The sequence below is a fragment of the Vigna unguiculata genome, chromosome 3, assembly GCF_004118075.2.
Source record: "Vigna unguiculata cultivar IT97K-499-35 chromosome 3, ASM411807v1, whole genome shotgun sequence".
Lineage (NCBI taxonomy): Eukaryota > Viridiplantae > Streptophyta > Magnoliopsida > Fabales > Fabaceae > Vigna > Vigna unguiculata.
In genome coordinates, this window is record NC_040281.1 from 40,422,531 (window position 1) to 40,491,604 (window position 69,074).

The 69,074-nt window shown below is 35.1% G+C and overlaps 10 protein-coding genes and 1 pseudogene across 13 annotated transcripts; 3 read left to right on the forward strand and 8 right to left on the reverse strand.

Moving 5' to 3' along the window:
• Positions 1-3,225: 3,225 nt before the first annotated feature.
• Positions 3,226-4,268, reverse strand: LOC114175448 (probable aspartic protease At2g35615). Its single transcript, XM_028060206.1, has 2 exons — positions 4,145-4,268; positions 3,226-3,782 (listed from the first exon to the last, which is right to left on the reverse strand). The coding sequence occupies exons 1-2, from the start codon at positions 4,266-4,268 to the stop codon at positions 3,226-3,228; spliced, it is 681 nt and encodes a 226-aa protein (XP_027916007.1).
• A 10,828-nt stretch (positions 4,269-15,096) lies between these two features.
• On the reverse strand, positions 15,097-17,200 carry LOC114179289 (probable serine/threonine-protein kinase PIX13). Of its 2 annotated transcripts, none has more exons than XM_028065567.1 (6): positions 17,072-17,200; positions 16,670-16,956; positions 16,328-16,463; positions 16,093-16,235; positions 15,647-15,770; positions 15,097-15,540 (listed from the first exon to the last, which is right to left on the reverse strand). In XM_028065567.1, exons 1-6 carry the CDS (start codon positions 17,073-17,075, stop codon positions 15,230-15,232), a joined length of 1,005 nt encoding a protein of 334 aa, XP_027921368.1. In that variant the 5' UTR covers positions 17,076-17,200; the 3' UTR covers positions 15,097-15,229. The 2 variants fall into 2 exon arrangements, with proteins under 2 accessions (XP_027921368.1, XP_027921367.1); XM_028065566.1 differs by having other exon boundaries at positions 17,057-17,199.
• Positions 17,201-21,525: 4,325 nt separating this feature from the next.
• LOC114175008 (aspartic proteinase CDR1-like) lies at positions 21,526-22,875 on the reverse strand. The gene has a single exon (XM_028059762.1). The coding sequence runs from the start codon at positions 22,863-22,865 to the stop codon at positions 21,549-21,551; it is 1,317 nt and encodes a 438-aa protein (XP_027915563.1). The 5' UTR covers positions 22,866-22,875; the 3' UTR covers positions 21,526-21,548.
• Positions 22,876-26,474: 3,599 nt separating this feature from the next.
• LOC114175449 lies at positions 26,475-27,104 on the reverse strand. The gene has a single exon (XM_028060207.1). It carries the CDS (start codon positions 27,102-27,104, stop codon positions 26,475-26,477), a length of 630 nt encoding a protein of 209 aa, XP_027916008.1.
• A 5-nt stretch (positions 27,105-27,109) lies between these two features.
• Positions 27,110-27,866, reverse strand: LOC114177124 (annotated as a pseudogene).
• An 8,941-nt stretch (positions 27,867-36,807) lies between these two features.
• On the reverse strand, positions 36,808-37,329 carry LOC114175450 (probable E3 ubiquitin-protein ligase ATL45). The gene has a single exon (XM_028060208.1). It carries the CDS (start codon positions 37,327-37,329, stop codon positions 36,808-36,810), a length of 522 nt encoding a protein of 173 aa, XP_027916009.1.
• A 3,739-nt stretch (positions 37,330-41,068) lies between these two features.
• Positions 41,069-47,361, reverse strand: LOC114174930. The gene is made up of 7 exons (XM_028059661.1): positions 46,776-47,361; positions 45,425-45,579; positions 43,941-44,189; positions 42,384-42,518; positions 42,130-42,312; positions 41,813-41,974; positions 41,069-41,617 (listed from the first exon to the last, which is right to left on the reverse strand). Exons 1-7 carry the CDS (start codon positions 47,152-47,154, stop codon positions 41,198-41,200), a joined length of 1,683 nt encoding a protein of 560 aa, XP_027915462.1. The 5' UTR covers positions 47,155-47,361; the 3' UTR covers positions 41,069-41,197.
• Positions 47,362-48,449: 1,088 nt separating this feature from the next.
• On the reverse strand, positions 48,450-52,012 carry LOC114178015 (pentatricopeptide repeat-containing protein At1g71490-like). Its single transcript, XM_028063676.1, has 2 exons — positions 51,745-52,012; positions 48,450-51,038 (listed from the first exon to the last, which is right to left on the reverse strand). Exon 2 carries the CDS (start codon positions 50,786-50,788, stop codon positions 48,602-48,604), a length of 2,187 nt encoding a protein of 728 aa, XP_027919477.1. The 5' UTR covers positions 50,789-51,038; positions 51,745-52,012; the 3' UTR covers positions 48,450-48,601.
• Positions 52,013-53,979: 1,967 nt separating this feature from the next.
• LOC114175451 lies at positions 53,980-54,920 on the forward strand. The gene is made up of 2 exons (XM_028060209.1): positions 53,980-54,763; positions 54,880-54,920. The coding sequence occupies exons 1-2, from the start codon at positions 53,980-53,982 to the stop codon at positions 54,918-54,920; spliced, it is 825 nt and encodes a 274-aa protein (XP_027916010.1).
• A 25-nt stretch (positions 54,921-54,945) lies between these two features.
• LOC114179883 lies at positions 54,946-56,484 on the forward strand. Of its 3 annotated transcripts, none has more exons than XM_028066372.1 (3): positions 54,946-55,103; positions 55,166-55,450; positions 55,613-56,484. In XM_028066372.1, exons 1-3 carry the CDS (start codon positions 54,994-54,996, stop codon positions 55,776-55,778), a joined length of 561 nt encoding a protein of 186 aa, XP_027922173.1. In that variant the 5' UTR covers positions 54,946-54,993; the 3' UTR covers positions 55,779-56,484. The 3 variants fall into 3 exon arrangements, with proteins under 3 accessions (XP_027922173.1, XP_027922174.1, XP_027922175.1); XM_028066373.1 differs by having other exon boundaries at positions 55,166-55,423; XM_028066374.1 differs by having other exon boundaries at positions 55,166-55,408.
• Positions 56,485-57,238: 754 nt separating this feature from the next.
• Positions 57,239-60,208, forward strand: LOC114175452. Its single transcript, XM_028060210.1, has 2 exons — positions 57,239-57,309; positions 59,260-60,208. Exons 1-2 carry the CDS (start codon positions 57,239-57,241, stop codon positions 60,206-60,208), a joined length of 1,020 nt encoding a protein of 339 aa, XP_027916011.1.
• The last annotated feature ends 8,866 nt before the right edge of the window (positions 60,209-69,074 follow it).

The following is a 69,074-nucleotide window of genomic DNA, read 5'->3' on the forward strand; positions in this document are numbered from 1 at the left end:
AAAAATAATAATAATAATAATAATTTCATCATATTCTTAATAAAAGTCTAATTGTATTATATACAAATATCATTCTATTTTGTAAATATTGTAAACGACACCTAATAAGAGAAAATAAGAGAACATTATACTTTCAAATATTTATGAAAGTCCTTCCACTCGAGTGGTGGTTAAGGGAAGAAACTTGGAAGTTCATATTTTACAAATATTTACATGTCCAATAAAAAGGACTAACTCTATAAATCATTATAAATAACCCAATCCTCATGAGATATTTAGATATTTGATAAGAAGAGTTGAACCCACATAGTCTCTCTCACTCTTCTTCCTAAATCAATCTTATTTTTTTAAATTGTTAAGAGAAGAATCAAATCCATAATTTTTCCCTCTTTTTCCTTCAATCTAGAGTTGTCAAAATGGATTGGAATTTGCGAGTCAACCCGACCCACCACAGTTATGCGCTGAGTTAGGTTGAAAATTGCTTACAAATTTCAGTACATGTTAATTTTTTACTCGATCCACCTAGAACCTAGCTCCCTGAGTTGAACATGTGATGAAACGGGTTGACTTACCAACCCACAAATAAAGGATCATACAAGTTATTTTTCTTATGTTGGGTTTTGCATTGGAGTCAGGTTATGTTGTTTTTTTAGTCAACACATTGATAATTTGTATTTTTTTTATTTATTTTGGTTTGTATTTGGAGTTTAACATCTTTTTGGGTTGTATTGAAGTTTATTTAGATTTTAATCAGGATTATAATTTAGTTTTTTTGAGACTAAAGAAAAAAATTGTAATTTTTTAATTAAGTAAGACACTGAGTCAACCCGTTTAATCCAGTAACTCGCGGTGGATAAGATCGGGTACAAATTTATTTAGCTCGCTAATAAATAAGATGGGTTGAATTGATTCACTAAATAATCAACCCGTGATGGATCAAACTGAACCGAACTAGATTAAATTATCCGTTTTGACGGCTCTGTTTCATCTAATCACCGAGCTACCTTATCATCATTCCTAGAAGAAATATAGTCACCGAGCTACTTTATCATTCCTAGAAAAAATATAGTCACAATCTAATCACCGAATTACCTTATTATTTCTAGAAGAAATATAGTCACCGAGCTACCTTATCGTTCCTATAATAAATATGTTATTCATTCATTTGAACTGTTTTTTTTTTTATGTGGTGCTGCAGAAACGATCCAGCGACTACTCCCCGAATTGGATATATAACATCCCATAAGGCAGCAAAAAAGGAAGTCATTAATTACTAAAACCTTCAAATGATATTGATACCTTTCTGAACCAAATATTCTCTTTTTCTCAATGTTTTTCCTTTTAAAATTGGTTAAATTAAAAGCTCCTCTCAAAGCAGTGATTGCATTAAAGTTGTTTTATTCAATCTAGAAGCAATTATCACCTCTTCATGCAAAACAAAATTGTTGTTGACTCACAAAGTTAATGAAATGGAAGCCAGAAAAGAAACCAAGAAACAGGAAAGCTAGAAAAACTAGAAACATGCAGTAATTAAGTTGTTCATTGATTAAGTTGAGGCTCATACAACAATACAACTCTTCTTTTTACTTTCTTAATTTTCTTTTGTGACTTTCATCTTCATTCGTTAATTCAGATATTTCGACCATGATATATTCATACCAGACCCTATTTTCCACTCATTCACTATTTAAAACCTTATTATTAACTTAAATAGCCATTGCCGACAAAAAAGAAAAAAACTTAAATAAACATTAACTGTAAAGCAAATGCAACTGAATTACAGATTCTGAAATAACCTCCATGCATGTCAACCAATTTTTGCAGATTAAGCAATTCTAGGTTAATTGAAGTTTCATCTTATGATTTTTAAATAACAGACTAATAATGACACGAATATAAGGAGAAGAGTATTTAATGGTTCACCCTTTTGCCATTTCAAACCAAGCAATCACACCACCGCCTGAGAGAAATGAATAGGGCCGCACTAAAAGAGAAATAATTTTAAATTTTTTATGACGAACAAAATTAAAAATATCTTTAACAGTTTATTAAACTGCTAAAAAATAATAGACGTAAAAAAGTACCTTTTTTTTTAATGAGCACTCCTCTAATTAATTCCTTCCTCATATATAATGCTTTTCATCCACAGAACTTACTCTACTTTTCTAAAAAAAAGTTCTTCAATTCTACACTTCACTATTTCCCCCTCACTCCCTCCTTTTTACTCTAAATATTAGAAACTTATGATATAACCTAAGCAACAATTCCTCCAACTTTTATTTTCTCTTATGTATTGTTCAAAGATTTTTTATTCTTGTGGCATTTTGTTAATTGTTTTTCCTTCTTATTTATCCCTTCCATGGCTCACAAATTTAGATGGCTTAACAATCTTTGCACATTTTTCATCAACACTTAATGGTTTTATCGAAATCTATAATAGTATTAGGTGAATAGGAAATGAGCTATAAGGTTGAAAAGAAATGGAGAGAATAGAAAAGCTCGATAAAGATAATATTGCGAAGTTCAACGGAATAAATTTGGCTAATATTTGTTTCTTGGTATTGATAGAATTTATTTAATGAAGAGTAATGATCTAACCATTTTACTCGAATGTCATAAATAAGAAATTTTGTGTATTTATTTATTATTAGTAGTACTAATAATTAATACAGTAATAATTTTTATCATGCGCATTGTTATAATTAGTATAACAATAATAATTGCGTGTTAGTATATATATAATCAGTATACTAATAGTTTTAGACATACCTATGTTAGTATAATTTTAACTATACATCAGCTAATAATTAAAAAAACTATATATAATTAGTATAATATGTTAATGCATTAAAATAAATTTTTAAATAATAGAGACAAAGAACAATAGGTCACTTGTTGACTAATTTATATACAAATTTATAAATTAAAAATTATTGATTTTTATATTAGTCATTATTATAAATAAAAAATTTATAATTAGTGATTGACACTACTTTCAACTAAAAATTTTAAGAAAATGAATTTATAAGTGTTCAATTTTCTTATTTTTTTTAATATAAGACTTAAACTTATACTTGAATTCCCAACAAATTAAATTGTAAATTGATTAGTAACATTAATTACGAGAAATAATGATAATATACTTTATCTTTTATAATATATTTTAGGTTGAGTAATTTGCAGGTAATCCAATTTGTACATTTTCATGACAAAGGATGACTGAACTCACAAGGAACAATCAGCAGGCTTAAAGGACACAGTACCAGCCTGGAGATCATATCCAACCCAGAAATTGAGTTGAGCTATGTTTCCAAAGAAACCCTCTTCACCGGGAAGCATCGACAAACACACCACATGATCAGCCACCCAATAGAATGTATTAATTGCCTTTAACTTCACATCCCCTCCCTTAAAATGTGCTGTGATAAAGGGAAATACGATTTTATCTGGTTCACCAATCTCATAACAATGTTTCAAAACACCATGGGGGTCAGCCACCTTTGGATGCCTTATTGTCTTGTCCAAAGCAGATACCAAACCATTATAAAGTGCTGGTGGCAGAAAAGTGAACGTGGTTCCAGAATCAATACGCACATTTCCCTCAGTTACATCCTCTTGCTTTTCAAATTCAATCCTCTTTTGATCCCCTACACTTAAAGCCTCCAATGTGATTCTGTATACGAAAGAATTTGTTGCCAAAGGAGTTCGAACCACTTCAGCACCAGAAACCACCGCATCTTCACCCAAAACAATCTTGCTGGTGTTGTTCCCGACATTGGGAGCTAGACAATAAGATAATTTTCTGATACCAAGTTGAGAAAGTAGTGAAAGCTTGCCAAGACCAAGACCAATGATGCCTCACCCAACCGGCGGGAATGTGCCAGCACTGTCGTGTGCACACCCAAATACAATTTTCGAAGAAGTAATAGGATTTTCGTTTCCGTCGCCTATGGTTATGGTTTCAGTGGCAAGGTTTCCCGCAGTGTGAGAATGATCAAAATAATCGTAATAATACTGACATGTGCCCTAGGGCTACATCGTGGAGATTCTACATTTTTTGAGCTGCAAAATGAGGAATTGCATGGTAATGTGTGGTATGATTTGGACTTGCGAGGATCAAAGATAGGAGTGTTTTGCTTGTAACATCGTATGCATGGCTGGCACTGTGTCCATATGAGGTCACTGCCTGTGTCAGCATAGCCGACAACCTCAAACGGTGGAGTTCCGATGGAATATTTCATGTAGTAGGTTGCGCCGTTGGTTTGCATAGAGGCTTTTGTTTGGCCATGGCTACGGTTAGCGTGTTTGAAAAAGTTGACGCCGTCTACTGAGTGGTGCAAAGCATTGCGCAAGCGATCTGGTGGGTGAGTGAAAGTCCCACGTTGATATAATAGACAAAGTTAAACACTATATAAAAATAAAGACCCATAGCAATATTGTCTTAAGGTTTTGGAGTTAAAGTGATGTCTAAGGTTTTATATATATAAGACTAATATTTAAAGTGGTGTCTAATGTCATATAACCATATAGAACCACAATCTCGATGACCATGACCATAACCCATATCATATATGAAAAATATATATAACTTATCTATCAGGGTCGTAGACGGGTGACAAAGGGGAATCACGGTGAATGAGTTGAAGAGTTGTGGCTTCAGAGAAGATGAAGAAATTAATGATTCCTAAGAGACTTAGGGCAAAGCAAAGGGAATATTGTGATTTAGGGCTCATGGCCATCTTATTATCTTCGCAATGAATTCAGATGAAATGGGATAACTTGAAAGCTCAATTTATAAAGACAATGTCATTAATGACTATTGTAATTTCCTTAATGCTGTTACAAAGTTATTAATTATAAATTCATCGACAATTCACAAAATTATTTTTTTTATTAAAATTAAAAGTTAAAGTTGATGTGAATCCATATTAATGATGGTGAATATACATCTACTCTATAAACTACAATTAGAGAATAATAAATTTGGAAATCTCTGATAAATTTCTATAATCTATTGAGTACTCAGTAAATCTTTTTTATTTTCGTCAATTAAGTTCCTGTTATTAACTTTTTTATGTTTACTGGTAATGTGGAGGTTAGATAGGTGACGTGGTTATTATCTTATCAAGTAACCTTACTGATTTGTCGTTACATGTCATATTTCTATAATTTCATAATTTTAATATTTTAATTTAAAATTATATAATTATAAAATAATGATTTTGTGAAATAAAAAATAATAATATATTTTTAACTTTTATTCAAATAATAAAATTATAATTTTAAATTAAAATAATAAAAGTATAATTGTCTAAGGATCACTATTTAAAAAATTGTTATTTCTTCATAAATATTATTTAAAGAAATTAAACATGATAATTAAAATTATAAATTTCAAAATAAATAAATGTAAATTATAAAAATATTAAACATTTAAGTACACAATTATGAAATATAAAATTATAAAATTACACAAAAAATTAAAATTAAAACATTTACAATTTGATAATTTTTTCAGTATCTTCATAATTTCATAAAAATGTAAAATTATAAAAATATAACATGTGGCGACTACTAATGAAGATAACTTGAAAAAATAATAACACATCCTCCACTTAATTGAAAAAAAGAATAAATTTATTGAATACTCACTAGATCACAAAAGTTTATCAAGAACTCAATTGAAAGTTCCAAAATTTGTTAATGACTTAAAACATAATTAAGCCAATTTTAAATCATACTAAATACATAAGTTAATATAAGAGACTATCCTTTTAAAGGACAGAGGGAATTTTTTATATATATTTTAAAAATATATTTATATATTATTTTATTATTTAAATTAATTTAGTTTAAAAAACCATTTTTTTCAAATTTGAAGATCAGGTTTTCATCCTCTTTTGTTATTTTTTTGTTTTTCTTTATTTGGTTTCTCTTTTCTCTACCTTTATCACTTTCTTACCTCTTCTTTATATTTCAATTTTTACCGTCAATCTCTTATTATTTTTTAAATCAAATTTCACTAAGGCGATATTGACGAGCTAATGAACATTTTGAACAAAATAATTTCTTCTTTTGACTAAGTTGATTTTTTACCCATTTTTTCCGAAGTAAGATGTTTTCCTTTTGTATGTAACTTTTATGTTATAGGCATATCTCTATCATATCTCTATCTGTTAAAGATCATACAATCATAATAAGGGATGACAACGGGATGAGACAGGGCGGGTTTCGCTATCCATACTCATTCCCGTAGAAAAAATTCATCCTCATACCCATATCTAAATCCAACGGATATAAAACTTTTGTCTCATCCCCATCCCATCCCACCAGGTAACAGTTATAATCTTGTACCATCCATCACCAGTGCAGGAAGGGCTTTTGGCCCCGGTTGTTTTTGATATTCTGCCCCGGTTCTAGAACCGAGGCATATTAGGGTGAGGCCAAAAGGGATGGCTTTTGGCCTCGGGTGTGAACCGAAGCCATAGAACTACTCTTCTACCTCGTTTCTACTGTGAACCGAAGCCATTGTGTCAACGGTGGCTCAGCCGCGCAATGGAGGTGTTCTCGTCCGCAACAGCGATTGTCAATGGTGGTTTGTGAATCTGCAGGGGTCGCGACAATGTTTACAGATTTGGTTTTTTGATTTGCAGGTTTTAGAATCACAGATCTGGTAGAGGTGGTCGCAGGTTTCGCAATCGCTTTCACGCACGTCGCTTTTGCTTCACCCACTCCTCCACCACCATGCGCGCCATCACCGCCGTGCGCCCAAAGCTGGTTTGCTCGCTCCACTGCAGCGGCTCCACTGCACCACCTGCTCGCTCCACTGCAGCGGCTCAATGCCCACCGCCGCCCTCGCCTCATTGTGCGCCTCCAAGAAATCTCTCGTCGAGGTTCAGTTGCGGGAAGAGAGGGAGGAAGGAGTTGCGGGAAGAGAAGGAGGAAGGAGTTGCGGGAAGAGAGGGAGGAAGGAGTTGCAGATTCGCGGCGCGGGGAAGTAGAAGGGTTGGCGAAATTGAAACCCTAAATAAACTCTATGGCTTCGGTTCCTCTAACAACCGAAGCCATATACCCCTTTTTGGCACCGGGTCTTGTTGGACCGAGGCCAAACACCTAATGACTACTTCAGTTTTTTTAAAATGCAGACCCTTTTTGGCTTCGGGTCTTGTTGGACCGAGGCCTATAACACTCTTTGGCACCGGTTTTACGCGAACCGAGGCCTATAGCTGTCTTTGGCTTCGGGTGTTAGCTGAACCGAGGCATAAAACTTGGCTGAAATTGCAAAAATGCCACCGCGCCATTATATGCTTCGGTTCCTGGCCAACCGAGGCATATAAGGCGAGGTAAAAAGGAAATTCTGCACTAGTGCATCTTCTTACTACTTTAATATTAATTTTAATTAATTTTATAAAATAATAAAAAATTACGATAAATGATGCATAATATTATCAAATATTCAATATTAGGAGAATGATGAGGTATGAAGGGTTTATCTAAAATGAGGTTCATATCAAATGTATCTAGAAAATTATCCCTTCTGATTCAATTGTTGAATATTTTAAGTCATTCAACATGCATACTCTTACTAAAGGTAATATTTATTTTTTTAATATATTACTTTTAATTACATTATATTTCACTTTCATATATATATATATATATATATATATATATATTATTGTCATATTTTTTTGGATTTGTGCTAGTTTTGAGTAGAGAAAATGATTAAAGGATTTTTTTAATTAGAAAAAATAATATTATATATCAAAAATATAATTTGTCCTCCTAAAATTTTTGTCCAAATTCTGTCACTATTAATATATTAACTACTCATTTTTTCCTGGAGAATGATCATCACATGATAATTTATCTTTATAGTGTAATTTTATATAGGACAATCATATTTTGACTACCAAATTTTGACAACTTTCTCTTACAACATGAGGTGTATCTCTTAAGTAGTTTTGGAATATTGAGAAAGAGAAAATGGAAAAATGGAAACCAATCAGAAAATGACACCTAAGGTTGTAAGAGAAAGTTGTCAAAATTTAGTAGTCAAAAAATCATTTTCCTTTTATATATGGGATATCAAACATACTAACATCGTGATTATGCACTTCACTTTCATTGTCGCCCTGAAGTGTAAAATCATCATAAAAAAACTATACTCATTAAATGTCACATCCATAGAGATATAAAATTTCTTTGATTGTGGATGGTAAGCACGATAACCTTTTTGAGTTGATCCATACCCAACAAAAACACATTTTAAAGCTCGTTCTTTAAGTTTTGTGTGTTGATGTGGGTGTAAGTGAACATATATAACACATCCAAAAATATGAGGTGGTAAAAAGACCATAGAAGGAAGGATACAATGATCAGACAACATATCTAAAGGCCTTCAAAAGTTAAGCACATTAGAATATGTTTAATTAATCAAATAAACAGCCGATCTCATAGCCTCACCCCATAAATGAGATGAGACATTACCATCTATCAAAAGTGATACTGTCACCTATAATATATGTCTATTTTTTCTCTCATCCACCCCCATTTTGTTGTGGTGAATAAGGACATATAGTTTGATGTAAGATGCCTTTGGAGTTTATGAACTCGATTAACTGATCAGTCTTAAAAATATTCCCCTCCATTGTCTGATCGAACGACCTTAATATGTATGTTAAATTGAGTAACTATCATATGATGAAAGGAACGAAACACATTATACACATCACTTTTATGTTTAAGCAAATACACTCAAGTTACCCGAGTACAATCATCAACAACACTGATAAACCATGTTTTTCCATTATGTGTAGATTGTGGGGTAGGGCCCAAACATCTGTGTGGATTAATGAAAAAGGAATCTGTCTTTTTTTTTTTTTTTGCTTAAAGGAAACACATCATAATGAATTTTTGCCATTACACAAGTTTCACAAATAAAATCAAAGATATTGCATTTATGAAATAGTGATGGAAATAATTTTTTTAGATAACCAAAAGAGAGATGCCCCAATCTTCTATGCCATAACCAAATTTCCTTTTTGTTTTTATCTTGTATGTATTCATTTGCAAGACAAGCCAATGAATATTCCTTTATGGGTTTGTTGTGAGACATTTTCAAGATAATATCGTCCTTCTCTCTCTACCACTGCCAATCTTCTCCTTAGAATGAATATGAAATAAAGAATGGGTTGGGTAAAATAAGGCAACACAAGGAATTGATAAGGAGGGTGAGAGGGATATAGTACCTACACTTTCAATAGGAGATGAGACCCCGTTAGCATTAACAATAGCAGTTTTAGAACAATTAGGGTAAAAATTAATAAATTTATGTGGATCACAAGTCATATGATCAGTAGCACTTGAATAAATTATCCAATCACCACCCCTGGTAACAACTGAAAGATTAAGAGCAGAGTTAGATATACCTGACTTGGTCACAAATCCGACAACAGTCGAACTATGACTCTTGGGAGTAGGTAGCAATGGAAGTCCCAAAATCATGTTTCTATGATTGATTTTTATCGAAAGAAGCCATCCGAAATATTAAAATAAAAAAGCATCGTAAAGGTAATAATCCTAAATTATTTAATATCCTAAATTAGCAAGGGATGTCGGTGTTTGGCTCTGATACCATATAAAAATGATTTAAAGAATAATTCTGATGTATTATTTCAAAGAATAGTGTACTATATATATATATATATATATATATATATATATATATATATATATATATATATATATAAGAGTGTTATAATTTCTCATGTATTAAATGAATGACAGTTGCACACATTTGCTCATAAAGGTAATAATCCTAAATTATAATTAATACAATATTTGATTACATAATATTTGCTAATAGAATATTTGAGATATCTTAACAGATAAAGGTGCTAACATATTCAAAATATTGAGGTTTATTAATTTTTTTAAACATTTGAATTTATATACATATATTTTTTTATTTGTTTAATTTGTATTTTAAAAGGTTCTATAGTTTTGTGAGAGTGTTAAATATTCCATATAAGTTAGTAAGTTATAGGACAATTCCAGTTTATTACAATTCAATCTTGAAATAAATGTTCTTTTAATTTTATTATATCTCAATTCATTTTCTTTGAGTCCATCACTAGTGCAGAATTTCCTTTTTACCTCGCCTTATATGCCTCGGTTAGCCAGGAACCGAAGCATATAATGGCGCGGTGGCGTTTTTGCAATTTCAGCCAAGTTTTATGCCTCGGTTCAGCTAACACCCAAAGCCAAAGAGAGCTATAGGCCTCGGTTCGCCCAAAACTGGTGCCAAAGAGAACTATATGCCTCGGTCCAACAAGACCCGGTGCCAAAAAGGGGTATATGGCTTCGGTTGTTAAAGGAACCGAAGCCATAGGGTTTATTTAGGGTTTCAATTTCGCGAATCCCCTTCTTATTCCCCGCGCCTCTGTAACTCTTTCATCTCGACACTCATCTTCGTCTTCGCTGCCTCCGACTCCACCGTAAAAACCCTCACCATCAACGCGCCCACCGCTCTCCTCACCGTCGCCGTTGCCAACGCCTTCGCCCTCGTCGTCGCCGTCTCTGTCAGCACAAACGTTTTCGGTGGCTACGTCAACCCCGCAGTCACCTTCGCCGCCTTTGTGAGCGGCAACCTTACCTGGCTCCGTTGCATCATCTTAAAAGAAAAGCTAGATTCCTTTGTCCGCCTCTAGAACCGAGTCATTGAATCTCAACGGAAGCTTCTGAAGGCGTCCACGTGAGGTCCGCAGAAGCGGAGGACGACATGCCTCCTTCACCATTTTCCCACTGAATGATCAAAAATGGAAAACTTCTACATCAACTACTGAAAGGGGTTCAGAATTTAAAGATGATAACTGCCATCTATAATCAACTTGCAATTTCAGAAAAAGACATTGACATTCATGCAAAGATTGAACATAGTTATTGGTGTTGTTTGTGCACTGGAATATCTCCCTCACTGGAATACCTTGAAACCCTAATTGCATTCGAATCGAAACGAAACGCCGTCGCCAAGAATTGTGCAATATGGCCTCGGTTCATGCCATAACCGAGGTAAAAAAGAGATTTTATGGCCTTGAGTGATAACTGAGGCCAAAAGGAGAGTGCCTTTTGGCCTCACCCCAATATGCCTCGATTCTAAAATCGAGGCAGAATCACGAAAATAACCGAGGCCAAAAGCCTTCACTGCACTAGTGCATTCTATCATCAATTGACAACTATTTGAGATATATGTATTCATTCCAAATTAGTTTTCAGTTGATCCTATGCGTTATAAAATGAATTAGGTATGCACACCTGAATATGTCAGCAACGAGACTTTATCCTAATTTTGATTTTCTAAAATTTTCAAAATGATTTTTTACAACATATATTTTTATAAATGATTTTAGTAAATGTATTTTAGAAGATAAAATATAATTAATTTTTTATAAACTTAAATTTAGATATTTCAAAATTATTATATTTAACTACATTAATCATGATAGTTATAAGATGTTTACAAACTATTGCAATAAATAAATTGAGCATATATTAAATAGTATTCAATTATATTTTTTAATTACCTTTTGAAAGATCTATTTCAAAATATGTTCCAAATACTAGTAATTTTGAAAATAATAAAACAATAAACTATTTAATATTTTTCCTGGATAGATGTTAAAATGGTCATATTTTTTAATTTATCAATTGAAATTTAATATATACTAATAATACATTTAATATATATATATATATATATATATATATATATATATATATATATATATATATATATATATATATATATATATATATAAATTATGTTAAAAAAAGTATATTAAATATATTATTTAATTATATCATCCAAAATAACTTCACGTTTATTAATAATTATTAAATGTAGCAAATGCATATTTCTTTATACATTTACGTAGATATTATATCTTACTTTTCGGTTCTCTTACATTAAAAATATAATTATTAACAATAATAATTCAGAGTAATATTGTTAAATATATAATTGAATTTAAAACAATGCACACTCATTATTTGAAATAATATTAAGTATATAAAATATCATTTATCATACAATTTATCCATTTACATACGTTAATTAATATGAAATCGAAAAATATTAAGAAAGCCTTCTTCATAAAATATTTTTTATATAATTACAAGAATAGAATTGTATTTTATATTTAGTATAATTATGAATTCAAGTGTGTAAAATAGTTTAAAGGGAATAATTGTATATAGTGTAGGCTTAGGCTTCAGTTTAATTAATCACGTGTTTAAAATGTAGCTGGGTTAATTCAGAACTAGAGGAAAAAAATAGTTTTTTATTTATAAAATATGGAATTTAAAATAGTAATTTGGGCAAAGAGAATAAAAAAACAGTTGGGCCTTCTCCCTACACCTCCAAGAGTTCTTCTGTATTCCCAAAATTGATGCTTATATCCTGGGTGAAAGTGGGTAAGGACGCAGTAAATTTCATTTACTGCGTCAACGTCCCTGCACCCCCCAAATTTTTACCAAACGGAATACAAAAGCTGTTGCACGATAAAAGTCAAGATGTATAGGAAACAGAATACAAATTCCGTTTCAAAACGTTATGAAACGGATTCTGTAATCCGTTTCATTAAAAAAATTACAATGAGAAAAGTCAACACCCTAATATACTCTAACTAGTGCCCACGACCCCACCACAATCATAAATTTTGTATGACCTTTATTTATTGTCTAAAGGTCTTGATGCATGGCTCACCAAAGAAGAAAAAAAGGAATGCGTAAAAATAACAAACTTTAAGTATATATATGGTCTGCACCATGAGCATAAAAGCGAAAGAAAAAAAAAATTAACTAAGGATGTAAAGTAAACAATATGTATTCACGTGAATGAGAAAGTGATAAGCAAGAAAAGGAAGGTAACGTCAATTTCCGTTTCAGAAACTATAACTTGAAATCTTTTGTAAAATGGATTCTGGCATGCGTTTCAATCATTTACCAAATGGATTACCTAAGCCGTTTCACTAAAAAAAGTCAAATTGTATGGGAAACGGATTACGAATTCCGTTTCGTAAAGTTCTGAAACGGATTCTGTAATCCGTTTCAAAAAAAAATTTGCAAAATTACACCCCATAGATCTGTTTATTTTTACATGGTACGAGATAGCAAAATTTTTCAAACCTAGGATAAAATACCTCATTAAAAAATCAAATCAACTTTTTTGTACATCTAAAATATTGATCACTTTATTTCACTCTGAATACATATAGAGGAGTAGATTTTGAAAAGACCGCTAGTAAATCTCATCTCATCCAATTCAATGCAATCCATATTCATTTAGTGGGGTTAATGCATCAGAAGAGAATGCCCAGGCATGCAATTTTACCATTTCTCTATCCTGCATCGTATACAGTCTCTCTGGCAATATATTGTTGCATAAAGCTGGAAGCATATTCACATAATTGTACAGAAATGCAAAATCATCAATCAATCAAGTTTGATCTCTTTACTTCCTCTTCACTTATATATTGGTAGTACAATATAGTCACCCCCTGGCATATGTTAACATATGCTTCACTTTACAGCATAGCAGGGGAAACAGAAGACAAAAAATAGGAAAGATTTGGAAGGCTGGCACCGATTTGATTCACAGAAAATTATTGATTGAGAAAAAAAAAATGAAGTATTAAGTTATTGCCTTACATCAATGCAACATATTCACCGATCTTGCCATGTCAGTTTCTTCAGAACAAAACTGAACATATACATACAGAAATTAACAATTGTTGACTTTAATTCAAACTTCTACAAATCCGCTGCTTTTAGCCAGAAACACATACAAAAATTGTTTCCGAATACAATACTGGTCATGTCAGATGTAAGAAAAGCAATCTGTTTGAGCTAACAATTTCTACAAGTTCCAAGCTTCAATTCAATCACAAAGCTTTGGCTCACCGGTCTTCCTAACCCAATCAAGCTCTTCGTCGACGGCGTCGATGCCGCCAAGGTCATAAAGAGTCATAAAGAGCAAGCAAAAAAATCATAATGTATGGGGAAACAGATTACGAATGCCGTTTCGTAAAGTTCAGAAACGGATTCTGTAATCCGTTTCAGAAAAAATATTACAATTTTTTTTGAAACGGATTACAGAATCCGTTTTTGAACTTTACGAAACGGAATTCGTAATCCATTTCCCATACAATTTGACTTTTTTTCGTGAAACGACTTAGGTAATTCGTTTGGTAAATGATTGAAACGCATGCCAGAATCCGTTTTACAAAAGATTTCAAGTTATAGTTTCTGAAACGGAAATTGACGTTACCTTCCTTTTCTTGCTTATCACTTTCTCATTCACGTGAATACATATTGTTTACTTTACATCCTTAATTAATTATTTTTTTTTTCTTTCGCTTTTATGCTCACGGTGCAGACCATATATATACTTAAAGTTTGTTATTTTTACGCATTCCTTCTTTTCTTCTTTGGTGAGCCATGCATCAAGACCTTTAGACAATAAATAAAGGTCATACAAAATTTATGATTGTGGTGCGGTCGTGGGCACTAGTTAGAGTATATTAGGGTGTTGACTTTTCTCATTGCAATTTTTTTAATGAAACGGGTTACAGAATCCGTTTCATAACGTTTTGAAATGGAATTTGTATTCCATTTCCTATACATCTTGACTTTTATCGTGCAACAGCTTTTGTATTCCGTTTGGTAAAAGTTTGGGGGTGCAGGGACGTTGACGCAATAAATGAAATTTACTGTGTCCCTACCCACTTTCACCCAGGATATAGGCGTCAATTTTGGGGGTACAAAAGAACTCTTGGAAGTGCAGGGAGAAGGCCCCAAACAGTTTGGGCTGGTGTGCTCTCATAGTTAAAGCAGGCGAGAATACGGGATAGGATTTGTAAACCAGGTGTAAAAAGAAATAATAGATAACAAGGAAGCTGGTATTTGGACAACCCCTCACTATTATTATTTTTTTTCTTCTATAAATATAAAAGTTAATTTTTATTAATATTATTTTATCTTTATACTAGTCGTCAAATTATCGTCAAACGGGGTCATATGGAGTCAAACAACATATTTTTCCTTTGAGAATAACAATAAAAATTCACAATTTTATAGTGTATGATAAATAACAATACTCATATGATTAGTATTCATGATGTGCATAAGCTGATCAACTTTCCATTGAGAGAAAAAGTGTTGAAAACGTTCATATAAAATTTTCATGGATGGTTTCAATGACTTCTAATCCCTCAAGTACTTGTCTCATTGATGGACGTTGTTTAGGGTCATCGTCTATGCATTTTAGAATAAGTTGTGCTGCTTCTAATGCTTCGTTTTCTGAATATTGACCCTCCATTCCACCATCTATTATGCTTTTCAACTTTTCTGTGGAAGAGAGATAAGGCTTGGCCCATAGTACCAGGCTCTCCCCTGTTGGCCAAATTGCAGTCATGCCTGTGAATATTTGAAGAAGCACTACACCAAATCCATACACATCACTCTTCCCATCCACGAGGCCTGTTCAAATAGTTATACAATCCAAACATCTGTTAGTTTCTGCTTATTCCTTATTTTTAGTCTACCTTCCCAACTTCATCTTCCACAAATCCATTGATATAGTTACCTGTTAAGAAATATTCTGGATCGAGATAACCAGGGGTGCCGACGACCGTGGTAGTTACATGTAATTGTTTCTCAGGAGGCCACACTTTAGCCAAGCCAAAATCTGATATCTTTGCATTGTAATTCTGTACGATACAAAGTAATCGCTTATCAAAGTTATATGAGGAATTTAGCACTCAAATTTCATAACATCATGTAATATTCTTCAACTAGTTAACGGGTCTATAGTATTGACACCACTAAGAAAGAGACAATCAGAATCAAGATATTGCATTTTTCAGGTTATATGTTAACAGATGGAGTTAAACTTTCTCAAAAACGAGTTTGGCTAGTAAAAGATATCATGGGTCCAAATTCATAACTGCCAATTCATCCCAACTTGATACTGTATTTGCTTTGGCTTCTAATACGACATACGACAGAATCAACTAACAAAAAATAACTGACCCCATCTAGAAGTATATTTGAGGTCTTGAAATCTCTGAATATGACATTATTTTCGTTAGCGTGCAAGAAAACTAATCCCCGAGCTGCACCGATAGCTATTTTAAGCCGGGTGTTCCAAGAAAGTGGTTCCGTCCTATGATCTCCTGCTCAGAAACAACACAAATAATATGAATTAAACTCAAAGTCATGAGAAGTTTTCTTTCTTGAACCTGTTTTAATTGTCTTCAATTCATACTTTTGTATAGATGACGGTCTAAGCTTCCCTTTGGCATGAACTCATACACGAGAAGAAACTGATTCTCGTCCCAACAGTAACCCAATAACCTCACCAAGTTCGGGTGAGAAAGCCTTCCTAAAATGTTTACCTCAGACTGCATTTTCCAACCAACACAAAATCATCTTTCAATAGCTACTCCAGTTGTGCAAAAAGTAAGAATTATGACATGGAAAGTACTCTAATCGTGTTGCTGGTTACACTATAAAATTAAATGCAAAATAACAAGTAAAATCACAACATGCAAGTGTTTTAAAGTCAAAGTTTAAAATATGCAAGTGAAAGAGATGAAAATAAAGCGACCTGCCACTCATGAAACCCTTGAAGACTTCCCGGGTTTAACATTTTGATGGCAACTGCCACTCCAGAGCCTGGTTTGGCGGGGGTGAGGGTGTTTTCATCCAACCATCCCTTGTAAATTCTGCCAAACCCACCTTCACCGACCAAACTGTCGGACCTGAAATTACTTGTAGCAGATTTGAGCTCCTCAAAACTGAATACGTTCAATTCAGGCCATTTCGGAATTTGGCCACCGGAAAAAGGAAGAGGACGAGATAACTCCGCCTTGCTGCCGTGATCGTATGATGAACCTGAAAACAGAGATATGAATTTACAAAGGGCACCGGAAATATGATAACTTGCCTGAATTGTGAGGGCGTTTAAGTTGAGAGTAGTGAAGTGACGGATCACCGGAGAAACAGAGACCCATGTTATGGCAATCAGAAACCTCTGTTCTTCGTTCTCACTTGGTCAACCAAATTGCCCCATGCCGGCACTTAAATTTGAAGCAGTTCATCCCTATCTTTTTTTATATCAGATAATAATTTCGCATTCATGTTACTATTGAATTAGCTTACTCAACATGTACATCAAGATTTGTCCAGGTAAGTAATATTCTTTAAGAACTTTTATCAATCATATGTATGTCAACAACGATCAAGTCCAAGAGTTACGACAAACTCAGTTCAAAATAACCTCATATACATTGACATCTTAATTAAACTCTCACTTCACACATATGTGTCAATTTGGTCCGTCCCAGGGTTTGGTCCTGGCCGGTTAGGACTAAAAAAGTCTACATTCAAAAAAAGTCTCCAACAAAGAAGTCTATTGGACCAATAGCCCTACAAAACCTTGTGAGTCAGGGTCAACCCATGAGCTTTCATCTTCTACATGAAAAATATATTATTTTTTAAAATATATTACTATATGTGGGACAGGTCCAACGAACCGAATAAGCACGACGATCCGAATAGGTCGAACGGGCTCGATGATCCAAACAGTCTCAACAACCCGAACGGGCCCGACGACTCGGATGGACCCGACAACCAGGACAAACCCGACAACACGGACGGGCCCGACGACATGGACGGGCCCGACGACCCGAATGAGCCCGACGACTCGGACGAGCCCGACGAGCCCATTAAAATCAGTAACGGAGCACTGTACAATACACGTAACACACCCCAATGCAACGTAATACAAACAGTGTCACATGTACAGTGCTCCGTTAGTGATTTAAATTGCGTCACAAAAAATGATCAAATAAAACACGAATTGCGAAAATGAGGATCATTTTAAACATTCTGTAAAAATGAGGACCATTTTAAACATTCTGTCAAAATGAGAACTATCCGCAACAAACATTACGAAAATGAGGACGAAAAATGTATTTAAGCCATAAAATTATAATATTGGTATTATTTTTGTCCATAAACAAAATAATTTAAGCTAGGACTCACAAAGAGTATAAGGATACATGCTTGAACAAAATAATTTGAACCAGGACATACTAATGATCAGAAGGATACCTGCTTAAACAAAATAATTTGAGTTAAAATTTACCAAAGAACAGCTGGATACCTGTTTAAACAAAACAATTTGAACGGAACTCACCAAATATTACAAAACTAACTTCTTTTTATTGAAATGGTAAAGGATTCGCGATAGTTTTGAGGCAAAGATGATTATTCGATGCGGAAAGAGTTACCATTTGAGGTTGTCGTCACAAACAACAAAGGTATATAGAGAGTCTTAAAGACAAACATTAACAGGTAAGAGCAAGACACAATCAGCAACTTTGCAATAATGGAGAATGAAAATGAGATGTTCCTGGAGGAGAAGACATAAAAGCAAAAACAAGCGTTGAAATAGAGAGAATAAACCGAAAGAGGCAGGTGAATATAATCTTAGATTTAAGTTTGGACTTAATTAAAATGAAAAATCGTCATATAAAAGATATCAAACTATAATTTTTAAACAGGAGCGTATAGAGAAAGTAATAATTATATATTTTTTAATTTATTTATGATTATATTTATATTAAAATCATGTGTAAAGAGAAATAAATTAATAAATTTGATCATATATATTTTATAATTATTTTATTTTATTTTAAAATATAATTTTTACAAGACAATTTTTAATCTTGTAACAATGAAATGCTTACGGTATTTTATAAAAAAATTATTTTTTATATTCAAAATTTTAGTTGCATAATTTAGTCAATATATTATTTTTAAATAACTAAGAGAAAAGAAAATCATTTTACTATAAAGAATCAGTCAATATATTCTTCTTAAATACTAAGAGAAAAGAATATCATTTACTATAAAGAATGAGTATCATTTTTTATAAACATAAAAATCTATTTAAATACAAAAAAGTAAATATTTATTTTTAAAATAAATTAAGTATCCTTTAACGTATTTTCATGAAACATATTTTTGTAGATGAGGTTTTTCTCTCTTTAAACGGTTAAAACCAGAAAGTGTATAAAACATGTTATTTTTAATGTTGGGCACATACGGGTACTAATTAATAAAAGTTATGTTAATCAATGTTCATATTTATTACTTGATATATAACGTTCAGTTTATGATAAATATTTATACTTTCTTTCTTAAATTTTCATAATTTAAATATAATACTTGATTGGATATATGTTCATTTTTATTAATTCAATTAAATATTAAAATATTAACATATTAATTTAAGTACTATAAAAATAATTTAATTAATTAAAAATGATTCAAATAAAAACATTGAATCAAAATTTAAAAATTGTAAAAAATTTAAAAATAATAGAGAAATGAAATTCATATTTTATGTTCATTTTTATTAATTCAATTAAATATTAAAGTCTTAACTTATTAATTTAAGTACTATAAAAATAATTTAATTGATTAAAAAATGATCCAAATAAAAAAATTGAATCAAAATTGAAAAATTGTAAGAAAATTTAAAAATAATAGAGAAATGAAATTCATATTTAATTTATTAAATAAAATGTCATGTTATATATAATAAAATTAGCAAGTTTTTCATTTAATATGAATTATAACTCAGAGTGTATTCGGTAATACTAATAAATTATTTATTAACTTATTTGACTACAAAAATACTTTGATCAATCCAATACATGTTTGATTAAGTAATAAGTAACTTATTTTATAAACTTATAGTTTGTAGACTAAGCTACTTTAGTTAGCTTTTCAGCTAGAAATTACTTTAACTAATTTATCAATCCAACTATTTTGAGCGCCTTATACAAGATTAATAAATTAGTTATTATTTGAATAACTTATATATATATATATATATATATATATATATATATATATATATATATATATAGTTTGACCAATACGAAATTATGAAGTAAAATACTTGAAAAACTTATTTAAATGTTTTAATTTATAAACTACTTTAACTGGCTTATAAATTATAAATTACTTTGAGTGCATTTGTTAAAATTAATAAATTAGTTATTAGCTTATTATACAAATTTATAAGTTAATTTGACCAATATATAATATTTAGTACATATTTTGGAATAGATTTTTTACTTTAGAAGTTTGTAACTTATAAATTATAAACTACTTTGTTTACAATTTATTTAAAGATTAAACATATTTTTTATTTTTTAAACATCGATGCGAAATTGAAATTGATTTTTATTACAATAATATTTGATAGAAAAATATTTAAAAATAAATATTATATCGTTCTCTGAGTTAAAATTTTTAACTTGGCAAATGGTGTTCTATTTATAAATTTAGGAACCAAAATATATGATAGGTTGGACAATGATGAATTCCAATTTCATGTAGGACTACAAACCCATTTAGTTTTTTCCTATTAGTATCTTTTTATTTTAATACATTATCTTATTGCTCTTTATTTTTATTTCTAATTTTATAGAGACAAGAAATTATTATACTACTTTTAATATTAATATTTATATGAGTTACTTTTAAATTCTATATAATCCAAATTAAAATTATTTAATATTATAAATTAAAGTTATTAATGTTCATTACATGATGAAAGTTATACAGGATTAAAATTGTAAGAAAATAAATAAATCTAACAATAGTTCAAATTGATAAATAATATTTTTTAAATAAATAAAAATTAATTTTCCTTAATACTTATTTCACAATTCATCTAAACAAAATTACTTGTTCAGATAAAAAAAAGTCTATATAACTTCTAAAAAGTAAATAAAAGTACTTAAAGTTTAATAAGAATTTAAAGATTTTAAAGATAAACTATTATAGTTACATAATAATCTTTTCGTCTATATAAACACAAATTTCATTTATTAATAAAATTTATGTAATTATATCCTTCTATATCATTTGACATTTTCCAACAAGTTAGATTATCAACCAAAATCTTATAAACTAGAAGCTTATCATCTAATACCTAACTTATAAACAAAATTTGTCAAAGAAATCCTTTATATAATCACATATAACTCATCTAATTTCTTTAATTATTTTCTTTTATATTTTAGGTTTAATTGTCCATTTGATTCCTATTTTTTTTTTCTAAATATCAATTTGGTCCTCCAATTTTTTTCTTTAATTTTTCTTTAATTCTATTTTTTAAAAAATATATACAATTTAATCATGTTTATTAAATTTCTCGAAATACATCATAACATATTAGAATTATGTTAGCCGAAAGTTATTCAAAAAAAAAAAAAGAAACGTAATGTAACGATAGTATAAACTTTAACGAATAGTAAAATAAATTAAATACAAATTAATTTCAATATATGCTCATTAAAAACCCTTTAAACAACCCATCACATAAAACCAACAGTCAGTTCTGTAATAATACTATTCATTATATATGATTTATTTCCCGTTGAAGAAACATAAATAAGTGTTTCTTATAACTTGCTACAATCAGTGGGCTTAAAGGACAAATTGAGAGAGTGAAGGTCATATCCTACTAAGAAATTGGTCTGAGCCAAGTTTCCTAACACAACTTGGTCCCCTGGAACCATTGTTAAACATACAACATCTTTCCTCACCCAAGAGAATGTATTCACTGCCTGCAAATTCACATCCCCTCCCTCAAAGTGTAATGTGATAATGGGGAGTTTCATAATTTTCTCACTGCCTTCATAACAAAGGTCAAAAACACCCTTAGGGTCACGCACCCTTTTAGCCCTAATTACTTTGCGCAAAGCACGTACCAAACCACTATAAACACCAGATGGTAAAAGAGTAAACGTTGTCCCAGTATCAATGATCATATTTCCTCTGGTAACATCACCCTTTCTTGCAAATTCAATCCTCTCTTTTCCTACACTCAAGGCCTTCAATGTGACCAAAAACCCACCAGGAACTGCATTAATAAGAGGAGTTGTAACGACTCCACGACCAGAAACCAAAGAGCCGTTTCCAAAATTAATCTTGCTGGTGGAGTTCTCGTTCGTCATGGTATTGGGAATCAGACAATAGGAGAATTTCTTCCCACCAGATGAATAGGGACCCAATTGAGAAATCAGTGAAAGGTTGCCACCACTAAGACCAATTATGCCTGACCCTGACGCATCAAATATGCCACCGGTATCGTGTGCACAACCAAATGCAACATTCGGAAGAGAAATTGGGTTGCTGATGCCTAAGGTTACTGTCTCAAAAGCAAGGGCTCCCGCAGTGTGAGAACCATCTGCATAAGCATAACTGTATCCACATGTTCTGTTATTGGGACATAGTGTATTTTCTAAACCTAGTACTTTGCTACAAAGTCTAGGTAGACATGGCATTGTCCGGTATGATTTGGAGCGACTAGGGTTAAAGAGAGGGATAGTTTGATTGTAGCACTCTATGCATGGCAAACATTGTGTCCATATGAGGTCACTGCCTGTGTCAGCAATGCCAATTACTTCAACAGGTGGTGTTCCGATTAGAATCTTCATGAGATACTCTCCTCCACCAGGTCTCATTGGGGCCTGTAGGTTGCTGCCATGGCTAAGGTTATCACCAGCAGCTTTGAGATGGTTGATGCGTTTGAATGAGCGTTGGAAAGCACTGTGCAAGCGATCAAAGTGGGTGATCGAAGGGTCGTATAAGGGAGATAAAGGAGAATCACGGTGAATGAGAAAATTAGTAGTGGCTTGAGATAAGATTAAGAAATCAAGGGTTCCTAAGAGAGTTAGGGCAAAGTAAAGGGGTTTTGATTTGGGGCTGATACCCATCTTCGGCGAAGTAAAGTACTGTGGTGGATCAAATTGTGCTTCTCTTGCTGCTGAATTTATAAAGACAATTAAGGAGATTGGAATCCCAAAAGGGCCATAGTAGTGTTGAATTTGGTGACTCTGACTTTGTAAAATTAAAGCATATTTTGGCTGAGAAAATAATATAAAGAATATCTCTGCCATATATGTATTTCCAAATACGAAGATAAAAATACTATAAATGGTTAAGTGTTAAGGTATTTCCAAATTCATTTATCCTATTGAACTTTAGCAACGTATCATTCCATACATGATAAAAAGAAAATAGAAAAAAAATTAAAAATTTTATTCTTCAAAGTGTGAAATACTAACGAAATGTTTCTTTTTATTTTTGAATAATGCGAAAAAAATCATGCTTTATCTACTTTTAAATTTATAAAAATATAATTTTAAGAACCAACTTAATATTAAATTAGATATTACTTTCTTTTAAAAATTATGGTTATAATTTGAGTTTTTTTTTATAGATTTTTTTTTGGTTTGATTATACTATCACTACAAAGAAAAACTTCTTATAGTGACCAATAAATATTAATAATTATAGTGATCAATTTAAATACCAATTAACAAAAAATAAAAATTATTGGTTATTAAAATAATCACTATTATGAATAAAAAATTATAATTGGTTACTAAATTAGTCTTTTTTAAATTAGCTACCAAAATAAATTAGTTACTAAAATTTAGATATCTAGATTTTGGTTACAAAAATGAATTAGTTTCTATATTAATCTCTAAATTAGCTACATATATAGGTTTTGAATATATATATATATATATATATATATATATATATATATATATATATATATATATATATATATATATATATATATATATATATATATGTAATTATATCCTTATTTTTCATTTCATAAGGTCTAAATTTTGTAATATTAAATTTTGAGGTATTTAAACTAATTTTCATTGCAGTTGTCACTGGCAACTACTTGTTGTATCAGTGCTAGAGCATACTGCTATTTGAAGAGTATAATTGATATGTAAGTCTTTTTCAATAAATTCCTTCATTTATACTTTAATCTTGAATATATAATGTCATGTTTTCTAAAATTGATAATTTTAACTTTAGTGTTTTTAATGGACAAAGTATATTGAGTGGTAGATCGACTGCCAATACTAAAGGGTCACTTGGATTTCCCTCCGGGTACTTATATGTTATATGTCATTCATTGACTTTAGTATTGTCATGTGTATTTATAACTAAGTGTAGTGTAATAAACAAACTGAGAGCTTTGAGTAGGGCTATTATGTGATGCAGTGGATGACAATAATTGTTCAAGACATTTATCAAAGTGGTTGGGATGCGATAATATACTAACTTATTTCATGTACTAATTTTAACTTGAACTTATTTACATATATATTGCTATTAACTTTTTCTACACTTTTGCAGAAATTTAATGACCCAAATCCAATGGATTCAGGAACAATAGCTTATGTTCAAAAAGTGTGGGCGAAGTACTTTTTATCTAGAGTTAGTGAGAGTTAGGTTTAGTGAGACTTAGAAGTTTAGACTTATTTTATCATATAAGTTATTTGTAACTTTGTTGGAACTGTTTGGATTGGAACTTTGTTGTCACTGTTTGTTTAGATTCGAATTCTGTTGGATGTTTTTTGAATTATAGGTTCAGGTTAAGAGATAAAACAAAGTTACCCGTAAAAAGAAAGCTACAATTGACAACATCATTATGACCCAAACCGTCGTTAAATTGACAACATCCACAACAATCAGGGTAAAATCGTCATCGTTCGTGGATAGGAGTTCTATTTCAATTTCAAACACATAGTGAGTTCAAATACGACTTTTCAAACGTCATGGTATTGTGTAATATTGACGACAGGTTTAGTAATCGTTGTCATTATAGATTACTTTTAACGACGGTCTGATCAACAACGGTGAGAGAATCGTTTTCATAGATTTTCATTAGACGTCGTTAATACCATTTTGTAAACTTTTTCGTTTTTTTTTTCTTTTTGTTCATGAAAAGTAATTTAGGAATTGTTAGGTAGTAAGAATAAATAATAGAAATATGATAAAGGTGAATACTAATTCTCTATAACATTAAGTTGTGATGAATATTATGTTATGGCAACTGTGGTGATGATGCACTCTGCTTCGCATACATAAGATGATGATGTGTGGTTATAGTACCTGCTGTAGGACTCAAAATCACGTCCAATATATTCATTCCAAATCAAATTAAGTGGGTTTCTTTTCCATATTCCTTTTGTGTGCTTTCTATCGAAAGTAATCAAAACAAATTAGTTTACTTTCATTTCTTACATGAACATACAAAAATTGTTTCTTTTAGTAAGCAAAAGGTAATTACAAGAAATTAGTTTAACCTGAAAATGGACAAACTTTTACTATATAATAATTAAATAATTCTTATAAAAGTTTAAGCCTAAATGATTGAATAAATAAAAATTAAATGGATAAGATGAAGAGATAAATGCTTAATAATGTAAGGACCTAGAAAATATCTAAAGGATAAAAGTGGTTTTTAAAATAGAGTTTGATTATTTATGTTTATTAAAAAAAATCAAGTTTATAAGTAGAGTCATTTAATTAAAATTTGTCGTATAAAGATCATAATCTCTATAAAACTAATCATTTTTTTAACTTCGTTTTAAGATTCTAACAAATTTACCCATTATTAGACATTCATAGTACTCTTGGCATCAAAGTAATAATCCTATTCACTTAGTTTCACAAACAAGGTAAATTCATCATTTGTCATTCTTTTAGGTCTTTTAAAAAATCTGGTATATGTGGAGTGTTTGAGGATTTCAAGAGGTGTTTAAGGATTTAAGTTGAATTTATGTTTGGTTATAATTATTAAAGTGTGATCAAATTGTTTAAGTGAGTTGTGTGTTTGCAAGACAACTCAAATATGATATATTGTATTATAAGTCTAGGTGTACAAAAACTTGAGATCAAAAAAGTAATTTAAAATTAATTTATATTTAAGTTGATTCATGTCAAAATAGTTGTAATTAAAAATAAAAAACTAAGTCAACAAAAAATATCTTTTAATCTTTTAGCCGTTCTATAAATATTATATATATATATATATTATATATATATTCTATAAAAAAATTATCTTTCGTTCTTTTTTTTTTCTTACGAGACTCTAAAATCTAATCATATATGAAAACGAGAAACCACCTAGAATTGACAAGGTTATGTTCACCTAGAAGTTATAGCCTATTTCTTTCAATCTTTTATTTTGTTTTTCCAATTCAGGGCCCTTCGACACTATTATCAATATTAATATAAATCAAATCGAACTACGTTTTTACTAATCAGACCATGATGACGGCAAATTATTCAAAGAAAAGAGAGCTCAGAAAGCTATGACCAGAGAAAAAGAAAAAGAAAATCTATTATGACAACAAAATCTATTTTACAAAACTGTATCAGTATATACACAGCGACTGTATTTATAACACAACATGTGAGAAAGTTAAATCACAGTAAAAGAGAGTAAAAATTCCTATTCAATCTAACTTACTCAATTGACCCAATGTAACGTTACTGTAAAATTTTCAAATTTCATCTCCACACCAATCATTCTTGACCTTTGGTCCAGTGGGGCTTTCCTCTCCCAGCACCTCACATGGCAAACTCCTCAAAATCTTCTCCAAAGCACAATTTTTATTCTTAGGAACGAACTTCTGAATCTTCTTCAGCTCAGCATTTTTGTTATAATCAATTTTAGGACCCCAGTCTCCGAAATAATTCAGCCATGGAGGCTCTATAACCGCAGAACCCAAATATTTAGCAGAAACTAATTCAAATGTCCCCATATCCATAAAAATGTTACCTTTAACAGTATCATCCCTTATGCCTATGTTATCTTCCCCTTGCAGATTAAGGCCAGCATGTGGGTATGTTGAATGGCCATGTAAGGAAGAGTAGAATAGTGGTTTGTTGCCACCACTCTGGAACTCAATCTGAGAGGAATCAACCCATGTACCTTTGCTGTGTTGTGAGAAATAGACCTGCCATAGTTCACCACTAAAGTTGCTTAACCTTAGTGTCACATGCTCCCAGTCCCCAACATGTTCACCGATTTTCCCCAATAGAAAAGAAATAAACTTAACTTTTGCTCTTGAAGAGCCATTGAATGGGTAGAAGACCCACATTGCAATGTCAGTGAAGGTTCCTCCCAGCATTGGTTTCACATGTACATAACTTTTGGCACTTTGCAAGTTTCCTGTCTTGACCCTCTCTTTGTTGGCTGCTCCAGCAGGCAGGTCTAGCCAATAGGCACCATCGTTGTTATGATCCTGAGGCAGGTTTGTGCCGTTTGGTGCTATTGGAACAGGATTTGACTCTTGCCCTTTCTTATATAGTAGAGCACCATTGGAGAAAAACCAATCCACTGAAGATGGCATGTATTCGTCGCTGGGATGCAAGAACATAGTTGGAGAGTAAACTTTGAGTAATGCTTTGATTTGTTGTAGATTAGGCATGTATTTTGAGATAGATTTGGTGTTTTTCAAACAAGAAATAGATGGAGATTTGGTACTCCCATTCTGAACAACAAAGGTGCCTACTCTAACACCAGGAGCTTCAATTCCCATGTTTCTTGGTCTAACATCATAAACTCTGACGCTGCGTGATTCCCAAATCAATGAATTTGTCTCACAATGGTCAGTGAGGTCTAATCTGACACACCTGATTTTGTCAAGGGAAGGCTTTCCTGGTGTGGTGGTCACAACATGGCCTACAGCTTCATACCCATCAGGTGGTGTTGGAAGCCAAACATAGACAGGACCATCTTGGGACATCCTCGTACGTGCACTGTTCCATGCAAGTGTGAAATCAAGTGGTTTCTTTAAAGTGGGGTTTCTTGTGTTTGCGCACGCATCTTTTGCCACAAGAACCCATCCAGAAAGTGGCTTGTTGTTGGGTTGGCTGTAACAGCCCAACATAAAGAAACCTTGAGGTATTCTTGATGGTTCAAATATGGTGAAACCTTGATCGTTCGGTCCTCCGCCATAAGTGCTCCAAACTTTGTTGAATGTTGATATTTGAGACACTTGTAGCCCACCAAGATCAATTATTTCACTGGCAAAATCACTACCTACATGCAACAATTGCAATAACCATCATGCATTTAGTAGAAAGTTTCACGAGAAATCTTTGTATCAGACAATCACAGAAAATTCACTTGGGACATATCAGAAGGAGAAAATGTGTTATATCATTAATTAATGACTGATGAGTGAATCATATGGATACCTGGAGGCCAAGAAGAATTTGCTATTGGTACAGGAAGCTTGAATATCGTGTCTATGGGAAGAGATTGTTTCTTCTTCAAGAAAATCGTTGCACAACATGTGGTAATACAATTACCCATTGTCGAGTTAGGAGTGTCGATGTACGTTGAATATGGCTATTATAGTATGATAATGGTGGTTCTTTGCAGAGGGTTTACACAAACAAAAACACATATATGTAAATGATGTCGGAGACATAAAGATCAATCCAATTTAATATATTAAGTTACCATAATAAAATAAAAGTTAAAACAAATAAAAGCGTTAAAAAGGGAAACTCGATAAACCTAAATTTTAATAGCTCTCTCTATATATATATTATTACAAAATCAAGCTATTTAAGAATAAAGTTATTATGAATAGTATCTGGAGAAATTGTTAGAAATTGTGTTACCTTGAAAAAAAATCTATAATCATGAAATTTTCATAATTTTAAGGTAAATGTTAATATATTAAGTTACCATAATAAAATAAAAGTTAAAACAAATAAAAATGTTAAAAAAGGAAACTCGGTAAATCTAAATTTTAATTCCTATATATATATATATATATATATATATTAGTATCCATAATTTTAATTGTATACGAAATGTGATGTAAATCTTCCATGCTAACCGTTATGTAGTATCCCCGGGGTTTAATATGATTTGCAAAATTTTATTAATTTTTTTTTTTTATAAAATGTAGGTGTTTTATTATGTAATCATTAACTAAAATACATATTATTATAAAATGCAACCCTAACAAACAATATTATTGATAATCATGCAATTGAAAATATTCGTACATGAAAGAGGTTCGTGATCTAAGTATAATTCAAATATAATTATGAAGTAAGGATTAAAAGAATTTGTATTATTATTTTGATCAAAAACAGACTTTTAAGTTTGATCCGCTGCGGAATGCCCCTTTTTTTTGACCCCCAAAGTTACCCGCCTACGTGACACTTAATATTTTAATAATTTTTAAGGAAATGGGACCAGAAACGCGTGAGAGAAGTTGGAGTGAATTGTGAGGTTGTGATACACGCGCAAGAGAGGAAAAAGGAAAAGTTAGAAAAACAGAACTTTCACTTGCAGTTTAAACTAAAGGCGAGAGTGCGGCTTGAGTGCGGCGAGAGTGCGGCTTGAGTGCGGCGAGAGTGCGGATTGCTGCCATAGCTTCGTGCGTCGAATTGGAAGCCCTACTTTGAAGTGTTCTTGTTTTGCAAATCAAAGGGTGCTCTGGTTTGTTTTACTATCCGATTACAAACCCCTATTTTTATGATGTTCTTCCCCAAACGAAACCACTATTTTTGTGATGTTTTTCCGGAAATGAAACCTCATTATCGTATTTTCTTGTTCGATGATTGAAATTGCATTTTGATGAGTTGTTCCCCAAATTGTTCGTCAACTTAACAAAATCTATTTTTTTGCAGGTTGTAAGTTTAATGAATATCACATTTTTTGGTGGATATGACACTCCACATTCAACTCCGATGACATTGACAAACACATTCTCAGCTTTGTGGTTGTTGTTTGTGAATGACATTTGATGTTTTTTGCAATGAGCAACAAAACCAGAATTGTGTAATTCGTGTAGGATTTGCCTATATTGGATTCAATATGTTTGTTGTTCATCAACATTTTTTTAAAAACCAACTTTTCGAGTTCGATAATTAAGTGTCCTTTTGTTAGTCCATAAGTGCCTTTTTACGTTTTATGTTTTGTACACGCAGTACTGCAACTGCTTTTAAACTGTATAATTACGTGAAATATGGTTTGGACATAATCCAAAGGCCGTCCAAATAATTCCATCACCATCAATCATCAGCAAAAAACTTCAATAAGTATTTGAAATTGAAGATTGGATTAAAAATAAAGTTTTCTGGTTCGAAATTTAAGTGTCCTCTTGTGACTCCATAAGTACCTTTTTATGTTGTAATTTTTGTACAGGAAGTACTGCAACTGTTTTTCTAGTCTATCATTACATAATGATAAATTTGTACACAATCCAAAGGCCATACAAGTATTTCCATCACCATCAATCATCATAAAACTTCATTAAGTATTTCAAATTGAACATTGAATTAAAAATAAAGTTTTCTGGTTGGAGATTTAAGTGTCCTTGTCTGACTCCATAAGTGCCTTTTTACGTTTCCGTTTTTGTACACCAAGCACTGCAACTGGTTTAAAACTGTATAATATCGTGAAATATGGTTTGGACACAATCCAAAGGCCATATAAATAATTCCATCACCATCAATCATCAACAAACAACTTCAATAAGTATTTGAAATTTAACATTGAATTAAAAATAAAGTTTTCTGGTTGGAGATTTAAGTGTCCTTTTCTGATTTCATAAGTGCCTTTTTACGTTGTAGTTTCTGTACAGGAAGTACTGCAACTGTTTTTCTAGTCTATCATTACATAATTTGTGTTTTGGACACAATCCAAAGGCCATATAAATATCTCCATCACTATAAAACTTCTTTAAGTATTTGAAATTTAACATTGAATTAAAAATAAAGTTTTCTGGTTGGAGATTTAAGTGTCCTTTTCTGACTTCATAAGTGCCTTTTTACGTTGTAGTTTCTGTACAGGAAGTACTGCAACTGTTTTTCTAGTCTATCATTACATAATTTGTGTTTTGGACACAATCCAAAGGCCATATAAATATCTCCATCACCATCAACCATCACCATAAAACTTCTTTAAGTATTTCAAATTGAAGATTGAATTAAAAATAAAGTTTTCTGGTTGGAGATTTAGGTGTCCTTTTCTGACTCCATAAGTACCTTTTTACGTTGTAGTTTTTGTACAGGAACTACTGCAACTGTTTTTCTAGTCTATCATTACATAATTTGTGTTTTGGACACAATCCAAAGGCCATATAAATATCTCCATCACCATCAACCATCACCATAAAACTTCTTTAAGTATTTGAAATTTAACATTGAATTAAAAATAAAGTTTTCTGGTTGGAGATTTAAGTGTCCTTTTCTGATTTCATAAGTGCCTTTTTACGTTGTAGTTTCTGTACAGGAAGTACTGCAACTGTTTTTCTAGTCTATCATTACATAATTTGTGATTTGGACACAATCCAAAGGCCATATAAATAATTCCATCACCATCAATCATCAACAAACAACTTCAATAAGTATTTGAAATTTAACATTGAATTAAAAATAAAGTTTTCTGGTTGGAGATTTAGGTGTCCTTTCTTGACTCCATAAGTGCCTTTTTACGTTGTAGTTTTTGTACAGGAAGTACTGCAACTGTTTTTCTAGTCTATCATTACATAATTTGTGTTTTGGACACAATCCAAAGGCCATACAAATATCTCCATCACCATCAACCATCACCTTAAAACTTCTTTAAGTATTTGAAATTTAACATTGAATTAAAAATAAAGTTTTCTGGTTTGAGATTTAAGTGTCCTTTTCTGATTTCATAAGTGCCTTTTTACGTTGTAGTTTCTGTACAGGAAGTACTGCAACTGTTTTTCTAGTCTATCATTACATAATTTGTGTTTTGGACACAATCCAAAGGCCATATAAATATCTCCATCACCATCAACCATCACCATAAAACTTCTTTAAGTATTTGAAATTTAACATTGAATTAAAAATAAAGTTTTGTGGTTGGAGATTTAAGTGTCCTTTTCTGACTTCATAAGTGCCTTTTTACGTTGTAGTTTCTGTACAGGAAGTACTGCAACTGTTTTTCTAGTCTATCATTACATAATTTGTGTTTTGGACACAATCCAAAGGCCATATAAATAATTCCATCACCATCAATCATCAACAAACAACTTCAATAAGTATTTGAAATTTAACATTGAATTAAAAATAAAGTTTTCTGGTTGGAGATTTAGGTGTCCTTTCTTGACTCCATAAGTGCCTTTTTACGTTGTAGTTTTTGTACAGGAAGTACTGCAACTGTTTTTCTAGTCTATCATTACTTAATTTGTGTTTTGGACACAATCCAAAGGCCATACAAATATCTCCATCACCATCAACCATCACCATAAAACTTCTTTAAGTATTTGAAATTTAACATTGAATTAAAAATAAAGTTTTCTGGTTGGAGATTTAAGTGTCCTTTTCTGACTTCATAAGTGCCTTTTTACGTTGTAGTTTCTGTACAGGAAGTACTGCAACTGTTTTTCTAGTCTATCATTACATAATTTGTGTTTTGGACACAATCCAAAGGCCATATAAATATCTCCATCACCATTAACCATCACCATAAAACTTCTTTAAGTATTTCAAATTGAAGATTGAATTAAAAATAAAGTTTTCTGGTTGGAGATTTAGGTGTCCTTTTCTGACTCCATAAGTACCTTTTTACGTTGTAGTTTTTGTACAGGAACTACTGCAACTGTTTTTCTAGTCTATCATTACATAATTTGTGTTTTGGACACAATCCAAAGGCCATATAAATATCTCCATCACCATCAACCATCACCATAAAACTTCTTTAAGTATTTGAAATTTAACATTGAATTAAAAATAAAGTTTTCTGGTTGGAGATTTAAGTGTCCTTTTCTGATTTCATAAGTGCCTTTTTACGTTGTAGTTTCTGTACAGGAAGTACTGCAACTGTTTTTCTAGTCTATCATTACATAATTTGTGATTTGGACACAATCCAAAGGCCATATAAATAATTCCATCACCATCAATCATCAACAAACAACTTCAATAAGTATTTGAAATTTAACATTGAATTAAAAATAAAGTTTTCTGGTTGGAGATTTAGGTGTCCTTTCTTGACTCCATAAGTGCCTTTTTACGTTGTAGTTTTTGTACAGGAAGTACTGCAACTGTTTTTCTAGTCTATCATTACATAATTTGTATTTTGGACACAATCCAAAGGCCATACAAATATCTCCATCACCATCAACCATCACCATAAAACTTCTTTAAGTATTTGAAATTTAACATTGAATTAAAAATAAAGTTTTCTGGTTGGAGATTTAAGTGTCCTTTTCTGATTTCATAAGTGCCTTTTTACGTTGTAGTTTCTGTACAGGAAGTACTGCAACTGTTTTTCTAGTCTATCATTACATAATTTGTGTTTTGGACACAATCCAAAGGCCATATAAATATCTCCATCACCATAAAACTTCTTTAAGTATTTGAAATTTAACATTGAATTAAAAATAAAGTTTTCTGGTTGGAGATTTAAGTGTCCTTTTCTGACTTCATAAGTGCCTTTTTACGTTGTAGTTTCTGTACAGGAAGTACTGCAACTGTTTTTCTAGTCTATCATTACATAATTTGTGTTTTGGACACAATCCAAAGGCCATATAAATATCTCCATCACCATCAACCATCACCATAAAACTTCTTTAAGTATTTCAAATTGAAGATTGAATTAAAAATAAAGTTTTCTGGTTGGAGATTTAGGTGTCCTTTTCTGACTCCATAAGTACCTTTTTACGTTGTAGTTTTTGTACAGGAACTACTGCAACTGTTTTTCTAGTCTATCATTACATAATTTGTGTTTTGGACACAATCCAAAGGCCATATAAATATCTCCATCACCATCAACCATCACCATAAAACTTCTTTAAGTATTTGAAATTTAACATTGAATTAAAAATAAAGTTTTCTGTTTGGAGATTTAAGTGTCCTTTTCTGATTTCATAAGTGCCTTTTTACGTTGTAGTTTTTGTACAGGAAGTACTGCAACTGTTTTTCTAGTCTATCATTACATAATTTGTGTTTTGGACACAATCCAAAGGCCATATAAATATCTCCATCACTATAAAACTTCTTTAAGTATTTGAAATTTAACATTGAATTAAAAATAAAGTTTTCTGGTTGGAGATTTAAGTGTCCTTTTCTGACTTCATAAGTGCCTTTTTACGTTGTAGTTTCTGTACAGGAAGTACTGCAACTGTTTTTCTAGTCTATCATTACATAATTTGTGTTTTGGACACAATCCAAAGGCCATATAAATATCTTCATCACCGTTAACCATCACCATAAAACTTCTTTAAGTATTTCAAATTGAAGATTGAATTAAAAATAAAGTTTTCTGGTTGGAGATTTAGGTGTCCTTTTCTGACTCCATAAGTACCTTTTTACGTTGTAGTTTTTGTACAGGAACTACTGCAACTGTTTTTCTAGTCTATCATTACATAATTTGTGTTTTGGACACAATCCAAAGGCCATATAAATATCTCCATCACCATCAACCATCACCATAAAACTTCTTTAAGTATTTGAAATTTAACATTGAATTAAAAATAAAGTTTTCTTGTTAGAGATTTAAGTGTCCTTTCTTGACTCCATAAGTGCCTTTTTACGTTGTAGTTTCTGTACAGGAAGTACTGCAACTGTTTTTCTAGTCTATCATTACATAATTTGTGTTTTGGACACAATCCAAAGGCCATATAAATATCTCCATCACCATCAACCATCACCATAAAACTTCTTTAAGTATTTCAAATTGAAGATTGAATTAAAAATAAAGTTTTCTGGTTGGAGATTTAAGTGTCCTTTTCTGACTCCATAAGTGCCTTTTTACGTTGTAGTTTTTGTACAGGAACTATTGCAACTGTTTTTCTAGTCTATCATTACATAATTTGTGTTTTTGTACAAGCTGTACTGGAAGTTTACTAATACAATCGAAAATAGCACAATTGCCTTCCCAAATTAAAGTATATTGATGTTTATATTACCATGTCATCATGAATGTATCTGTCAATGTACAAACTACATATTAACTCCAACAAATGATTAAACAATATATACAATTGTGGCAACATAATTGACTTTGTCTACCTCAATCTAACTATCCCTATGTAAAATTGTCTCAAAAGTCTTGTGATGGAATTATAATTTCTACATTCACAGTAGCTATTTCTTCAACAGCAGATCGTAGTGCTGAATAACTTCATCGCGAAGGACATTATCTTCATTTAAAACCCAATCACAAACGAATTTCTGCCTAATTAATTGCAGCTCCTCCTAAAAACAACATCAACACAATGTTACCAACTGTAATCTTCAAAGAAAAACAATAAATAATAAAACATATTATAACGGTCAACTTACAATAGTGTAGTCAGGCAGGGCTTTGCCATTAAATTGACTAACACCATCCCACATCTCTATGAATTTCAATACTAGGACCCCACAGTCATGACTGCGAAATGAAATACAACACAATATTCAGACATCATTAAGCAGTGCTAAATTACACTCATTGAACACACAAAATGTTAGAAGTTACCCATTAGGTTGAATTGGAGTGTCCACACACTGGACTTCAAAAGATGGCTTCTTGTCCGATTCACAATTTAATAACATACCCAAAACACTTACTCGTTCCTGTTCTAAAACTTTATCTTTCCTACTCTTTCCAGCCATGATTCATCAACAACCTATAAAAATTTAATAATAATACAATAAGGAATCACAACAAAACAAATTCAACAAAAAATACACTTCACAAATCAAGGAATCATAAATTACTTCACAAATACAACAACCTGTTATGACGGGAATCAAAAATAAACTTCACATGTCCAATTGGAGAAATTACTTCATATGGCTAATTACTTCATATGACGGGAATCAACAATCCAACAAAGGCATCATCAACAAATTGTCATATTACAAAAGAATATAACACCAAATCAACTAATTTAAATTTTGAACTTCGGAACAAATACTTGGACAACCTCACAGACGAAATGAACAGAGTGCATTATAGGGTATTTCCACTTCAGAACACCTTCATGTGTGCGAGGGACATATGGATCATCCCAACCCTGACAAAACCATCAATATTAACAATGGACGAGTAGATAAACCAAAAGAACCCTATACGCACATTTTGGGGTTTCACTGCAGTTATCAATTCTAATGGCAAAATGGCACAACATGCTAAGTAAAAAAAACCACATTAAATCTTCGAAAAGGGGTTTTCCACGATAACCTACCGGAGAAATCTTCGTTCCGTCAATGATCTTAATCAACCAACAAATACGCCAACAAGAGAGCGCCCAACCAATGAATCGAACGGTACCCACCACTTTTCGCGGAAGCCGCCGCCTCCAACAACCCAAACCACTCTCCACACCTCCGCTATCCGCTTCCACTGTGACCCACAACACCAACCTTTATGGAACGATAGCTTTTTTGGGAAGACAAAGCCTTGCGATTGAAATGCCTTTCTGCGTCTCTGCTCGAAGAAGAAAGTTGAGGAGAAGAAGAAAGTTGACGGGAAGAAGAAAGTTGAGGGGAAGAAACGAGGGAAAATAGAATGCCCAATGTGTTTTTTTAAAAAGTTTGTCCAATCAAAGCGCGTGCACTTCACGCTAACTTTCCCAAACCGCTGGCTCCATTTCCCGTCTGCTTTAAAAATATTAAAATATTAACTGCCACGAAGGAGGGTAATTTTGGGGGTCAAAAAAACGGGGCATTGTATCATTATCCATCCAGAAAATTTATGTTGGTGAGTTAAAGATTCAACGGGGCTCGTTTGCGGCGCGTAACAAAATTCACAATTATTTTTTTAAGTCAACTCAAGGTTCAGGCTCAAACCCTTCTAGCATTTACACTGTGCTGTACTAAGAAAAGGAAAGAGGAATGAATGTTTCAGAGTAGCGCTGAACCATTTTGAAAGCGAACAATTTGCGTGATATCTATATCTATGATGTGATGCGCACTGAACTCCGGCGCAGGGTGCTCCACCGCCGGCGAGGGCGTGGCATGAGCGCGGCAAACGGGGCAACTGGAGCGGGAAGAGAGCCACGGATCAATGCAGGCGACGTGGAAAGAGTGCAAGCACTCCGGCAGCGTCCTCAACTCTTCACCGTCTTCGAACTCTCCCAAGCACACGGCGCACGTGTGATCTTCGTCGTCGTCGCCCTCCGCCGCCACCTCATCAACGCTTTTCTTCTTCTTTCGGTACGTGTGAATCGGAATGAGGTGTGGCGGCACCGAAACGTTAACGCTGCGTGGTTGTTGTTGTTGTGGATTCTGGTTGGTGACACGAGCACGATGATGAGCGCGACAAAGGACAATGAGATGGAAAACTGTGATGATGAAACTGGCTGAGCCCATGGCGACTAATATGCTTCCCACTTTGCCGTCGAACACAGGTTCCTCATTACCCATTGATCACTGTCACACACAAATGTCTCCATAGCTTAAACTCAACATATATATATATATATATATATATATATATATATATATATAACCTTTTTCCAATGAGAGAAAAAAAAATGTAAGGAATAAAAAGAAGTTAGTTTTTCCATGAATAAATGCTTGCTTATAGGCTAAGTTCTCTGAATTTATATTTTTAATTAGCACGTAAATAAACTGATTTTAATTTATGCAGATTTTTCTTTTTCGGTCAAATGTATGTGGAAAAGCTTCTGTGATCAGAGAATAAATATTATAAAATAAAAAGCCGGCCTAAGAAATAACAATGGCTTATACAATCCTTTTGTTTTATGAATGGTAACGGTGAACACGAGGAATTGTTCTTGTTTCGTGTTTCTTTGTCTTTACAGTTGAAGTAAATGTTTTACATTGTATTTACTTTCTTCATCATATTTTTTTTTTTCATCATACATAAATAATACTATGTATAAATATATGATTGATCGTGGTGCATTAAATTGTTCTATTTCTTGAGAGAAATAGTGATTACATAGGAAAAGAAAAAGATTGAATAGACCGAACACGACGACTTCTGATTTTTAAAGATGAATAATAAGAATTTCGAAAAGGATATTTGGACAACACTTTTTTACATGATTTTCACAAATCTTGTGACAACTGACTTTTAAAATTTTTATTACAAAATGGTTTAATACGGCAACAGTTTTAAAATTTTTATTACAAAATGGTTTAATACGGCAACAGTTACACGTGCGGGCTTGATTTATTTGCAAACTGAAAGAGAGAACTTAGTTAGAGAGAGAAAGGGCAAAACAGAGAAGTGAAAGAGAGAGAAAACCAAATGTTTCTAACTTCTCCCTCGAGTAACACGAGACAGAGAGAGCGAAAGACAGTAAACGTTTGGAGTAGTGCGGGGCACAAAGTGTGTGTGTGTGTGAGAGAGAGAGAGAGAGAGAGCGAAATACAAAGAGAGTTTCGAGCAGTGGTAGAGACAAAGATAGAGAGAGAACGAGTGTAAGAGAGGAACAACCATTGCAGAGAGCGAGAGAGTGAGAAAAGTGAAGCACTGCAGACTAGTGGTGGAAAGTTCGATGCATTGTAACCGTGTGGGTGGGTTATCGGAGACAGTAGGTACCGGAAGTCGTCGAAGACAACCATTTCATTGTGCCCACCGTATCATTGAACCCTTCTGTGAGCCCATTACACCTCTTACCCCCTTGCGTATTCGTCGAAAGGTGTTCCTCCCTCCAAAACCCTTATTTTGTTCGAAAATGTATAGAGTAGCCGAAAGTTGAACAAGCTTAAGTTTGTTTTTCATGACATTGAACATAAAGGTTGCAGCATTTCATTTATTTAACCCAAAGGTTACATATTTCGGTGGTATAATGGATTGGAATGGGTGGAGAATGATTTAATTTAATTTTAAAAGTTTGACTCATTTGGGGAGTTTAATTTCTTTGGCGTGTGTGTGTGTAAAATTTATTGATATGTGGTCAATGTATTGTTGGCTTTCCATGTGGTTGTTGGTGATGTGTGTTGTTTGTATGATATGCTTGGTTAATGAACATTTTTTCTTTGTGTTTGCTTAACTTTTGGTGGTTGTCTGGTATGTGTAAAGGTTATTGTGGGCTTAATGTATTGTTGCCTTTACATGTGATTTTGTATGATGCGGGTGGTTTGTTTGATATGTATGGTCGTGTAGGAGTACAAAATGGACAACAAACTTGATGGATATGTTGATTGCACTGAGGAGAAGAATGTGTGTTAATTTGGATTGATGTATTGATCTTTCTTCAATTTTAATGAATGATGTTTACTTGTTTGTTTATTTTATAGATGTTATTTCGTCATTAGATGTTATTTCGTCATTGCTACAAAGTGAAGTTTATGGTGTTGTCAATAATAGATTAAGTGGCAACAGAAGGAGTATATTGTATACACTCCTTTTTGGTGGTTGATCATGTTAAATGATTCGATCAAGATAAGTAGAAATCTTCTAAATCATTTATGTTATAAATGGATTGAAAGAATGGGCGATTTTGATGTTGGTGGCCAAGTCGTAGAATTTAATCTATTAAATGTTTGTTTAGGATTAGGTTTAAGGGTTTTGGGTGTAAGAATTTATTTAAATGAGACAGTCGTGGATAGTGACAGTTGAAATATTTTTGGAATATAAGCAACAAAATTAATTATTTTAACACTAGTTAAAAAGTTAAGTAATATTCTTTAATTCTAGTAATCATGTTTAGCAATAAACATTTTTATTTAAGTATTTCAACTTGATATAACTACAGAAATATTTATTGAAAGTATATTTTTAGTTAAAGGAAGCGTATTTTTTGGTTAAACTTAAAACAAGTATTTCTTACATAAGTAGTCTTTAAAAAAACTTAAATATGATTTTAATCTACGAGAGAATTTTAATTTGTGTACAATAAACAAATTTAATTTTTTATTTGTTTCTAATTCCTGTAAAATAAAATAAAAAATTATTTTTTAACTGTACTGTTTATATGGTATTTGTTTACTATGTCTGTGTTAAACAGAAATTAAATTATAATTTCAAATGACTAATACTAATACAATGCCAAGATGTATCACCTAAAAGCAACTATTCATATACAAAAAGATAAATATTATTTATTTATCTAAAAATAGATATTATGAACTAAAAGTAATGATTAAAAATTATAAAGAGATGAAAATCGGAAAAAGTATTTAAAGGGATTAAAATAAAAAATTTACATACTTTAAAAGAATTTAAAAAAGTGATTTTACATTTTACAGAGATAAAAAACAAAGAAGTTTTTAAAACTTACAAATTTTACATGGACTGAGAACACGTAACCTTTGAAAAATCACGTATGCGAAATGCACATAAAATTTGCTTCTTAACAAAATGGGTTGGAAATCAGAATTAATCTCCTTATTTCATTAATTAAAAAATATAAAATAAAACAGATCGAAGTTAGTCATTATTATAAAAGATGGAAGAATATAAGATTTGTTGTTTTCTTAGAATTGAGTTCTATAATAAAAGTATTTACTTATTGTTATATCATACTTCTTCCATTATTTTTTATGTATTTTTAAATTTTAATGTACAAAAAATAAGTAAAAAAACAATGATCCTCATAAAATAGTTATACACTTTTTTTTTATCTTTTTCGTAGTTATATTAAACTATAGGTATATAAGTATATTAATTAAAATTAGGTGAATAGAATAAATATAATTAACAAAAAGAGCAAATAATCTTACTTTTAACTTAAAAAACGACAATTAAATGTAAACAATAAGAAATTCAAACATGAAAAACAGTAATAATCTTTATACAACCTTATTTAATAAAAATAAGCACATTTAATGTCCTTAAATTATAAATAATATCCAATACTTATCATGTAAAGGAAGTAGAAGAGATATAATAACAGAATTCACAATTAAATATAATAAATATGTTTCTATTTTTAAGGCATTAAATCCATTCACCTTTTTATTTAAGAGACCAGATTTGTCTAAAATCATTCCGAAATTATGATAATATTTATTTATTTATTTCAATACATAAGTTATTATAATATTAAGGTCGTGCCCACTCAAGTACAACAGTTGCTTAGTGCTAACAATTCCCTTAAAAAAGACAACTTAAGTTTTAAAAAATGAATAAACTTTATGTACTTGTACGTGAATTTTACACAAAAACCGTTGCTTATGAACAATGTGGAGAGCAGCATCAGCACTGCTCCCATGTAGCTCCGGCAGTGTTTGTAATCAGTAAATTTTTTCAAGTTTGTGGTCATTCAAATTATCAGCACGGATCCTTGACAAGTATTACACAGCTCAGTAACATCATTCAAGTAAGTTTTGAATTAAACCGTCCAGAAAATTTAGCCAGTGATATGATATTATGATAGATTTTGTGTATCAATCCATGGCTAGGTTCCTGGATGGAGGTAATCAACCAATGGTAATCTGACAATGTCGAATTAGATAATGGCTCTAGAAACTCACACCTTTCTAAGATGTCTGGTGGAGGTGCTCCATCAACTAGGTTACCCTTCAGCTTTGGTCTACCATTGGTTAACTCGACCGGCACATTGGCCGAATGACCTTGAAGATGTGAGGGTGAGGCACCTGGGATCACCTCTTGCTTGAAGGGAAGAGCTCTTGCAGATTGCAGACAAAACTCAATCCACTGATGGATTAATGGTGATGGTCCCCTCACACGTCCACCAATCCGATTTGTTTCAATTCTAGATGCAGCCGGAATTGCCTGGGAAAACAAATTAAATTCTTGTCAACAGTGCCATTGAATAGGTATATATCTGAATCCCCATTCCACGGTCAACAATTTCCTTCCGAAGTACTGCGAGGGTGCCACTACCAGTTTCCCATTCCACATAATTTCTTAAAACCATTAATCTATCAGATACGAAACCTAAAATGCAAGACACAGTAAGAGAAATACCCAAAGATCTGCCCATAAGCTCGCTCCAGACTTTGGAACAACAACAGAAACATTAGACAGGCGTTTAGCAGCAGGAATAATATCACTACTCCATCCAACAGCTACCCACACGTCTCCAACTCCAAAAGCTTTTAGATAGTTTGAACTATCAAACAGTCGAACCTACAGAAATATATAAAAAGGATAGAAACTTAAATTATTGTTTGGAAAAGAAAAAAGAAAAGTATTCTGTGTCATGTATTGTTTTGTAAAGCTTTCCACCAGTGTTCCAATAAGAAAACAACAGCATCAGTAGAGAGATCAGCCAGTAACAATACCTGTTTTGCGAGCAAAGCCAAATTATGTTTAACAGCGTCTCTCCCACCCTTGACTTCAGCATTGATGTCAACTGTATTATAGGAAGTTCCCATATACTTCAAAACTGCACCAACAACTTCTCTAGGAGAATCAACCATTGAAATCCTTCCGGCTAGATCAGGACGCCAAAGATCCACCCAGTCCTGCAATTTCAGTTGATATACTCACATAACACTCTACAAGGATTTCACATTGTCCACTAAAAACAACCTACCTCTACAGGAGCCAAGTTATGCTCTTGAAATTTATTTGTCTTGTATGCTATTACCATGCAGCCCCATCGATATGGAGCAGCCCATATATCACCTTTAGGATCTATTTCTCCCTCAGAGTTCCTGCGTAGGTATACCTGGAACTTTGTTAGATAGTGTAACGTATGCTATCAAGTTACAACCCAAAAGGAAAACAACTGACTTAACATTGTATATGCTATAAACCTAGGCAAATGCATTAAAAATCAAGAAGATATATAATACACTTGATGACTACAAAGATACACTCCAACAGAATAGTAACCAACAAATATTGTGTAGGTAGAATTAACCTCAGGGATAATCAACATGAATCAAGGATATAGACCAGGTTCTTACTATCATGACCATCTAAGATACATTCCAAAAAGGACAAGTAATGAGTTGAGGTGATATATTTATGTTTATTATAAAATCAGTGTAGTGATGTCTCTGCACCGCATAAGAGCTCATTTTGCAAAATATCCAGGTAGCTATCACAAAATACAATGGCTAGTCTACTGAGGTTCAGAACAAATAGGTGTGTCAATATGTATAGCACTACAAATAATAGTGATACTTCTCTGTCCAAGACTACCCGTACTCCGTTTCACAACTTTTATTTGTGATAGCTTATCCATTTTATACTTTCTAAGAACATCAAATGTTTTCTATTAACCCTATTTCACATTCAGGCTTCTACCTTTTGCCCCAAATATTTTTTTTTTATTTTTAAAAAAATGAAATAAAAAAAAAATGCCATAGCAATAACAAAGCCTTGTCCCCCTTTTAGAGTCTAGAGTTACAATTTTTTGGTCAAGATCTTTCACTCCACCCTGTTAGATCATTAAATAGAAGAAACATATTATTATAAGATCGAAAGGCCACAGAATTTTATGGAATTCAAATTGAAGAAAGGAACAGTTGGCTGAAAGGACGAGCAACAGAAAACAGAGGAATAACCACAAAAGTAGCGAGGGTAACAACTGTCACAAGACTAGGCCCTGGCAAAACTTACTGTCCAAACTTCCATTTTCTTTCCCCACATTCCCATTTAACTTCATTCCCAACAACGATCCTCTGTGGTAGTGTTTTGCATCCTTTTTTCCTACAGTTTCATAACTCCCCTTTATTTTGGGATAACTACATTTTACACGTACCCCTACAGTCTCTTTCTCAAAATAAGGTATATAGGTGCTCTCCCTGCTATGAAAGAAACTCATAAATAATCTACTGTGATACAAATTCTGTCAGTTTAGCACAAGCATAGAAGTATGCAGACAAAAATAAGCATACTAAAAATATGTCACATTACCAAGTGTACACAAAGTATTCAGACAAGTACGTCGTCTTGGTTTGCACCTATATGGCTTTTAAAATAAAGATATTCATATTTCATACATGTTCAATGAAGTATGCAGAAACATCAAATTTAAGATGAAATAAGTTCAAAAAAATAATGTTTTTGTCATAAAACAAACATAAGACCAATCTTGAGAGACAAGCTCGAAGGTAAAGAAAGATACAAAATATAGTGTTACCTTCCACTTGTCATTTAAGCTTTTAAACCACTCCTGATCTTCTACATCTCTTATTGGCTCAATTATAGCTTTCTCAATAGCATATTTGAGCCATGAATCGCCAATACCAACAATATCTGCTGCCAAAGCAGATGCTGGACCAATTTTTCCTTTAGTAAAGGGAATTGTTAGGTCAGAAAAGATGCTCTCAAGACTTGCATAATACTTCACGTTAAACTTCATTCTCCTCCCTTGACAATTTATAAAGTCCTAAAATTAAAGAAAAAATTAACATGACATACTATTAAATAAGTTAAAGCAGATATATATTAAATTAATCTAAAACCTATAACTTACTTAAAATAACATGGTAGATTCAAAGGACCTACAATATGAAACAGCGTATATTTTCACCCAATGTAGTTAAACTCAAGATTCTACTAAGACTCAAAAAGGGGATACAAAATCATAGATCATGGAGTCATAACAGAAAGCGTAAAATTCGACAGGACATTACAACATAGAAAAAACACATGTAATGCACCAAATAGTTAATTAAGCTTAAAGTTATAATCGTAGATCAATAAGCATATGAAAGACAATGACTAAGCCCCATACAATAACAAACACAACTCACAAATAATGAATGAAAAACAAAGAAACTTAAAATATTGTAGTAGTGCCAAGTGGCTACTCCTAGTACAAAAACACAACACTTGAACACCTAGACTAGACCTCTAAAATAGATCACCCAAATTAAAATCATAATCACTCAAGAGATCCTCATTTCTTCCACTGAAAGAGAACCAACCATTCAACCACATAAACAGAGTAGTAGAAGCATATGAACCGAACAGAGATTCATACAACCTCAAGAATGGCAGAGAAGAGCTCTAGTTGCAGTGGTTCATTCTACACTTTTGGGGCTTCTGTAAGATAGGAGGCAGATTTTGTGCTAGAGGTTCAAGAAGATGCAACGATGACAGGTCAGCAAAGGTGTTTTCCTCTGTTATTAGTGTTGCGTTTACAAAAAAGTAGGTTTCGGGGCTTGGGTGCTTTGGGCCTAGGTTTACAAAAGCACAAAACAAAGAAAAAAGAAACGAACTTCACACAGCACAAAAGGTTGGCACACAAAACATGATCCACACAACTCGGAATACTCTGCAATTCCACCACTTTTACAATTCAACATGGTGAGTCTACTGATTCTGCTAAGCAGCTATTCTGAGCATGGACGAACTCTACAGCAAACCTGAGATTGATTTTAAGTTCGAACACAATTCTGATTACAATTATCTCACCAAATAAAGTATTAATCGATGCTAGAGGAGAGTTCATAACAAGACATGATATTAGGATTTCAGAGAACTTTTAAGGAAACAATACACATTCAGATGGGAAAGAATACAGAAAGACAATTCCCAAGAACCAGCAAGGCAAGAAAATAAAGTGTAATCAATACTATAACAGGTTAAACAGAAAACAAGGAAATATGTGTCACAAACCTTGATCCACGAAGGAGGTAAAGAACCACGTAGAGCAACAACTTTCAGGGGAACAGTCAATGCAAATGATTTAGATTTCCAGGTATTAAAAGCTTCTTCTAATTCTTTATCTACTATAGTTTCTTTGTCATCTTGTTTTCTTCCATCAAGATCATCTGTGAACATTAAACAACAAATCACAACATCAGCCAACCCATTTAGAGAGGTTGATTTTCTTTTGATAAAACCTCGTGGTGTTCATCCTCCAGCAGAAACCTCACACACCAAGAAAAGAGGATAATTATGTGAGTATATACCCATATCCAACGTAAGAGGTTATCATTATGACTCTTCTCAACCTATGACAAACAGTTAAGACAACTGATAGGTAGCAAGTGCTATTTGAATTTAATACAGATAGAATAAGGAAAACTGTAATAAATTTTGTAAAATCAACTTCCTTTTAGTGGTAGAAGCTAATACAAATTTTAAAATGCAAAATAAATAATAGAATCTCAATATGAAAATGTAGCAGCATGGACAGAGAAGAACTTCAAGAAACAAAACACCAAAAAAGAATTCCCATCTTTTGTTCAATTTTCATTTATACTCCGTGTTCCTAGTGTCCATCCCGAGGTAGCTTATTTGCTTTAAAGAAATAATGGATTTTTTCCCCTTCGTGTAAACAACATTTGTATGCTCAATCAAAATCAAACAATAAAACTTATTCAAGTAGTCCATGCCAAAAGTTTTGTATACACAATCAAGTGATAAGAAACCCCGTGTTTATGTTTCTGTGAAATTGTTCCTTATTCAAGCTCAATGCTACCAGCATGGAGCGCCAGTGCAGTATGGATGGCAGATAAGAAAGTAAAATAGTTTCATATTCAAGTTTAATATATATACAAGATTTCAACCAACACCAAGCTCCAGTTCCGTGCGCTTGGCCGTTAAAATGTCCCTTAAACATGTAATCCAGGGCAAAATTTTGAGTCCATGGGTATAGAAGAACATATGTTGGGAAAAAAGCAACTTCTGTAATAAATTTCCGAGTCTCAAAGGATTCACCTTTAACTAGAAGCTAGTAGATATCCAGATTCACCTAAAAAGTTATAATCCCAGCCAAGATCAAGCAACCAAAGAGTTATCCTCTATATTTTTTTTGTTGCCATCATGAATATCTAAAAAAATATACAAAACCAAATCACACTATCAGGGGATATTTTTCACAATATTAGGAAAAAACTGAAAAAGAAAAGGCATTCAACTTTCAAGAGATTAGAGAGAAAGCTAAGAAAACCCGAGAAAGCAGTAACCACCGAATCAAACAATAACATATCAGAGAATAGAGAGTGTCGAGCTTCTTAGAAACCTTGAAAAGTTTGGTCCTCTTGAACGACAGGAGGTCCGGCAGGTAGAGGCGACGGCGGCGAAGAGGCCAAACACAAGCGAACGCCGATGCAGAGAAACAGCACGGCGGAGGCGGCGAGGCCCGCCACAGCCTTGATAGGTGGCGTTTGTGGAGGTGGCTGGCGGTGGAGAGCGGAGGCGGTGGGTGAGGGCGGCGAACCGCGTGAGGGAGTTGGGTGAGCGGAGAATGCAATTGGTGGTGCATGGAATGAGGATAGGGATTTGGTGGATGTGGCGGGGATTATGAGAAAGGGATTATGATAATAAGGATTTGGGAAGTGATAAGGGTAGCGCGGTGAACATATAGAGAGAGAGTAACGAGTTTGAAGCAACAATGCCATTGTTTCGTTTCCGACTGGGTTGTGGAGGAGGCTACCGTGGGATACTCTATCAAGGCTCCCACCGTGAGAAACCGTCTTTACACATTTGGATTTTTTCTATTTATAATCTATTGCTTACTCTTTTTTTCATCACCCTTCTTGAACATTGTCACCGCACTTTTTTTGTAAAGCAAAACAGAGTGTACATATATCATTTGCACTCCCCGCACAAAAGGTAAAAACACCACGGTGATTTTTAATTCTAGATCATCCTTCGGTGCTTTCAATTTTAGATTTTTATATTTCTAATTTAATATTTTAGTTATAATAAAAATTAACCAGGTTCAAAACAGTGCTTGAAATTGGGTTAGAACTCATTATATTGTATTCATTTTCTTTAATTTCTTTAATACGATCCGAGAGTTTTTATCACAACGCGTCATCATTCAAGAACTAAAAGCATCATATTGCATACAGAAAGTGCACCGCGATTCGACAAAACTGTGTCGCTTTCTTGTTCATCGAGTGTATTCACTTCACTGACCAATTCTCGTTAATATATTTTGCTTTCTTGTTCTTTAGATTTTTTTATGAAAATATTTTTTTTCAATTCAGATATAAGTTTTATTTACAATTCAGTTAGTTCTAGTCTGATTCTGCGAAAGTGTGATTGAACATTGGGGATCGACATAGGAAGACGGAGAGTTATGTATTCTTCTTCTTCTCGTATGGCTTCGCTTCCAGAAAATGCAACGGAGCAGCCTTCACAACAGCAAACTCAACACGATTCTGCTTTCGCTTCCGTTCCTCAAGGCCCACCGACTAAGTGACAATTCGAATTCAATAAACTTTAAACACTTAATCAGATAGTAGTGGAAGTATGATTGTTTACAAAATTATTTCACATTGCATCTATGTTGTGTTTCTTTTAAAAGGGCTCGTTATTAATTACTATAATCAGTATGGATACAATTATTGGCTGAAAATTAATTTAGATGATAAAAAGTTAGCTTTTAAATTAATTATTACTAAAATCAACAATTTAATAACTAACTAATATTTTGACAACCCTTAAAAATTATACTCACTTTATAATCCATTTTAATAAAATTAAATTTTAAATTGAAAAAAAGTGAAAATATAATTTAAAATTTATTATTTTAAATCATCACATCACCGATATTAATTTGATAGCTGTAAATATATTACCCACATATTTAAGTAAAGCTCCTCGCTGTAGAATGTGGAGCTGTCATATAAGGAATAACACAAAAAAGGTAGCTGGTAAATGAAATGGCTGGCACTGAGATCCCATCTGCAAAAGTAAAATGACCACGATAATTATACTGTGCAGAGTTCAATTTTTTTTTTCTGCTTCATCAAGCAAGTTTCTGTTTTATAGGTAACAAACTGCTCCAGGTTGAAACTGCAGTATTCATGTATAAATAAAACATATTCTAACTTCTACTTAATATACATTCCCTACTATATTCATCTCCTCAAATTCTTCCTCGGATGAAACAAACTCCTCTCTGCGGACATAACCAACATCTTTCATTAGCTCATTCAATCCATCCATCAAAGGGTAGATCTCATATGAATGAGGGTTAGAAGTGTCCCCCACCAAAAAGGGAGAGAACTCAGTGCCAACATCAACCCAAGCACAACCAGGAGCCTTTCTCACACCCAAATTCCTCATATAAGTCCTCACCTCTGCTAGTTTGCTCCAACAACCAGCAGCAGCATACATGTTGGCAATCAACACATAATAACCTGAATGATCAGGTTTCATCTCTAGCAATTTTCCTGCTGCCCATTCCCCCATCACTGTGTTTCCATGGATTCGACAAGCCCCTATCAGAGTAGCCCACATTGACAATGTTGCCTTGTATGGCATCCCTGTGATAACCTCCTTTGCTTTGTTCAGAAGACCAGCCCTCCCAAAGAGATCAGCCATGCACGCATAGTGCTCAAGGCGTGGAACTATCCCATAAACATCTATCATCTTTTTAAACAGAAACTGCCCCTGTGCTACTAGACCAGAATGACTACAAGCTGTGAGAACTGCAACCATAGTTACTATATCTGGCTTAATCTCCAACTCACACATCTGTTCAAACAGTTTTAGAGCTGTTCCTCCATCACCCTTCATACCATATCCCAAAATCATGGAAGTGTATGTAACTTTATCTCTTGTGCTCAATAAATCGAACACTTTTCTGGCTTCTAAAACCTTGCCAGACCTTGCATACATGTCCACTAGGGCATTCCACAGTAATAAATAGTCCTTAAAATGTTCACGCTTCATAATGTAGCAGTGAAATTCTCTGCCATGCTGCAGGTTCGCTATGCGAGCACATAGGGGAAGAACGCTTGCAATGGTCACATAATTAGGTTCAACACCCTTCTGTAACATCTCTCTGAAAAGAAACGATACTTCCTCAGTTCGATCCACATGTGCATATCCAGAAAGAATGGCATTCCATGATATCAAACCTTTCTCTTCCATTCTATGAAACACCATAAATGCATGCCCAAGATCTCTACACCTGGAATACATTGTAATCAATGCATTCTTCACATTCTCAAACACGTCAAAGCAAGTTCGCACCGCATGACCGTGCATCTCCTTTCCCAATTTAAGGGCTCCAACGTGGGAACACGCATTTAATCCAATGACCAATGCAACTGTGTCCAGATGAACGGATGTTCTCATCTGGGAAATCAGCTTAAGTGCCACTCCGAAATTGCCCAAATGCAAGCACCCTCCGGCAATGGTGTTCCATATAATCACATTCCTTTCAACACCCTCATCCTGCAAAGTTCCAAACAGCTGAAACGCTTCCTCCCACATACCCCTACAGGCATAACAGCTGATTATAGTGTTCCACGAAACAACATCTCTAACTGGCATATTGTCAAACAAGTGACGCGCAACTTCCAGATTCCCAAACCTACCATACATGGAGACCAAAGCATTGTGCACAAACAAACACCACTTCATGGAGCTAGCCTCAATAGACCTGTGAACCTCCACCCCGGTATTGATATCCAACAATCCCCCACAAGCCTTGAGAACAGAAGGATAAGTGTATTCATCCGGTTCAATCTGCTTACTCAACATTTTCTTATACACAGAAAGAGCCTCCCAACAGAGCCCATTTCTAACATACGACGATATAAGCATATTCCAATGCAAAGGATCCAAAGTACAAGAGCTCTCAGTGACAAATTGGGCATCGCCAATGAGACTAACATTTGTGTAAAAACCAATAAGCCTTGCAACCAAGACAGGATTTTGCTGAAGACCCAGTGAGATGATCTGCGCATGAAGCTGCTTACCCTGTGACAATGACTTAAAATCGGCGCAAGCAAAGAGAAGAGAGCTAATGGGGTGCAAGAGAAGGTGTGAAGAAGAAGAAGGAGAAGCATGGTGCTGGATTTGAACGAAGGTTTTGAAAGCATTTGGTAGGTGGCCATTGATCACAAAGTCCTTGAGGGATGCAATGAGAACACCAACCATGGATGCATTGCTACACAAGAGGGGATTGAACAGTGGTCCTTGCGGGGTCTGTTTCCATGATTTTGGGATGCACTTCTGAATACGAGACAAAAGGAGTTGTGTGGGGATAGAAGAGAATGGGGAATATGGCATAAACTAATGTGGGTTATGATCATGGCAAACGAGAAGAAGCAACCACATGGCATCCTAGGGTTTGGTTTGGTTTGATAACTTCTCCAACATCAAGGCATTGCAAACAACGTGGGATCTCTAGGACAGTGAATTAAGAAATGAATGGTCTCATGTACATATCTGTCTTCTGTTTCCATGATTTTCTGTTCGGCTTCTTTGCAGTTTCACCACGAGATCTTCGGATATAGGCAGCTCGAATGAAAGAATCCTCCTACACATGTTAAGGGAAAGTTATTTAGAGCCTAAACTGTTTTACTTCATGTCAAATGTTCATATTTCAGAATTCACAACCCCCAACAGAAGTTTCAGGGTGCTCCTTCTACAATGTCTTTGATCGGTTAATGCTAACAACAACAGTAGTCTAAAATAACCTTGTTGCTCCAATCCAAGAGGAGGAGATTGTCACACAGACATAATCAAGGCAAGGACAAGCTTAGAAGACAAACTATATAATCAAGAACATAGAATAGGTCATTTTCCTTTCCGAAAGATCGAATGTATGATCTTCATTTTTCAACGAATAATGTACAGAAAATGTAAAAAAACAACACACAGCGACCAAGTGGTGACAGGAGCCAGCAAATGATAATTCACAAAATCCTCCATTTATAAGCTAGCCATTACATAAAATCGATTTTATGGTAATCATTTCTCATAAAAAATGAACTTGGAAAATATTCTGAGCACTACACTTCATGGTCCAAACCGATCATCACACTGCTTTCCAAATGGAGGGATATAAAGCCGTGAGATAATCTTCACGAGAAATTGAATGAAGACTCTTATGACTAAATAAATAACTTAAAATTGAATGAAGACTCGTTTGATTAAACTCTGATAGTATTAAAAAGATACAAAATAAATAAATAAATAAATAAATAATAAAAAAAAGAAAAGTGGGAGAGGAGTTTTGTTACCCGGGAGCGTGAGGGTTTTTAGCGGAGCGAGATGCACATAAAGTTAATGAGGGAAACGAAGAAATTGACAAGATGAAGAAAGAGGGAAGGAGGGATGGAGAATGCGAACGGAAGCTGCAGTCGAAGTGATAGCCGGTGGATTCCGGTGCCGGAGCAGAGAAAATCGCCGACGAGAAGGAGGCGAGAGAGTGTGCGACAGCTTCAAAAGTTAGGGATTAGCTGATGGGTAACATTTTTTTTTTTTTTGCAGTTCCTTCCTTATTCTATTTTTAATAAATAAGAAATAAATATAAGATGTATCGTCTAATTTATTTTTGCACAGGTTTCCAGTCATTGATTGAGCCATGATATAAAGGCTTAAATGGTCTTTTGGTTCTAGTTAAGGACGACTTTTTTCACTTTAGTCCTATTTTTGAAAATATTTTCAATTTGGTCCTACTTTTCGTAATTTTGTTTCAATGAACTCCTTTTCGTTAACTCCGTCTAAATAGTTAACGGAACAGTGCCAGCGTGGTGATTATGTGTGACGTGGATACTGTTCAGTGACGTGTCCGTTTGCACTATGCTGACCATTTAATTGAAAATGTGGATTTGTTTAGGGTTAATCTCTGATTAAATTGGGTTTAGGTTTAGGGATTTCGTCGTGGCACTTTGAAATTGTGGATTTGGGGGTCCAATTAGGGATTTCGTCCTCGCTCTTTGAACTTGTGGATTTGGGGCTCGCATTAGGGATTCTGGCATCCAATTTCGTCGCTCATCTTTGCTCAATCGCTACGGAGGGAAAAGCGATCTCATCGTGAAGGTATGTCGTGTTTTAGGTTATTACTGATTGTCAGAATTGATTGGGTTTAGTGTTAATGATTAGGGTTTTGTATAATCGGTGTTGCATTGTTTATTGTTTTCGCTGGTGACCCACCATTTTTAATTGCTTCTGTTGTCGCTATCTGTGGTGGGTGGGTTTCATGGTTACTTGTCGGTTTGTCGGTTATAAAAAGCGTATTTGTTCCCCCCATTTAAACATTGTTTACCATTTGTAGGTTTTTTTGTGTGTTTTTTTGTGTTTCCAATGTCTGATGAAAGGTTTGAGGTTGTGGTCCACCACCGTGGTGAATTTGCTAAAAATGAGTGGTGTAAGTATGTTGGTGGAGAAACTACTCATTGGTCATGCGATCCTGACCACTGGAGTTATTTCGAAATATTGGGGTCTCTTAAGGAAATGGGGTATCATAGCGTAAAGGGATTATGTTATTGTGTGGAGATGTTGTTGCACCCTTTGAATGATGACAGGGGTGCACTTAATATGCTTCATATCGCAAGACATTACGGTGAAGTGCATATGTTTGTTGTGCATGGAGTTGATGAGGCCCAGGTAGATGATAATATAGTGGAACCTGAAGGAGATGATGGGAGACCTGTAGAGAGTGGAGAAAACAATCATGCTGTTAGTGAATTTGAGGTACTAGGAACTGAGATTGTAGTCTGGTCTGCTCCACCTGAAGATGTAACTTCTGCTCCAGTTGATGATGCTAGGAACGAGGACACTGAAATTGGATCAGATGAAGGTGAAGTGGTTGACAGTTTAAGGAGGTGTGGTGAAGAAGAAGTGGGAGTTAAGAATGTGGGCACAGGTGAAGAAGAAGTTGGAGGTGAGAATGTGGGCACAGGTGAAGAAGAAGTTGGAGGTGAGAATCTGGGTACAGATGAAGCAGAAGTTGGAGGTGAGAATCTGGGTACAGATGAAGCAGAAGTTGGAGGTAAGAATCTGGGTACAGGTGAAGCAGAAGTTGGAGTTGAGAATGTGGGTACAGGTGAAGTAGAAGTTGGAGTTGAGAATTTGGGTACAGTTGAAGCAGAAGTTGGAGTTGATAAAGGGCTGGATAATGAAAGGGATTGTGATGATGAAAGGGTTGAGGTTGATAGTTGGATTGATTCTGATGCAGACTGTATAGGAGATAGTGATGGAGACAAATGGGGTTGTGGTAATGGAGGTACTGAAGGCGTAGTTGATGTAGAAATAGATGTTGATTATGGTAAGGCGAAGTTGGTCCTAGTTCACAAAACCATGATAGTGAAGACAGTGCAAGTGAATCAGAAAATGATGGTAGGAGTAGAGATAGAGGACTGTCTGATAATAGTTGGGAGTCAGAAGAGTTATGTAGCATTGATGGCAGTGGTAGTGAGACAGAACATGATGGGATGAGTGGTTATTTTGGTACATTTAAGAAGCTTAAGTCCATGGCTGATTACAAATGGGAGGTGGGGACAACCTTTGTGGACAAGGAACAATTTGTTGATGGGGTACGAACGTATGTTGTTCATGCTGGTAGGAACTTGAAGTTTGACAAAAATGACAAGGAAAGAGTGCGGGTGAGATGTTTAGGGGCGCAAGGAAAGTGCGACTGGTCCCTTTATTGTGGATTTCTGGTTTCTTGTCAAACATGGCAGCTTAGGAAAGTTCAAAATCGTCATAAGTGCAGTAGAGAATTTAGTATAAATTTGATGAATTCAAAATGGTTGAGTAAAACCTTAGACAACACATTAATAGAGAATCCTAATTTGAAGTTGGTTGATATACGTAATAAAGCTGTAAGGAAATGGAATACAAAGGTGTCAGTTTCAATGGCTCATAGGGCAAAGCAACTAGCAGCGAAGGTGGTTGAAGGATCTTTTAAAGATCAGTATAGAAGGATTTATGATTATGCTCATGAGATAATCAGATCAAATCCCGGATCTACAGTTAAAGTTAAAGTGGAAGATGTTAATGATGAGAAGATTTTCATGCGAATTTACACATGTCTAAAGGCATGCAAGGACAGCTTTGTCAGCTGTCGACCCATCATAGGCCTTGATGGTTGTTTTTTGAAAGGACAATATGGGGGTGAGCTACTCACTGCTGTAGGTCGTGACGCAAATGACCAAATGCTTCCTATAGCCTACGCAGTAGTTGAAGTTGAGAACAAAGACACATGGACCTGGTTTCTGGAGTTGCTGATTGAGGACTTGAGAGGTGATGATGTATGTAGGTTCTGCACATTCATGTCCGACCAGCAAAAGGTTATATGTTTCCATATTTTTTTGTGTTCATTGTTCTTCTATTTCTGTAATATGAAAACTAACTGACTAGTATATACACAGGGTTTGCTTCCTGCCATACAAGACCTACTGCCTGGCGCTGAGCAAAGGTTTTGTATGCGCCATTTGTACAGCAATTTCAGAAAGAAGTTTGGAAGCAAGCAACTAAAAAGCTTGATGTGGAAGGCTGCAACCTGCACGCACCCAAGAGCATGGGAAAGAGAAATGCATAACATTAAAGAAGTGAACGAGGACGCCTTCAAATACCTAATAGCAATACCACCAAGGTTAGTTATCAATATCAATGATTCTCCAGATTAACAATGGATTAACAAATTTGTATTGGCAGATATTGGTCCAGGTCTAGGTTTACCATGCAAGCCAAATGTGACACGTTGGTAAACAACATGAGTGAAGCCTTCAACAACGTAATTGTGGATGCAAGATCCAAGCCAATCATCTCAATGCTGGAAGACATCCGTTTGTATATTATGAAAAGGTGGTCCAAGAATAGATCCAAGGTGCAAAAGTACGAGGGAGATATATGCCCTAAGATTCGCGCCAGATTGTCAAAAGAGTCTGACCAAACTAAGTATTGGATACCAAGGTACTTTCGAATCTGGTCCTACTTTAGGTTTAAAAAATTTCAATTTGGTCCTAGTTTAGGGTTAAGTTCTTTTCAATATGGTCCTACTTTAGGTTTAAAATATTTCACTTTGGTCCTAGTTTAGGGTTAAGTTCTTTTCAATATAGTCCTACTTTAGGTTTAAAATATTTCACTTTGATCCTCTTGCAGTTGGTCAGGTCAGAAGTTGTTTGAAGTTAGGCATGTCTCATTAATTGGAGACAAGTTCACTGTCAACATAGAAAGCCAGGAATGCAACTGCAGGAAATGGCTCATTAGTGGGATCCCATGTTGCCATGCAATTGCTGCACTGAACTTCCTCAACTTGAAGGCATAAGATTACATTCCACATTGGTTCAGACGTACAACATATGAAGAGATATACAACTCCATAGTTCTTCCTGCCAATGGCCAACTTTTCTGGGAAACAACTGCCTTTCCTGATGTTCTACCACCACTTAAAAGAAGGCTGCCAGGGAGACCAAAGAAGAAGAGAAGGCTGGAAGCTTGGGAACTTACAAAAGATAACAGCCAAATGAGGCCAGGTGGTCATAGAAAGAGATGTTCAGTTTGTCGCGCACTTGGGCACAAGAGGAACAATTGTCCAGCACTTCCTGTCCATGGCTGTGCAGAACGTCCCACTGAAGCTGCAGCAACACAACCAACTCAACCCACACAAAGTGAACCACAAACAACTCAACCCACACAAAGTGAACCACCACCAAGTCAACCACCTGCAACACCCACTCCACCTGCAGCACCAACCCCACCAGTTGCAGCACCAACCCCACCAGCACCAGGACCACCACCCGATACTGCAGTACAACAGCCAAGCCAACCATCTTATGGAATTAGAAAGATGAGGCCAAAAATGCAAATAAGAAGGCCACCACGTCCATCAGCAGATTAATGAATGTATTTTGGGGGAGGAAATATTTTGTTATGTATTTTGGGGGAGGGAATATTTTGTTATGTATTGTCAATTGGAAATCATGATGTACTTTAACAATTTCTGGATTTTAATCACTGATATTTTGATGGAATGCTTAAAAGCCTTAATTAGTAATGCATTATCATTTACACTTTTCAGAATTTTATCTGCCTTCTTCATTTCCACTTTTCAGAATTGTTCGTTCCTCAGTTCATTCAAATTAAACTATTTTAAATAGCTCAGAATATGTAATTAAAGATAAAGGAATATCATTCATTCATTGAAGTAATTATTCAACATAGTCAACGACAATTACAATCCATAAAACCAACTACAATCATTACAATAAGAACACCTATCACAGCTAATGACATTTGCATCCGTTTTTTCCAAACAGTCAATGCATTTTCAATATAAGCAATCTTCTGCCTTTGCCTAGCGATAATGGCATCTCGCTCATCAGCACCCTCTTCGTAACACCACTTGAAAAAGTTGCATCCCAACGCATCTTCACCACATCTCTGCAACACAAAAAAACCATGAACATGAAACTGAAAGACTGAAAGTGATAGAAACACCCAAACCCTCGAACAGTGGAAAACAAACCTTAAAGTTCGCACAGCCCCAAAATTGTTTACCCAAATTCTTTGTAGTTCTAGCTGTGCGCACCACTGCAATGTCTCCGCAATTGCAAATTGGGGGTGACCCTGAAACCCTAGAACCACCATGGCAGGAATTGCAAGTCCGATTAACCCAACTGTTGCAAGAAGATGAAGATGTCCCACGAGACATTGGTTTTCAGCTGAAATGGAACCCTAAACTACAATGAACACATAAACCCTAAAATTCAATTTAAAATCTAGGCAATGACAGTGCAAACAAACATGTCAATGAACAGTATCCACGTCACACAAAATCACCACGCTGGCACTGTTCCGTTAACGATTTTGACGGAGTTAACGAAAAGGAGTTGATTGAAAACAAATTACCAAAAGTAGGACCAAACTGAAAACATTTTCAAAGGTAAGACCAAAGTGAAAAAAGTCGTCCTAAACTAGGACCAAAAGACCATTTAAGCCTAATATAAACATGTACCTTCAATAATTTTTCTTTCTGTTTTTCTTCTGTTATATGATTTATACTAGCCTTCTTTTTCAAATAATTTTTTAACATATATATATATATATATATATATATATTGCTATGTTTTTATTTTAGTATTTTTTTTAATGGAAAAACTAAAATAAACTCTTACTACGGGTCTTTTTAATAACGAATACGAGTAATATTTTATTCGTTTACCTTTTTGTAAATTTATAGAAGTTTTCGTTTTAGTTATTTTAATAGTCAAAGTTGTTTTGCATTTGACTAATCGGGACGAGTTGTTAATTGTAATTTGAAAATAAAATTATTTATAATATATGAAATTCAAACAAATATCTTACGTCTGATAATATAAAAACTGGAAATGCAGATAACATTTATTTCATATTTATTTCCTTTAAAAAAGCAGCTTAGTAGGCATTCAAATTTATTTTGTTTGCTTGAATTACTCTCTCGTTAATAATTGAAAAGTATTTTGTTTGTAATCAAATAAAAAATTGTTTAAAACACTAATGCAAGGTTGTTAGTGTATTTAATTAATTATATTTGTTATACTTAACGATTGTTAGACTGTACTTGTAATTTGAGAATAAAATTAGTTATAATATCTACAGTATATGAAATTTAAACAAATATCTTTGACATTATTTGATATATTACAAATTCTATTTATTTTCACAAAATTTTAAATTGAATCGATCTTTATTGTTTTCGTCTGTCTAAACCCCCTGCAAAGAAGTACCCTTATCATACTATAATACTATAATAGCCATATTCTTCATACATCTATCCCTTGAATCTTTAACTCACCAACATAAATTTTCTGGATTCATAGACTGCGGATCAAACTGAAAAGTCTGTTTTTGATGAAAATAATAATACAAATTCTTTTCATCCTTACTTCATAATCACCAACCTCTTTCATGTACGAATATTTTCAATTGCATAATTATCAATAATATTGCTTTTTAGAGTTGCATTTTATAATAATATGTATTTTAGTTAATGATTACATAATAAAACACTTACTATTAAAAAAATTAACATTTACCTTAAAATTATGAAATTTTCATGATTATAGATTGTTTTTCAAGGTAACACAATGTCTAACAATTTTTTTCCACGTACTATTCATGATAACTTTATTCTTAAATAGCAGGATATTTTAATAATTTTTTTGCAAATTATATTAAACCCTGAGGACACTACATAACTGTTACCGACGGACGTGGATTTGCATCACATTCGTATACAATTAAAATTATGATACTAATATATATATATATATATATATATATATATATATATATATATATTAAAATTTCGATTTACCAACTTTCCCTTTTTAATCTTTTTATTTCCTTTTAACTTTTATTTTATTACGGTAACTTAATGTTATAAATTGAATCGATCTTTATGCCTCCAACATCATTTACAGGAGTGTGTTTTTGTTCGTGTAAACCCTCTGCAAAGAACTATCATTATCATACAATAATAGTCATATTCTTCATAGACACTGGTAACTCCGACGATGAATAATTGTATTACGACATGTTGTGTATCGATTTTCTTGAAGAAGAAACAATCTCTTCTCATAGACACGATATTCATATTGAATTTAGTATACTGTATCATATGAAAATGTAGCATTTAGTATCTTCAGAGGACATAATGATTTAAAATTTGATTGAGACATGTAGGTTATTTTTTTTAATTGTTATTGTTTTAATTCTTTAATAATTATAAAAAATCATTCTTTCCATAGATTTTGATAGTAAATAAGGAAGTCTATCTCAAAATACATGCCTAATCTACAACAAATCAAAGCATTACTCAAAGTTTACTCTCCAACTATGTTCTTGCATCCCAGCGACGAATACATGCCATCTTCAGTGGATTGGTTTTTCTCCAATGGTGCTCTACTATATAAGAAAGGGCAAGAGTCAAATCCTGTTCCAATAGCACCAAACGGCACAAACCTGCCTCAGGATCATAACAACGATGGTGCCTATTGGCTAGACCTGCCTGCTGGAGCAGCCAACAAAGAGAGGGTCAAGACAGGAAACTTGCAAAGTGCCAAAAGTTATGTACATGTGAAACCAATGCTGGGAGGAACCTTCACTGACATTGCAATGTGGGTCTTCTACCCATTCAATGGCTCTTCAAGAGCAAAAGTTAAGTTTATTTCTTTTCTATTGGGGAAAATCGGTGAACATGTTGGGGACTGGGAGCATGTGACACTAAGGTTAAGCAACTTTAGTGGTGAACTATGGCAGGTCTATTTCTCACAACACAGCAAAGGTACATGGGTTGATTCCTCTCAGATTGAGTTCCAGAGTGGTGGCAACAAACCACTATTCTACTCTTCCTTACATGGCCATTCAACATACCCACATGCTGGCCTTAATCTGCAAGGGGAAGATAACATAGGCATAAGGGATGATACTGTTAAAGGTAACATTTTTATGGATATGGGGACATTTGAATTAGTTTCTGCTAAATATTTGGGTTCTGCGGTTATAGAGCCTCCATGGCTGAATTATTTCGGAGACTGGGGTCCTAAAATTGATTATAACAAAAATGCTGAGCTGAAGAAGATTCAGAAGTTCGTTCCTAAGAATAAAAATTGTGCTTTGGAGAAGATTTTGAGGAGTTTGCCATGTGAGGTGCTGGGAGAGGAAAGCCCCACTGGACCAAAGGTCAAGAATGATTGGTGTGGAGATGAAATTTGAAAATTTTACAGTAACGTTACATTGGGTCAATTGAGTAAGTTAGATTGAATAGGAATTTTTACTCTCTTTTACTGTGATTTAACTTTCTCACATGTTGTGTTATAAATACAGTCGCTGTGTATATACTGATACAGTTTTGTAAAATAGATTTTGTTGTCATAATAGATTTTCTTTTTCTTTTTCTCTGGTCATAGCTTTCTGAGCTCTCTTTTCTTTGAATAATTTGCCGTCATCATGGTCTGATTAGTAAAAACGTAGTTCGATTTGATTTATAATAGTGGAGTGGAAGGGCCCTGTATACGAAGTGCTACGGCTAATTGGAAAAACAAAATAAAAAATTTAAAGAAACATGGAATAGCTTAGAGGTCAATTCTAGGTGGTTTCTAGTTTTTATATGATTAGATTAGAGTCTCGTAAGAAAAAGAAAAACAGAACGAAAGATAATTCCTCTTTTTCTATAGAATATAGAATATTTATTGAATGGCTAAAAGATTAAAAGATAATTTTTGATGACTTAATTTTTTTTTTATTTTTAATTGCAAATATTTTGATATAATCAACTTAAACATAAATTAATTTTAAATTACTTTTTTAATCTCTACGAAGAAGTTTTTGTAAGCCTAGATTTATAATACAATATATCATATTTGAGTTGTCTTGCAAACACACAACTCACGTAATTTGATCACACTTTAATAATTATAACCAAACATAAATTCAACTTAAATCCTTAACCCCTCTTGAAATCCTCAAACACTCCACATATACTAGACTTTTTAAAAGACTTATAAGAATGACAAAAAATAATTTACCTTGTTTGTGAAACTAAATGAATAGAATTGTTATTTTGATACCAAGAGTACTATGATAGTCTAAAAATGGGTAAATTCTATTGATTAAATGACTCCACAGTTTACCTCGAGATCTTGCATGTCCCGCCGAAGAGTTGGCTCCCCCACTTCGATCGGAAGCATAGCGTCTGTACCATACGTCAGATTGAAAGGAGACTCCCCCGTCGTTCCGTGTGGGGTGCACCGATAGGCCCAAAGGACCTACGGCAGCTCGTCCACCCATGCTCCTTTGGCTTCTCCCAACATTTTCTTCAACTCAGCCACTATGACCTTGTTCATGGCCTCAGCCTGACCGTTGGTCTGGAGATGTTCGACCGAGCTGGTAACGTGCCGTATCCGTACTTGCTTATAGAAGTCCCTCAGCTTTTTTTCGATAAACTAGCGGCCGTTGTCGGTGATGATCATGTGAGGGAGGCCAAAGCGGCATATGATGTTACGCCAGACGAAGGAGTGAACTTGCTGAGCGGTGATGTTGGCCAGAGCCTCCGCTTCTACCCACTTGGTGAAATAGTCCACCGCCACAAGTATGAATTTCTTCTGCGCTCGGCCAACCGGGAAGGGTCCGACGATGTCCATACCCCATTGAGCGAACGGCCAGGGGGATGTTAGGGCATGCAGCTCGGTCAGAGCCCTCTTTATATCATTTCCATGAGCTTGACATCCTCCGCACTTGCGTATCACAGTTTCGCAGTCCTGTTCCATGGTCGGACAAAAATAGCCGGCTCGGAGTATCCTCGCTTTCATCGTCCTCCGACCGGTGTGCATTCCACAAATACTGTTGTGGACCTCGTTCATAACATACCCAGCTTCGTCTGCTGACAGGCACTTGAGGAGCGGCGCTGTGAAACCTCTCTTGTATAAATCTTCTCCGATGATCACGAACCGGAGTGCTCGTCGTCTCTCCGTCGGTCTCATCTCTTCTCCGGCCTCACACCTCTTTAAGAGTTCTCGCACCTCCCCAATCCAATCTGCCAACCGGTCCGTTGCTGCGTATTCCCCCGCTGAGGGTCTCATTAGGGTTTGCCGGCTCGGAGTATCCTCGCTTTCATCGTCCTCCGACCGGTGTGCATTCCACAAATACTGTTGTGGACCTCGTTCATAACATACCCAGCTTCGTCTGCTGACAGGCACTTGAGGAGCGGCGCTGTGAAACCTCTCTTGTATAAATCTTCTCCGATGATCACGAACCGGAGTGCTCGTCGTCTCTCCGTCGGTCTGATCTCTTCTCCGGCCTCACACCTCTTTAAGAGTTCTCGCACCTCCCCAATCCAATATGCCGATCGGTCCGTTGTTGCGCATTCCCCCGCTGAGGGTCTCATCAGGGTTTGCCGGATGATTGTCTTCAATTGGCCCTTCTCTTTTCCTTCCGCCAGCTTAGATAGCCTATCGGCTCTGGCGTTCTCCGCTCGGGGGATGTGATGGACGGTAACCTCTTCGAATTCCTTCATGGCTTCGACTACTTTATGACAGTACTGGAGTAACAAATCATCCTTAACCTGATACTCTCCCAGTACCTGTCCTACCACAAGTTTCGAATCGGTGTTGCATTTTAACTTCGCCGCACCTAAGTCTTTTGCTAGCCGTAGCCCGGCGATCAGCGCTTCATACTCTGCTTGATTATTCGAGGCTTTAAATTTGAACTGCAAGGAGTGCTCTACCATGAACCCGTTCGGTCCTTCGATGACGATCCCCGCTCCAGCGTTACGCTTATCCGACGACCCATCGACGAAGAGAGTCCACATATGTTCCGATGGGGAGATCGATCCTCGGAGCTCAGCTGCAAAGTCGGCCAAATGTTGTCCTTTGACGGATCCTCTAGGTTCGTACTTGAGACCAAACTCGGACAACTCGACCGACCAGGCGATCATTCGGCCAGCTAAGTCGGGCTTCCGGAGTATCTTGGCGATGAGATGATCAGTGCGGACAATCACCTGGTGACTCTAGAAGTATTGGCGCAAACGACGTGCGACCGTCAACAACGTCAAGGCTATCTTTTCTATCAGCTGATACCTCGTTACTGCGCTCTGCAATACTCGACTGATGAAGTAAACGGGCCGCTGCTCCGAGGCTACATGTACTAAGGCTGCGCTGATCGTGTCTTCCGATACTAACAGGTACACTTGCAGAGGCAATCCTTCTACCGGTCGGCACATGATGGGGGGGCTGCTGATCATCTCCTTTATCTTCTGAAACGCCGCCTCACACTGATCGTCCCATTTTACTGCAGTTTGCTTCTTCATGATCTTCAGTATCGGCCTAACCTTCTCCATCAGCCTGGGTAAGAAGCGTGCCAGAGAGGTTAGCCACCCCATCAACCGCTGGACCTCTTTCAGGTTTTTTGGACTTCTCATCTCGACAATAGCGGCGCACTTGTCTGGGTTTGCCTCTATGCCTCGGGCCGTCAGCATGAAGCCCAGGAATTTCCCTGCTGGCACCCCGAAGACACACTTCTCAGGGTTGAGATGCATATTGTATTTGCGCACCTGGTGGAAGACCTCCCTGAGATCGCGCGCATGGTCGTCGGTTCTTTGCGACTTTACGACCATGTCGTCAACGTACACCTCCATCGACCGACCGATCTGCTCCTTGAAGACCCGGTCCATCAGCCTCTGATACGTCGCCCCTGCGTTTTTTAAACCGAACGGCATGACCTCATAGCAGAAGTTCGCTCGGTCGGTGATGAACGCCGTTTTAGATCTGTCCGGGCCATACATGGGGATTTGGTTGTATCCGGAGTAGGCATCCAGGAAGCTCAGGAAGTTGTGCCCTGAGGCCCCATCTACCAGCCGATCGATACTGGGCAATGGGTATGCGTCCTTCGGGCAAGCCTTGTTGAGATCGGTGAAATCCGTGCACATCCTCCACTTTCCGCTCGTCTTCTTCACCATGACCACGTTTGCTAGCCACGTAGTGTATTTGATCTCTTTGATGAAACCAGCTCCTTCAAGCTTCCTGACTTCCTCCTCGACCGCTCTCCTTCGCTCCTCTCCCATTTTTCTCTTCTTCTGAGCGATCGGGCGAGCTTCACGGAAGATGGCCAACTTATGGGACATCACATCTGGATGGACGCCGGGCATATCTGTGCTCGACCATGCGAAGAGATCTTTGTTCTCAAAGATCACTGCCCTAAGAAGCCCTTCTTCTTCGGCGGTCAGGGCTCCCCCGATTTTGGTGACCTGTCCTGGTTGGCTCCCGATCAAGATCTCCTTGGTTTCTCCTTCTGGTTGCAGCCGATCCTCTGTGTTTGTTCGGGGATCCAGGTCTGTCATTGCTACTTCCGAACGGTGTTGTTTCCGCGGGCGGCTATAAGAACTAATCCTCAATCCTGCGGCGTAGCATTGCCTGGCGACTTGCTGATCTGCATGCACCGTGCAGATTGTCCCCTTGTCCGACGGGAACTTCATGGCCAGATGCAGGGTAGATACGATCGCTCCGAAGGCGTTCAAACAAGGTCTCCCTAGCAATACATTGTACGAGGTGTTAGCTTCAACCAAAAGGAATCTAACCCTTACCTCTCGGTCGTCCTTCCTTGAACCGATCCTTGTACGAAGGTCCACATAGCCCCTCGTGTCGACCCGCTCGCCCGAAAAACCGACTATCTGCTCATTATACGGGACGATCAGGTCCTCGGAGAGGTTCATCCTCCTGAAGGTCTTCCAGTACAAGATATTGACGGAGCTTCCCTGGTCAACCAACACCTTCTCGATCCCATATTCGGCCACCTCTATCGAGATAACCATCGGGTCATCGTGATCGGGATCGGGCGCCTTGAAGTCGCCATCCGTAAACGTGATGGGGGGCATCGACCGGATCTTCCTATCAACTAGATGAACCGACTTCAACGCCCGCACATGCCTCTTTCGAGCTGCTGAGCTTGATCCTCCTCCAGCGAACCCTCCGGATATGGTATTGATATAACCTCTAAGGGGTTTATCGTTGCTCCGACTGCGGCTCCTTCGGGGACTCGGATGTGACCGAGTGGATCGACTCCTTCGTTTCTCTCGCTCAGGCTCCCTTCACTTCTCATATCGGGTCGGGGGGGCTCTCCTCACCGGGCTTCTATTCCTCACCGGGCTCTACGGGGGACGATCTTGTCGAATGTATTTCTTCAAGTGTCCCTGCCGAATAAGCTCCTCGATTTTGTCGCGGAGGGTGTGGCACTCTTCGGTGGTATGCCCGATCGTGCGGTGGTATTGGCAGTGTTTACTACCGTCAGCATCGGGCGGAGGGGGCTTCTTCCTGACTACTGGAAGTGAATCAGTGCTGAAGGCCTCTTGCAGAATCCTAGCCCTAGGAACGACCAGCGGAGTATACGTCGTGAACTTAGGCGGCTTCCTTTCGCTGGGCCGGGCTGGGGCTTTGTTCGGCCGAGGTGCGGTCGGCTTCGGGAGTGCGGCATCTTCCTTTTCCCTCTTCTTCACCCTGAACTCCTGCATATCCTCCATCTGTATGAACTTGGTCGCTCGCTCCCTCATCTCCTCCATCGTCTTCGGTTTCTTGCGACTTATCTTGTCCGCGAAAACTCCCGGCTGGAGCCCATATGAGAAGTGGTGACGAGCGATTTCGTCGTTGAGATCCTTTATCTTGACCGACATCCGATTGTACCGATCGAGATAACTTCTCAGCGATTCCCCGTCTTCCTGTCAGATGTTCACCAAATTGTCGACCGTCAGAATCGCCGGTTTCAGGGGCGCGAACTGTGTGCCGAACCTTGCCTTCAAAGTGGCAAAAGAGTCAATACTGCCGGCCGGCAGCTCGGAAAACCACTCCAACGCCTCCCCCGTCAAAGAGGTCGAGAAAACACGGCACCAGATGGGGTCACTAACTGCGTGGAACATCATCTGATGCATGAAGACTCGCATGTGATTGTCTGGGTTGGTCGTGCCATCGTACTTGTCAAATGTCGGCATTTTCCACTTCTCTGGCAGCGGCGTCTCCAGAATATACGATGTAAAGGGGGAGGATCCCGACGCGGGGATCGGTTGGCGCGATGGGCGACCCCCATCGTTTGCTCCCGAGCTCTCCGCCACCGTGTGCGACGGATTTCCCCTTGAAGCCTGTGTCTTTTCGACCCGAGCTGGCTGTGATTGCTCGTGTCCTGTAGGTGGAAGACGACTCTCCACCCACTCGGCATCCCGGTGCTGCTGCACCCGACTCAACCTGTTAGGGTCGGGTACAGTAGGCGTTGACGGGATTCCCTCTTCCTTCCGCCTTAGGATGGCGTTCTCCTCCCGCAAAATCTGCATCTGCACTTCATAGTTCCTCTGCATCTCATCCATCCTCTGCTGCATCACCCTTATCATCTCTCTAGTGTCCGCTTGATCATCTGCCATTCTTTCTCCGTCTATGTTGTTGTTTCGGTTCCTCGTGGTCACCATATGGGTATATTCTCAAAGAAGACTATTCGGCCCCACGGTGGGCGCCAAAATGTTTCGGGGTAGGGACCGAAAGCCTACTAAAAGAACCTCTCCAACCTGCGTTATCCTTCTCCACACCAATAGCTTCAGCGAAATCCACTCCTTAGCTCGATCGGCTGGGATGACGATCGGGGTACCTGTCTAAAGTACTCTGATGCTTAAGTCAGTAAAGGGCCGATCGGTGTATCAATATATCTGCTGTAATAAATGCGAAATTAAGATCCTCACCAACCTACCTTTGGGCCCTATTTATAGCTTTCGACATGGGTCTGTAATTAGGGTTTCTTAATCACGGCCCAATGACCTTCTAATGAAGATTACTGACTCGTTTAACGTTAATTAATCTGACTTAGGTTATTTAACCGTGCGACCGATGGCCGCTTGGCTGGGTTAATGACATTCTGTTTTTAACAAGCTAACAATCTGTGTTTTACCGATCAGTCGACAGGTGCGTTAGAAGGTCCATCGTTGCTGTTTCACCGATGAACCGATGAGTCCTTGAGGTTAGAAGGTCCATCGTTGTTGTTTTACCGATGGACCGATGGGTCCTTGAGGTTAGAAGGTCCATCGCTGTTGTTTCACCGATGAACCGATGGGCCCTTGAGGTTAGAAGGTCCATCTCTGCTGTTTTACCGATGAACCGATGGGCCCTCGAGGTTAGAAGGTCCATCGCTGCAGTTTTACCGATGAACCGATGGGCCCTCGAGGTTAGAAGGTCCGTCGCTGCTGTTTTACCGATGAACCCTAAACCCTTGAGGTTAGAAGGTCCATCACTGCTGTTTTACCGATGTACCGATTGGTCCTTGTTTACCAGACCGTTTGGCCGACAGATCTTATCGTTACTTTTCGGAGTTTATAAAATCTGGTTCGATTGGCCGATTGACCGATTGGACATATAGTCCAGTTTACATCATAAAAAGGGTTTGTTGTATTCACCGTCATAAAACAAGAGCCAAGCTGGTTTTAGTTTCTTGTTTATAGACTCGGTCTCAATTCAAACATCCTTAATTGATTTTCCACATCAATGGCGAATAATTATAAGGCTTTATTGAATGTAGTGATTGTAATTGGCATGGTTTTAGCTGGTTTTGTGGTTGCAATGTACTATTTCATGACCAACATTTTGTACAACCCCAAATATAGTATCACAGCCTACCAAAAGGCATTGGCAAAAGCTGCGAGCATGGAAAAGAGATCTTCAGTGTCACATCAAATTCAACCCCACAATTACGAGAAGAAGAAGAAGCAGCATTACTATGATGTAACTCAAGGTCGTGAAGATGGCACTTGTCCGTGTTTTAGAAAACGGTCTGTAACATTGTATTTTCCAGGGTCTTCACGACCACAATACAACCACCTTCATCAACAATTTTTCATGACATCAAGAATCACGGGGAAACAACAACCAATACCTCATTTTACAACCTTAAAACTTGCACCTGGGAAGCTTTGATTAGTTTATTCTATATTTTTATTTCAAAGATATGCAAGATTGTTGGGAATTGAGATTTTTCAGCTGCGATTTAATGCTTCTGTAAGTTTAGTTACATATTTTGTTTGTAAGTTTAGTTAAATTTTGTTTGTGTTAAAAGAAAGGCTATAGTTGTAGGTGTTGTTCTTTACTTTTAGTTTAGCCATAATTTGTTGTTTGTTGGTCGGGAGTTTTATAATTTTTCTATTGAAGCTCTTGTTGTAAAATTACAAACTGTGTAGAATATGAGTGCAAAATTAATATATTAAAACTGTTAGAAATATTTTAATATTATTTAAAAAATAAATAATTAAAATAAAAATTCTACTGTTACTGAAGTTTTTATAGACTTTTAATTTATGGGTTAATGGTTTTTATGACTAACAGCTATATTCTTATCACTATTTACTTCTTTGTGTTCCTTTTCTACCTATAAATACCACCTAGGTGCATGGGGAAAGATAGAACAACACAAACAATAAACACTAGAGTTCTCTAAAAAGTGTTCTTCTTTTCTATATTATCTTTAAGAAGACAGTGGTGTTCATAAGGTTCGGAGATCTTTCGCTGCACTCGATCGATATGATGAGTTGTTGTATCTTGGGAGAGAAACGCATATAATAAGAAACACATATGATTGTGTATTTATATATTTGTTTAGCCCTGTGCAGTAGGGACGTTTTCTCTCTAAGGATAACGCTATGCGTGCCTCAACCCAGAATATTTCTACTTCTTACCTTTTATCTATTATTTATTATTGTTAAAATAATTGTTGATCTTTGATTAATATTGATTGTTTTATATATTGTCTTAGTATTATTATTGATTTAATAATTATTATTATATCATTTTATATTTTTTATTATTATTAGTATTATTTGAGTAATCATTTTTTCTAACATTCTTTGAGAGAAAACCTTTATTGTTATTTCTATTTTTGATTACTCATTTAAAAATAATATATAGCTGAAGACTGAAAACACGTTTTATGAACTAATGTGTTTATTATGGTTATAATTAAATCATCCTCAACTAAGCCTAAAAGTTTATGTGTATAGTTGTTCTACTCCTATTGGTAACAATAAATGAAATTATGGATAAATGATATTCCTGCTCATTGAATAATT

What these genes read in the sequence shown, in the direction of transcription:
- LOC114175448 (XM_028060206.1), bottom strand. Translation starts at nt 4,268, where the DNA reads ATGCAAACCAACGGCGCAACCTACTACATGAAATATTCCATCGGAACT. An exon ending in GTGCCAGCCATGCATACGAT is followed by an intron (nt 3,783 to 4,144) that starts GTTACAAGCAAA and finishes CTTATTGTCTAG; the next exon opens with CTCCCAATGTCGGGAACAAC.
- LOC114179289 (XM_028065566.1), bottom strand. An exon ending in AGACCGTCATCTATACAAAA is followed by an intron (nt 16,236 to 16,327) that starts GTATGAATTGAA and finishes GTTTCTGAGCAG; the next exon opens with GAGATCATAGGACGGAACCA. An exon ending in TCCAGAATATTTCTTAACAG is followed by an intron (nt 15,541 to 15,646) that starts GTAACTATATCA and finishes CTATTTGAACAG; the next exon opens with GCCTCGTGGATGGGAAGAGT.
- LOC114175008 (XM_028059762.1), bottom strand. Translation starts at nt 22,865, where the DNA reads ATGGGTATCAGCCCCAAATCAAAACCCCTTTACTTTGCCCTAACTCTC.
- LOC114175449 (XM_028060207.1), bottom strand. Translation starts at nt 27,104, where the DNA reads ATGCTGGGAGGAACCTTCACTGACATTGCAATGTGGGTCTTCTACCCA.
- LOC114175450 (XM_028060208.1), bottom strand. Translation starts at nt 37,329, where the DNA reads ATGGGTAATGAGGAACCTGTGTTCGACGGCAAAGTGGGAAGCATATTA.
- LOC114174930 (XM_028059661.1), bottom strand. Translation starts at nt 47,154, where the DNA reads ATGGCATTGTTGCTTCAAACTCGTTACTCTCTCTCTATATGTTCACCG. An exon ending in TACCTCCTTCGTGGATCAAG is followed by an intron (nt 44,190 to 45,424) that starts GTTTGTGACACA and finishes CTTTAATTTTAG; the next exon opens with GACTTTATAAATTGTCAAGG. An exon ending in ATAACTTGGCTCCTGTAGAG is followed by an intron (nt 42,313 to 42,383) that starts GTAGGTTGTTTT and finishes CTGAAATTGCAG; the next exon opens with GACTGGGTGGATCTTTGGCG.
- LOC114178015 (XM_028063676.1), bottom strand. Translation starts at nt 50,788, where the DNA reads ATGCCATATTCCCCATTCTCTTCTATCCCCACACAACTCCTTTTGTCT.
- LOC114175451 (XM_028060209.1), top strand. Translation starts at nt 53,980, where the DNA reads ATGGCTGATTACAAATGGGAGGTGGGGACAACCTTTGTGGACAAGGAA. An exon ending in CTTGAGAGGTGATGATGTAT is followed by an intron (nt 54,764 to 54,879) that starts GTAGGTTCTGCA and finishes GTATATACACAG; the next exon opens with GGTTTGCTTCCTGCCATACA.
- LOC114179883 (XM_028066372.1), top strand. Translation starts at nt 54,994, where the DNA reads ATGTGGAAGGCTGCAACCTGCACGCACCCAAGAGCATGGGAAAGAGAA. An exon ending in CTAATAGCAATACCACCAAG is followed by an intron (nt 55,104 to 55,165) that starts GTTAGTTATCAA and finishes TTGTATTGGCAG; the next exon opens with ATATTGGTCCAGGTCTAGGT. An exon ending in CGAATCTGGTCCTACTTTAG is followed by an intron (nt 55,451 to 55,612) that starts GTTTAAAAAATT and finishes ATCCTCTTGCAG; the next exon opens with TTGGTCAGGTCAGAAGTTGT.
- LOC114175452 (XM_028060210.1), top strand. Translation starts at nt 57,239, where the DNA reads ATGACAGTGCAAACAAACATGTCAATGAACAGTATCCACGTCACACAA. An exon ending in CACCACGCTGGCACTGTTCC is followed by an intron (nt 57,310 to 59,259) that starts GTTAACGATTTT and finishes ATAGTAAATAAG; the next exon opens with GAAGTCTATCTCAAAATACA.